Here is a 72,089-nt window from a genome sequence, read left to right as displayed (position 1 = left end):
GCCTGCAATGGGATTAAGTACCTTATCCAGGAAAATCCCTATGTTGGAAAAAATAGAATCACTACCAGAGACAATTGGCCTACCCGGAGGATGCACGAGAGATTTATGTATTTTTGGCAAGATGTATATCACAGGAGTGATAGGAAATTTTATCGTTAGAAAATCATACAAATCTTGATCAATAATAAATTTATCTTTAGCTTTCTCCAAGATCATTTTAATATCTCTAGCTATATCAAACTTAGGATCCTGTGGTAATCTCTCGTACACCTCCGGGTCGGCCAACTGCCTCCTAATCTCATTCAAATAGTCCTCTCTGTCTATGACAACTGTTGCTCCACCCTTATCCGCCTTTTTAATTACTATTTCATTGTCATGCGACAGTTCATGTAGGGCTTCCATCTCCCTTTTAGACATATTAGGACTTTTAAATTTTTTTGAACACTCTTTTTTCAAATTGTCAATATCCCCATTGACTGCTAACACAAAGGCTTCTATAGCAGGAGGGCAATTAAAGGGAACAAAGTTGCTTTTTTTCTTTAATTCTACACTTTTTAGATTGAGTTCACTACTTAAACCGTGTTCCTCCACAGTATTGTGACTGAACCATTCCTTCAATTTAATAGATCTAAATAAATGCTGCAAATCTAAAGTTAATTGAAACCAGTCTACATGGGAAGAGATATCAAAAGATAGCCCCTTATTTAAAACAGAGATTTGATTATCAGTAAGAGTTTTTTTTTATATATATATTTACAATTAGACCTGTTCTTTGCTCCTCGTCACCACTTGTTTTTCCACCGGTGATCTGCCTTTCCCTTTTTTCTCTTTTCTGTTGTCTCCGATGCTTCTTTCCTCCCCTTTTCCTGATGTGCTTGGTTTTTCCTTGAGAGGATCTGTACCTAAAAAAACCATGTTTAGACGAAAAAATCTCATCATTAATAGCACAAACATTATGCCCAGAAAGTCTGAAACCTTTCTTCTTCCAATTCCCCGAACTTTCTCTTTGCCAGTTATAGATGTTTCCATCCTTATAGTCCTCCTTGTCCCGGTTCCATTTTCTACGCTTCATATCCTCCAGTTCAAGCCGTAGTTTATCAAATTTAATTTTTAGGGACTCATAAAACCCACTCCACTCATTGTCTTTCATAAGACCCTTAATTTCCAACTCCAAAATCGGCATCTCAGAATTATATTTCTTAATTTCTTGTTGTAAAAATTCAATATTCAAAAGAATTATGTCAAGTCCATATTTGTTAGATATCATGCTGAACTTAGCACAAAAGGTGGGGTCATTGTTCATAAGGTTGGGGCGGATATTTGAACGCAAACCTCTAGGAATTTTTTTCACTTTGTAATATTCACTGAGGGTAACTAAATGTAGTTGCACTGTAGTCAATTTTCTCATAGAATTTTCATACTTCAGCTTCAAATCATACAGTGATGGTGTACTTAGGAAGGTGGCATTTGCCTCCACACCTCCAAGTATTCTTTCCCCATCCTCACTGGTATACGCAAAAACGCCTGGTTCAAACACATTGTTTTCCATAGTCCACAACAAACAACTAGAAAAAATATAAAGAGCTTCAAAAAAAGAAAAAATAGACAAAAAATACCAAAAGTAAAACATTAGATGCAAATTTCCACAAAAAGCATATAAAATGAAAGAAGGAACAGTATCAAAATACTACCTTGAAAAAACGTGCAGAGCTTTCCAAACCACTATTGCGAGTGGTAAAAATATAAAAAAGAAAAAGGAAAACAGCACAACAAAAATGAAAAAAAAAGGTGGACTTTATTGCCTGAACGGCGTGGCAACGTTTCGGATATAGTATCCTTTCTCAAGCAGGGCATACATAGAAATGTCAGGTTTTTATACAGACCACAGGTAAATCTCATTACAAATATCGTTACATCAATTTGTCAAAAATACAGTACTATCAAAGTGCAAAGTGACAAGAAATGGCGATTAAGGCGATTAGGTACTTAATGTACTTTTGTTTTATATAAGAGATCGCTGTACAGCAAATACTGATTAATGTGATGTTTTAAAGGGATCTTGTGATCATTGCACGTATGCACTTTTTCTTGTAATGTAAGATGTGAGGCAAATAAATTGACCACTCAATTATACATTAAACCAACTTATAGAAATGATTTGCTTTCCTTTGACAGCCAACATCCGAAAAAAAATGAAAGAATCGATACCTTATAGTCAGCTCTTGCGTATTAAGAGAATTGAGAGTGATGCTTATTCACGAGAAAATTCCTTTCAAAATGTTATGAAGAAATTTTTGGATAGGGGTTATCCCCTAAGTTTGTTGGAAACCCAAAAAGGTAGAGTAGATGATGTAAACAGAGAGGATCTTTTTCATAAAAAACCAAGGGCCAAAGTTTTAAATCGTATTCCCTTTGTATCATCCTATTGTGAGGAGAGTGGCATTATTGCGAACATTATAACTAAACACTGGGGGATGTTGCATAGGTGTTTGCCACACGTATCCGAATTCTCACGGCCACCATTGTTCTCATATAAAAGGAGCCGTACTATAGCTTCGACTCTGGTTAGGTCTGACGTAGGATCTTTTAAAAAAAGTAACCAGTTGACACTTACAGGACAGACTCGGAGAGGCTGCTTTCCTTGTCTCTCTTGTGTCAATTGTTGTTTAATGTTGAAGGGCTCATTCCTTAAACATCCTGCGACCAATGAAGTATTTAAAATCCGTTATTTTTTGACATGTGACTCGGAATATGTGATTTATTTACTTGAATGTCCGTGTCATTTATGGTATGTGGGTGAGACTAGTTGTGATTTTAAAACAAGAATCAATCAACACCGGCATACTATACGAAAAAAACGTATGGACCTTCCAGTCTCCAAACATTTCTCAGAAAAAAAATCACACTGAAAAACAATTACGATTTCGTATAATTGACACTATACCTGTTCAGAGGAGGGGAGGGGATCGTTTAAGATTATTAAAGAGGAAGGAACTGGAATGGATAACAAAACTAAATACCCTTAAACCTCATGGTTTGAATGTAGATTTTAAATGTAATCAGCTTCTGTAAGATACATTGTGGGTTCTTTTCCCCATATGTTTGAGTGTGTTTTTATATGTATATGAAGATCCTTTTTCCCCGGATTCATTCTTTTTTTCTTTTTTCTTTTTTTCAGGTGTACCGCCATATGAAGCGACAATGCCAATAAAAATATTTTTTTCTTTTTGTTTTTTCTTTATTATATTTTTTTCACATTGCTTGTTTTTTTGTAACATAACATAACAATAGCATATGCAAAACAGTGTTTTGAAGTTACAACACTATCATCCAGACTGTAAAACTGGGGGACTTAATAAAATCTCTGTATTGAACTTCACTTGATGTGTTTTGGTTCATTTACAATTCGAAATATGGACATTTAGAGTTGTTTTACCATTGGTCTTTTTGTGCTACTTGTTGTGGGCTGAGTGGAAAGGGGGTTTAATTTCCTCCTTTTTCGCTCTGGTCTGCGCTTTTGACACAGGAGACCCTTCTTTATGAGTGGGGTGTTCCCGGTGTCTCGTAGCACATTATTAGGCTTATGCCTTGACCTTGGTTATTTTTACAACTGTCCAAATTTTGATCTTACTTATTGTCCATTCATAAGAATGGATATTGCTCTTTAATGATGCCCTCATAGTTTGGCATGTGTGCCGTTATTTAACGATGCTTATGGATCCTTTATGTGGGATGATAAGATGCATCTTAATATATGCTATATGCAGGTTATGCTCTGCTTTAATTCTGCCATTTTTCTGTGACATCTATGTATATGTATAACCGCGACTGGAGATTAGTGGTACCTTAAGCAAGATGGCGTCCGGCACCTCAGATGCGGTCTGCGCAGGTGCAAAGAGTGGCGCTATGATCCATGGGTAATATCGTCATGGACATGCGCAGTTTGAGTCTGGGAACGCCGTGGACATGGCGTCTGCAAGCAAAAACATGTGTGAGTGCCTTTTTTTTGGATTGCGCTTCATATGGAGACACCTGGCTAGTGTAATTATGGCGATTAGGTACTTAATGTACTTTTGTTTTATATGAGAGATCGCTGTACAGCAAATACTGATTAATGTGATGTTTTAAAGGGATCTTGTGATCATTGCACATATGCACTTTTTCTTGTCACTTTGCACTTTGATAGTACTGTATTTTTTACAAATTGATGTAACTAGGTGTTAGGGGTCGAGTTCCCGCTTCTGCACAGGGGGAATCTCGGGCCGCTTCTGCTGCGGTCTCCCATTCCTCTCCTGCCGCAGGTAAACCTGCTCAGCAGAGACGACGGTCCTTGCATCTGGCTCAGTCTCACTCGGTGCTTAGGCTTGCTGTTGCTTCTCCAGCTTTTGCCATTAAAGCCAGTGCTGGGCAGCAGCGAGCGGGCTTCTCTGGGACTAAGTCCTTATTTGCACACACTGAGCATGCCCAGGGCAAGATCTCCCGTTGGAGATCGAGGGTCACATGCTCAGGCACTGCAGCACATCCCATTGGTCCTCTTGGCAGGTCCTGAAAGGGCAAAACTTCTGTAGCTACTTCCTGTGCTGCAACTATATAAACTGCGCATGACCGCACGGCCATGCGCTAGTGTACAATTGTATACGTGTGTTTGTTGTGAGTGCAAGTCGTTCATTAAATACCCCTACCCTATTGCATGACTGTTCGCGTATGGAGTATGGCTGCTATCTAGCGCCCGACTAACCACTCAACGTGTCACACACGTATCAGCGTCTATTGCTGTGACCTCCAGTGCGGCGCCACGCGCCAGTAGTGCGCTTCCTGACCCACGTCTGGGTTCTTAGTGGTGTCTGCCAGCACGGCACAGTTCGCACTTCGGTGCTCTAATTACTATAGTTGCCTAACACACCCAGTTGCGGTGTTGTGTCAGCAAGTGGTCTAATCGGACTTCAATCCTGTGTCTTGGGGTTGTGTTCGCTGACTCCTTGCTTGCACTCTTTAGTGCGGTATTGCGGACCTGTGGCTTTACCGGGTTCACTTCCACCGCCATATTACGCTGCCATTTACTAGCAGCAGGTTTTCACCTGCACGGTGGACCAAGGACTGCGAACGCATCTATTACATCTTTCTTGGTGCGTTCCGCCAGTCCTAACAGAACACTAGTGCCAGGGTCTGGTTAGTAAATGGCGGACGATCAGCGTTTACAGCGGTACATCCAGCAGCTGGAGGGAAGGTTGGCGGCTCTTGAGCGTTCAACCTCAGCTGTGGATGTCACTGCTGTCGCTGTTCAAGCTGCAAGTGTAGCCGCAGCCAGTTTGTCCGCTGCCACCCCTGCTCCGACTTTATCCCGTCTCCCGCTTCCTGACAAGTTTGCTGGCGACAGTAAACTATGTCGCGGATTCGTGAGCCAGTGCTCCATACACCTTGAGCTCCTGGCGTCACGTTTCCCTACGGAAGGGGCGAGAGTGGGATTTATTCTATCTCTCTTGTCGGGCAGGGCGTTGGAGTGGGCAACGCCACTTTGGCAGCGAGATGATCGTGTGGTACAGAGTGCTCCTCTCTTCCTGGACGCTCTGAAGCAGGTCTTTTTAGGACCTCGTGTTACCCACGATACCGCGCTCCAGTTGTTGACTATTACTCAGGGCTCGTCCGTTGTCAGCCAGTTTGTCATCCAGTTCTGGACTCTAGCTTCAGAGTTAGAGTGGCCAGACAAAGTTCTTATTCCGGTGTTCTGGAGGAGACTGGCAGACCACGTGAAGGACGCCTTGGCCACCAGGGAGATACCCGCCACACTGGAGGAGCTTATTTCTGTATCTACCCGCATCGACCTCCGTTTTCACGAGCGGAGGTTAGAGCGGACCCAGTGTAGGCAGAGGTTTCGGCTGGCTCCCACCTTCGCCAAACCTCTAGAATCTCCTGTCTTGGCGTCCGACTCCCATGAGGCCATGGAGGTTTCTCGAGCGGGACCTAAGTCTCAGGCCGCTCGAGTACTCATGGTTTGTAAAAACTGTCATCAACTAGGACATTACGCCAATAAATGTCCACGGCGGTCGGGAAACGATCGCGTCTAGTAACCATTGGGGGAGGTTCACTAGACACAGCTGCATTTTCCTCCAAACTGTCCTTTAAAGGGACAATCCTGTTAGGCTCCTCCACTCTATCAGTCGAGCTTTGTGTGGATTCAGGAGCAGAGGGAAACTTCATGTCCTCTGCTTTTGCTCTACGCCACGCTATACCACTAGTCATGCTCGCCAAACCTGTTACAGTTAGAGTTGTGAATGGGGCGACACTTCCACTGCAAATCACACACCAGACAGTTCCATTCTCGCTGTCCATGTCCCCTTCCCACCAGGAGATTATTTCCCTTCTTGTTCTTCCCGAGAGAATGGATGAGATTTTGCTGGGAATACCCTGGCTCCGTTTCCACTCCCCACATATTGAGTGGTCCTCAGGGAGAATATTGGGTTGGAGTAAGTCTTGTATGGGCAGGTGTGTGAGTGAGTGTGTACAGGTTTCTACTACCGAGGTACCCGCAGACATTTCTTCTCTTCCCAAGTGCTATTGGTGCTATGCTGACGTATTCTCTAAAAAGGCTGCTGAGACTCTACCGCCTCATTGCCCCTACGACTGTCCTATTGACCTCTTGCTGGAGCTGAACCTCCTCGGGGAAGGGTATATCCCCTCTCTCTCCCAGAGACGGAGGCTATGTCTCAATATATTCAGGAGAATTTGGCAAGAGGGTTCATTAGGAAGTCAGTGTCTCCTGCAGGGGCGGGATTCTTCTTTGTACAGAAGAAGAACGGGGAATTACGTCCTTGCATCGATTACAGGGGTCTTAATGATATCACCATTAAAAATAAGTACCCGTTGCCCTTGATATCTGAGCTCTTTGACAGGCTAAGGGGAGCGAAGGTTTTCACCAAACTAGATCTGCGGGGTGCCTACAACCTGATTCGCATCCGTGAGGGGGACGAATGGAAAACGGCTTTTAATACCAGGGATGGGCACTATGAGTATCTGGTGATGCCCTTCGGGCTCTGTAATGCCCCAGCCATTTTTCAGGACTTTGTCAACGATATCTTCCGGGATATGCTTTCCACCTCGGTTGTAGTCTATCTGGATGATATCCTCATCTTCTCTCCAGATATGGACTCCCACCGGAGAGATGTTGGCAGAGTCTTCGAACTCCTACGGGCGAATTCCCTTTATGCTAAGTTGGAGAAGTGTGTGTTTGAGCAGGAGTCCTTACCTTTCCTGGGCTATATCATCTCGGCTCAGCGATTGGCTATGGATCCTGCCAAACTACAGGCTGTGATGGACTGGCAGGAACCCCATTCTCTTAAAGCGGTGCAGCGCTTTATGGGGTTCATAAATTACTATCGCCAGCTCATCCCCCACTTCTCAACTTTGGTAGCTCCCTTGGTATCCCTCACCAAGAAGGGAGCGAATCCCAAATTGTGGTCGGAAGAGGTCTCCAAGGCCTTCACTTCTATAAAGTCCCATTTTGCTAGCGCTCCCATCTTACATCGTCCCGATGTGGATAAGCCATTCCTTATGGAGGTGGATGCCTCATCCGTTGGTGCTGGAGCAGTCCTCTATCAAAAGGATGCTCAAGGTCGGAAGCATCCATGCTTCTTCTTCTCAAAGACCTTCACACCAGCGGAGAGAAATTACTCCATCGGGGACAGGGAGTTGCTAGCAATGAAGTTGGCCTTTTCGGAGTGTAGACATCTTTTGGAAGGTGCTCGGTTTCCCTTCCAAGACTTCACGGACCACAAAAATTTGGTCTATTTGCGTACAGCCCAGCGGCTGAATTCTCGTCAGGCTAGATGGTCCTTGTTTTTCTCCCGGTTCCACTTCACTCTCCATTATCTCGCCGGGGAGAAGAACATTCGTGCTGACGCTCTCTCTCGCTCCCTTGTGTCAACTGAGGAGGAGGAAGAGGAGCCTCGGCTTATTGTCCCTTCAGAGAGTCTGAGAACCGTAGCTCCAGTTTCGCTAGAGTCCGTGCCTCCGGGCAAGACTTTTGTTCCCATCAATTTGCAACCGGAGGTTCTCTCTTGGGCTCATTCGTCCAGAGTGGGTGGACACTTTGGGGCAAAGAGGACATCTGAGTTGCTGGCGAGAATGTACTGGTGGCCGCATATGGTTCGTGATGTCGGAGACTATGTCCGGGCATGTGTCTCCTGTGCCAAAAATAAGTCTCCTCGTCAACGGCCAGCTGGATTGTTATATCCTCTGCCGGTGGCAGACAGGCCCTGGGAGATGGTCGGGATGGACTTTGTGGTGGGTTTGCCCAAGTCTCGTGGCTGTACCATCATTTGGGTAATCACCGACCATTTTTCTAAAATGGTGCATTTGGTGTCGCTTCCTCGGCTACCTTCTGCACGGGCCTTGGCAGCGTTGTTTATTAAACACATTTCCGCCTTCACGGTATACCAGACAAAATTGTCAGTGACCGGGGTCCCCACTTTGCGTCTCGGTTCTGGAGAGAGCTTTGTCGTCTTCTCAGTATTGAGTTAAATCTCTCTTCGGCATATCATCCCGAGACGAATGGGTTGGTGGAGAGAGCCAACCAGACCTTGGTCACATATCTGCGACATTTTGTCTCTGCTAGGCAAGATGACAGGGCATCTTTGCTACCGTGGACGGAGTTTGCTCTTAACAATGCTGTAGCTGACTCCACTCGACAGACCCCATTCCTCCTTAACTATGGTCAGCATCCGCGGGTACCTGTGCCCATGCCCGTGTCTTCCGCCGATTCCAGGGTGGCAGAATGGGCTGTGGAGGCACGGGACATTTGGGATCACACTCAGGATGCCATTCGGGCTTCCAAGGAGAGAATGAGGTCCTCCGCCGATGCACATCGGCGCCCCGCTCCAACCTTTGCTCCTGGCGACTTAGTGTGGCTTTCCGCCCGTAACATCAGGCAGCGAGTTGAGTCTACTAAGTTCGCACCTCGCTACTTAGGTCCTTTTAAGGTCCTCGAACAGGTTAATCCTGTGGTTTACCGTCTAGCCCTTCCTCCACGCCTAGGTATCACCGATACCTTTCATGTGTCCCTCCTTAAGCCTGTGTACATGTCCCGGTTTTCTGAGTCATCTACTGGGACGTCGGGTTCGTCTACGGACGATTACGAGGTGAACGCTATCTTGGGGTACAAGGTGGTTCGTGGCAAAAAATTTTATTTGGTGGACTGGAGGGGTTACGGTCCTGAGGATAGATCCTGGGAGCCTGCTGAGCACATTCGGGCTCCGCAGCTCATTGCTGCCTTCGAACGTAGCGGGGCCCAAGGGGGGGGGGGCCCTAGGAGGGGGGGTAATGTTAGGGGTCGAGCTCCCGCTTCTGCACAGGGGGAATCTCAGGCCGCTTCTGCTGCGGTCTCCCATTCCTCTCCTGCCGCAGGTAAACCTGCTCAGCAGAGACGACGGTCCTTTCGTCTGGCTCAGTCTCACTCGGTGCTTAGGCTTGCTGTTGCTTCTCCAGCTTTTGCCATTAAAGCCAGTGCTGGGCAGCAGCGAGCGGGCTTCTCTGGGACTAAGTCCTTATTTGCACACACTGAGCATGCCCAGGGCAAGATCTTCCGTTGGAGATCGAGGGTCACATGCTCAGGCACTGCAGCACATCCCATTGGTCCTCTTGGCAGGTCCTGAAAGGGCAAAACTTCTGTAGCTACTTCCTGTGCTGCAACTATATAAATTGCGCATGACCGCACGGCCATGCGCTAGTGTACAATTGTATACGTGTGTTTGTTGTGAGTGCAAGTCGTTCATTAAATACCCCTACCCTATTGTATGACTGTTCGCGTATGGAGTATGGCTGCTATCTAGCGCCCGACTAACCACTCAACGTGTCACACACGTATCAGCGTCTATTGCTGTGACCTCCAGTGCGGCGCCACGCGCCAGTAGTGCGCTTCCTGACCCACGTCTGGGTTCTTAGTGGTGTCTGCCAGCATGGCACAGTTCGCACTTCGGTGCTCTAATTACTATAGTTGCCTAACACACCCAGTTGCGGTGTTGTGTCAGCAAGTGGTCTAATCGGACTTCAATCCTGTGTCTTGGGGTTGTGTTCGCTGACTCCTTGCTTGCACTCTTTAGTGCGGTATTGCGGACCTGTGGCTTTACCGGGTTCACTTCCACCGCCATATTACGCTGCCATTTACTAGCAGCAGGTTTTCACCTGCACGGTGGACCCCTGACTGCGAACGCATCTATTACATCTTTCTTGGTGCGTTCCGCCAGTCCTAACACTAGGGTTGAGCGAAACGGATCGTTCATTTTCAAAGATTGCCAACTTTTGGCACTGTCGGGTTTCATGAAACCCGACCCGATCCCTGTGTGGGGTCGGCCATGCGGTACGCGACTTTCGCACCAAAGTCACGTTTCAATGACGCGAAAAGCGCCATTTCTCAGCCAATGAAGGTGGACGCAGAGTGTGGGCAGCGTGATGACATAGGTCCTGGTCCCCACCATCTTAGAGAAGGGCATTGCAGTGATTGGCTTGCTGTCTGCGGCGTCACAGGGGCTATAAAGAGGCGTTCCCGCCGACCGCCATCTTACTGCTGCTGATCTGAGCATAGGGAGAGGTTGCTGCCGCTTCGTCCGAAGCAGGGATAGCGTTAGGCAGGGTCCATTAACCCCCAAACCGCCTGTGCTGTAGCGATTTCCACTGTCCAACACCACCTTTTGTTTGCAGGGACAGTGGAGGCTACATTTTTTTTTTCTCAGCGCTGTAGCTTATTGGGCTGCCCTAGAAGGCTCCCTGATAGCTGCATTGCTGTGTGTACGCCACTGTGCAAACCAACTGCTTTTTTCAAAGCACAAATCCTGTTGTTCCCTCCTTTCTGCACAGCTATCTTTTTTGTTTGTCAGTGGGAGATTAATATTGGCCTTTGTGCTTGTGTGCCAGTCGTGTGTGTGCCATCTCTCTCAAATAGTGGGCCACATAAAGCCTATTGTTTTTTTTTTTATTTGGTTTATAAATTCTCCCTGACAAAAAAAACAGTGGGAGATTAATATTGGCCTTTGTGCTTGTGTGCCAGTCCTGTGTGTGCCATCTCTCTCAAATAGTGGGCCACAGAAAGCCTATTTTTTTTTTGTTTTAATTTGGTTTATAAATTCTCCCTGACCAAAAAAAAAAACAGTGGGAGATTAATATTGGCCTTTGTGCTTGTGTGCCAGTCCTGTGTGCCATCTCTCTCAAATAGTGAGCCACAGAAAGCCTAGTGCCTGTTTTTGGTTTTTAAATTCTCCCTTAAAAAAAAAACAGTGGGAGATTAATATTGGCCTTTGTGCTTGCGTGCCAGTCCTGTATGTGCCATCTCTCTCAAATAGTGGGCCACAGAAAGCCTAGTGTTTTTTTTTTGTATTTGGTTTATAAATACTCCCTGACAAATAAAAAACGCAGTGGGAGATTAATATTGGCCTTTGTGCTTGTGTGCCAGTCCTGTGTGCCATCTCTCTCAAATAGTGAGCCACAGAAAGCCTAGTGCCTGTTTTTGGTTTTTAAATTCTCCCTTAAAAAAAAAAAGTGGGACATTAATATTGGCCTTTGTGCTTGAGTGACAGTCCTGCGTGTGTGGCATCTCTCTCATTTGGTGCCACAGAAAACCGAGTGTGTAACATGGTGCCAGATTTTCCTTGGGGTCTCACCCACCTATAAAGGGATATCTAAATCCTACAGAAGTTAGAGTTCACCTTGTAAGTTGTTTGACAGTAACAAATACCGTTACTTTGGTGACGTTTTTAAAACAATGAGGAAGTCTGGTGGACGAGGTCGTGGCCGTGGGCGTTCATTGACAGCTGGTAATGATGGTAGTGGTGGTGGAGCATCAGGTGGTCGTGGGAAAAACAATATAGCACCTAAGTCTCGAGCTGTGGAGCCAGGTTCGTCGTCTGGCTACACAAGGCCTCTAACGCTCCCTTTTCTGGGAGTAGGAAAACCGCTTTTAAAGCCGGAGCAGCAAGAGCAAGTTTTGGCTTACCTTGCTGACTCAGCCTCTAGCTCTTTTGCCTCCTCTTCTGAAACTGGTAAATGTAAAAGCAGCGCATCGTTAGTGGATGTTCACGGTCAGGGATAAGTCGCTTCCTTGTCCTCTACAGCAAAAACAACAACAGAGAAGGATGCGGCAGGCGACACAACGGGTTACTCCATGGAGCTCTTTACACATACCGTCCCTGGCTTAGAAAGTGAAACAGTTAACAGGCCATGCCCATTACAAGTTGAATCGGACATGGAGTGCACAGATGCACAGCCACAGCCAGATTACTATGCTGTTCCTTTGACTCAGACCACCACATTGCCCTCGCAGGGTACTGATCCAGAATCAGACCCTGATGAGACTATGGTGCCCCGTCACGAACGCTATACCACCGACTTACACGGTGACACAGACGAAGTTGCACACGAGATAGAAGAGGAGGTTATAGATGACCCAGTTGTTGACCCCGATTGGCAGCCATTGGGGGAACAGGGTGCAGGCGGCAGTAGTTCTGAAGCGGAGGAGGAGGGGCCGCAGCAGGCATCAACATCGCAACAGGTTCCATCTGCCGGGCCCGTATCTGGTCCAAAACACGTGGCAAAGCCAAAACCTGTTGGAGGACAGCGTGGCCATCCGATTAAAGCTCAGTCTGCAATGCGTGAAAAGGGATCCGATGCTAGAAAGAGTGCAGTCTGGCATTTTTTAAACAACATCCAATTGATCAGCACAAAGTCATCTGTCAAAAATGTTCAACTACCTTAAGCAGAGGTCAGAATCTGAAATGTCTAAATACAAGATGCATGCATAGACATTTAACCACCATGCATTTGCAAGCGTGGACTAACTACCAAACGTCCCTTAAGGTTGTAGCACCCTCGGCCAATGCAGCTAGTCAGCAACGCTACATCCCTTCCGTCACTGTAAGGCCACCATTTTCCGCACCACCTGCAGTATCTGTGCAGGTTTCGTTGCCAGGCCAAAGCACTCAGGGTAAGGGAATCACCAGTTTCGTAGTACGAAACACTGCATCTAGGGCACCGGAGGCAACAATACCGTCTCCAACCGTCTCTCAGTCTGCCATGTCCACCGGCACCCCCGCTAGTTCCACGATCTCCAGCTCTCCAGTCCAGCTCACCCTACATGAGACTCTCGTTAGAAAAAGGAAGTACTTAGCCTCGCATCCGCGTACACAGGGTTTGAACGCCCACATAGCTAGACTAATCTCGTTAGAGATGATGCCCTACCGGTTAGTTGAAAGCGAAGCTTTCAAAGCCCTGATGGACTACGCTGTACCACGCTACGAGCTACCCAGTCGACACTTCTTTTCGAGAAAAGCCATCCCAGCCCTCCACCAACATGTTAAAGAGCGCATCGTGCATGCAATCTGTGAGTACAAAGGTGCACCTGACAACAGAAGCATGGACCAGTAGGCATGGCCAGGGACGTTACGTGTCCATCACGGCACACTGGGTGAATGTGGTGGATGCAGGGTCCACAGGGGACAGCAATTTTGGGACAGTTCTGCCTAGCCCACGGTCTAGGAAACAGTTGGCTGTAGCCGTTCGCACCCCCTCCTCCTCGTCCTCCTGCAGAAGCGAGAGCTTGTCCACAGACCGCAGTCGCACAACCACTCCATCCGCAGCTGCCACTGTTGCACACCAGGTGTCCCATTATGGGGCAGCTACTGGCAAGCGTCAGCAGGCTGTATTGGCTATGAAGTGTTTGGGCGACAACAGACACACCGTGGAAGTTCTGTCCGAGTTCTTGCAGAAAGAAACGCAGTCGTGGCTGGGCACTGTAGATCTTGAGGCAGGCAAGGTAGTGAGTGATAACGGAAGGAATTTCATGGCTGCCATCTCCCTTTCCCAAGTGAAACACATTCCTTGCCTGGCTCACACCTTAAACCTGGTGGTGCAGTGCTTCCTGAAAAGTTATCCGGGGTTATCCGACCTGCTCCTAAAAGTGCGCGGTCTTTGCTCGCATATACGCCGTTCGCCCGTACACTCCAACCGTATGCAGACCTATCAGCGGTCTTTGAACCTTCCCCAGCATCGCCTAATCATCGACGTTGCAACAAGGTGGAACTCCACACTGCACATGCTTCAGAGACTGTGCGAACAGAGGCGTGCTGTTATGTATTTGAGGGAGGATACACATACATGGGTAGGCAGTTGGATGGCAGACATGGAGTTGTCAGGTGTGCAGCGGTCGAAGGTACAAGACATGTGTCAAGTCCTTCAGTGTTTTGAGGAATGCACACGGCTGGTTAGTGCAGACAACGCCATAATAAGCATGAGCATCCCCCTAATGCGTCTGCTGATGCAAAGTTTGACGCACATAAAGGAGCAGGCGTCTGCAGCCGAGGAAGAGGGAAGCCTTGATGACAGTCAGCCCTTGTCTGGTCAGGGCAGTCTACAGGACGAAGTAGCGGGCGAAGAGGAGGAGGACGAGGGGGATGATGGGTTTGAGTATTTTTTGTATGAGGAATCTTCTCTGGGGCCAATAGCAATTGGTGGCGTGGCAAGGCCGGGTTCTGGTTTTTGGAGGGACACAAGTGACGTGGATTTGCCTGAAACTGCCCCTCAACCAAGCACAACCACAGATTTGAGAACTGGAACTTTGGCCCACATGGCGGATTATGCCTTACGTATCCTCAAAAGGGACACACGCATAACAAAAATGATGAACGATGACGATTACTGGTTGGCCTGCCTCCTTGATCCTCGCTATAAAGGCAAATTGCAAAATATAATGCCACATGAGAACTTGGAACTAATATTAGCAACCAAACAATCAACTCTTGTTGACCGTTTGCTTCTGGCATTCCCTGCACACAGCGCCCGTGATCGTTCTAACACGAGCTGCAGGGGCCAGCAGACCAGAGGTGTTAGAGGGGCAGAAATCAGAAGTGGCGTTGGCCAGAGGGGTTTTCTGACCAGGTTGTGGAGTGATTTTGCTATGACCGCAGACAGGACAGGTACTGCAGCATCAATTCAAAGTGACAGGAGACAACATTTGTCCAGTATGGTTACTAACTATTTTTCATCCCTTATCGACGTTCTCCCTCAACCGTCATTCCCATTTGATTACTGGGCATCAAAATTAGACACCTGGCCAGAATTGGCAGAATATGCATTGCAGGAGCTTGCTTGCCCGGCAGCTAGTGTCCTATCAGAAAGAGTATTCAGTGCTGCAGGTTCAATACTAACAGAAAAAAGGACTCGTCTGGCTACCCAAAATGTAGATGATCTAACCTTCATTAAAATGAACCACAACTGGATTTCGAAATCTTTTGCCCCACCTTGCCCGGCTGACACCTAGCTTTCCTATGTAAAGGTCTTGCCTGTGGACTATTCTGAACGACTTTTCCAATCTCGTAATTTGCAGCACCTGATTGTCCAGCATCCGACATGTTAACACCTCCCTAAATGGCCAAAGTCCCCACACGGGGCCGTGGTATCGCCACTTGGCGCCAGCACCCGTGAGAGTACTGTTTGTCTGAAGAGGTGGGTGTGCCCGCTTTTGGTCGACGGCACTGCCACTAGGTCCCTCATAGTACAATAAAGTGTCTGGCGGTGGTGGTGCGCACCCAACTTCAGACACACCGTTGTAATATGAGGGGCCCTGGGCCTGTACCGCCGGCCACAAGACAGTCCCCCCCCCAGCTCAAACAGTGCTCTACCACTTGCAAAATTTTCTCTCACAGCTCCACCAATGTTTAGTCTATGCGCTGACATCCTTCAATGCCTGGCACTGTCAATACCATTGTATTGACATTTTTCTTATGTTAGGCCTTCGAAGCCTGTCTGCGGTCCCTCCTTCCACTAGGCCTCCACTGACCTGTCTACTGCTGTCCGTGTTCCCCTGGAACCAATTTTAAATTGCCTACAGCCAGCCCAATTTATTATGTTAGGGCTTCGAAACCTGTCTGCGGTCCCTCCTTCCACTAGGCCTCCACTGACCTGTCTACTGCCGCCTGTGTTCCCCTGGAACCAATTTTAAATTGCCTACAGCCAGCCCAATTTATTATGTTAGGGCTTCGAAGCCTGTCTGCGGTCCCTCCTTCCACTAGGCCTCCACTGACCTGTCTACTGCTGCCCGTGTTCCCCTGGAACCAATTTTAAATTGCCTACAGCCAGCCCAATTTATTATGTTAGGCCTTCGAAGCCTGTCTGCGGTCCCTCCTTCCACTAGGCCTCCACTGACCTGTCTACTGCTGCCCGTGTTCCCCTGGAACCAATTTTAAATTGCCTACAGCCCAATTTTTGTTATGTTAGGCCTTCGAAGCCTGTCTGCGGCCCGTTCTTTCCACTACTACTACACTGACCAGGCCACTGCTGCCCGTGTTCCCCTGTAACCAATTTTAAATTGCCTGCAGCCAGCCCAATTTATTATGTTAGGGCTTCGAAGCCTGTCTGCGGTCCCTCCTTCCACTAGGCCTCCACTGACCTGTCTACTGCCGCCCGTGTTCCCCTGGAACCAATTTTAAATTGCCTACAGCCCAATTTTTGTTATGTTAGGCCTTCGAAGCCTGTCTGCGGCCCGTTCTTTCCACTACTACTACACTGACCAGGCCACTGCTGCCCGTGTTCCCCTGTAACCAATTTTAAATTGCCTGCAGCCAGCCCAATTTATTATGTTAGGGCTTCGAAGCCTGTCTGCGGTCCCTCCTTCCACTAGGCCTCCACTGACCTGTCTACTGCTGCCCGTGTTCCCCTGGAACCAATTTTAAATTGCCTACAGCCCAATTTTTGTTATGTTAGGCCTTCGAAGCCTGTCTGCGGCCCGTTCTTTCCACTACTACTACACTGACCTGGCTACTGCCGCCCGTGTTCCCCTGGAACCAATTTAAAATTGCCGACAGCCAGCCCAATTTATTATGTTAGACTTCGAAGCCTGTCTGCGGTCCCTCCTTCCACTAGGCCTCCACTGACCTGTCTACTGCTGCCCGTGTACCCCTTGAACCAACATCAGAAAATATAAAAATAAGTATTTTGCTTATAAAAAAGAAAATGCTGGAGAGATATCAAATGCAGACATTTTAACATTAAAAACAAACACATACAACAAAAATCTGGTACAGTACTAAAAATGGCCACCAGCTACAATAACTTTCTCCTGCAAGTAGTTAACTGAAAGTTTTTTCAATTTAAAACACAGATATGGCATCCACCGAGTGTTGTCCTGTCGCGTCTTCTTTATATTATTGCCAAGAAGATGCAAAACAATGAAAATAATAAAATCATTATTTACCAAAAAAATAGAGTAAGTCAAAACCACATTGCAAATAAACATTCATTACAAATAAAGAAGCAGGGCGCGTCCGAGGGTGAGTATATACCTAATAAGAATATAATCACCCTCGGACGCGCCCTGCTTCTTTCCGACAGCCTTCCTTACTAAGAATCAGCCCTTCCGTGGTGTAGAGAGAGGGTGTGTTACACTCCAAGGTGTTCCCCAGGTTGCCTTTCCTGAGCTTCGATCTTCATGCTCTCGTTTAGTAGTTGTCGGAAAGTAGGCTGCATTAGGCCTACAAATTGGGTATGGGGTGGAGAGAGATGGTGTGTTACACTCCAAGGTGTTCCCCAGGTTTCCTTGCCATTGCTTCGGTCTTCCGACTCTCGTTTAGTAGTTGTAGAAAACTACACTGCATTAGGCCTACAAAATGGGTATGGGGTGGAGAGAGATGGTGTGTTACACTCCAAGGTGTTCTCCAGGTTTCCTCGCCATTGCTTCGATCTTCCGACTCTCGTTTAGTAGTTGTAGAAAACTACACTGCATTAGGCCTACAAAATGGGTATGGGGTGGAGAGAGATGGTGTGTTACACTCCAAGGTGTTCCCCAGGTTTCCTTGCCATTGCTTCGGTCTTCAGACTCTCGTTTAGTAGTTGTAGAAAACTACACTGCATTAGGCCTACAAAATGGGTATAGGGTGGAGAGAGATGGTGTGTTACACTCCAAGGTGTTCCCCAGGTTGCCTTTCCTGAGCTTCGATCTTCATGCTCTCGTTTAGTAGTTGTCGGAAAGTAGGCTGCATTAGGCCTACAAATTGGGTATGGGGTGGAGAGAGATGGTGTGTTACACTCCAAGGTGTTCCCCAGGTTTCCTTGCCATTGCTTCGATCTTCCGACTCTCGTTTAGTAGTTGTAGAAAACTACACTGCATTAGGCCTACAAAATGGGTATGGGGTGGAGAGAGATGGTGTGTTACACTCCAAGGTGTTCCCCAGGTTTCCTTGCCATTGCTTCGATCTTCCGACTCTCGTTTAGTAGTTGTAGAAAACTACACTGCATTAGGCCTACAAAATGGGTATGGGGTGGAGAGAGATGGTGTGTTCCACTCCAAGGTGTTCTCCAGGTTGCCTTTCCTGAGCTTCTATCTTCAGGCTCTCGTTAAATTGTGGTTAAATGGAACAACTGCATTTGGCGTACTAGTTGGTTTGGGGCCTACTAACAGTGTCTGCCGCTCCTTGCTGTTCTCCTGGTTTCCTGTCCTGAAATTCCGTTTTCAGGCGCTCGTTAAGTAGTTGTTAATGTTAGACTGCATTTGGCCTACTAGTTGGGTTGGGGCCTACTATCGGTGTCTGCCACTCCTTGCTGTTCTCCTCCACTGAACAAAGCTGTGCCGCCTGTTTACTACGGTTGCCAATTTTGAACTGCATTTCGACTACTTACTGATTTGGGCCTACTCTCTGTGTCAGCCTCTCATTCCAGTTGTCCTCCACTGCAATGCCCCCTGGTTATTCCTGTGTTACCAATTTTGAACTGCATTTAGCCAACTTTATTCTTTGGGCCTATATCTGTGTTTCCTCCTCATCCTGCCCATTGCCCAGCCAGTGATAGATGAGTCTGCTGGTACATTGACCCATAACGCAACATTCCCCGTGCACGCTACACAACAACATTGTGACCCTGCTGAAAGTCAGGTTGCTCTTCCCGCATACCATACCACCTTACACGGGGACAAAGAGGAAGGTGCAGATGAAAGTGCAGGTTCCTTCATCAGGTGGGGGGAGGAATACTAGTTGGCGACGTCACTGGCACAGGGCCTCTCATAGTACGCAAAAGTGTTGCTGCCGGTGGGAGGCGCCCCCGCCGTGCAAACACACCGCTGTACTTTGAGGGGCCCTGTGCCAGTGCCAATGCCAACGAGTGGGCCCCCCCTGCTTGCTCAGGTTCACAGCACTTGCAAAGTTGAAATACTTACCTCTCCCTGCTCCACTGCCGTGACGTGGTCCAGATTTCCTGGGCCCACTAATTACTTGAACCAGCCCTACCCCCCACAACTTTAGCCAAATGACCCCCAATTTCAAATGCCTTCCAATTATTATAAGGTAAATTACACTTGACAAGCTTCATTAAGAAGAATGGATGGTTTTGACATTAAAATGGGTACTCTAGGTGTTTTCCTGGCCCCCACTCACTGCCGACTATGCTGCCCCATTGACTTGCATTGGGTTTCGTGTTTCGGTCGATCCCGACTTTACGTCATAATCGGCCGATTTCACTCGACCCGACTTTTGAGATAGTCGGGTTTCGCGAAACCCGGCTCGACTCTAAAAAGGTCAAGGTCGCTCAACTCTAGTATTATATGCTGTTTTCCATTCATCGCCTTGTTTAATACGCACAAGATTATAGGCCCGTCGAAGATCTATCTTGGTGAACCAACTAGCCCCTTTAATACGAGCAAACAAATCAGACAGCAACGGCAAAGGATACTGAAATTTGACTGTAATTTTATTAAGAAGGCGGTAATCAATACAAGGTCTCAAAGAACCATCCTTCTTGGCCACAAAAAAGAACCCTGCTCCTAACGGTGATGACGACGGGCGAATATGGCCTTTCTCCAAGGATTCCTTTATATAACTCCGCATAGCGGCGTGTTCTGGCACAGATAAATTGAACAATCGGCCCTTAGGAAACTTAATACCAGGAATCAAATTAATTGCACAATCGCAATCCCGATGAGGAGGTAAGGCACTGGCTTTGGGCTCATCAAATACATCCCGATAATCCGACAAAAACTCTGGAATTTCGGAAGGAGTGGAAGACGAAATAGACAAAAATGGAACATCACCATGTACCCCCTGGCAACCCCAGCTGGACACAGACATAGATTTCCAGTCCAATACTGGATTATGAACCTGTAGCCATGGCAACCCCAAAACGACCACATCATGCAGATTGTGCAACACCAGAAAGCGGATATCCTCCTGATGTGCAGGAGCCATGCACATGGTCAATTGGGTCCAATACTGAGGCTTATTCTTGGCCAAAGGCGTAGCATCAATTCCTCTCAATGCAATAGGATACTGCAAGGTCTCAAAGAAAAAACCACAGCGCCTAGCATACTCCAAGTCCATCAAATTCAGGGCAGCGCCTGAATCCACAAATGCCATAACAGAATAGGATGACAAAGAGCAAATCAGAGTAACAGACAATAGAAATTTAGACTGTACCGTACCAATGGTGGCAGACCTAGCGAACCGCTTAGTGCGCTTCGGACAATCGGAGATAGCATGAGTGGAATCACCACAGTAAAAACATAGCCCATTCCGACGTCTGTGTTCTTGCCGTTCAGCTCTGGTCAAAGTCCTATCACATTGCATAGGCTCAGGCCCATGCTCAGATAGTACCGCCAAATGGTGCACAGCTTTGCGCTCATGCAAGCGTCGATCGATCTGAATGGCCAAGGACATAGACTCATTCAGACCAGCAGGCATGGAAAACCCCACCATGACATCCTTAAGTGCTTCAGAGAGACCCTTTCTGAAGATTGCTGCCAGGGCACATTCATTCCACTGAGTGAGCACATACCACTTTCTAAACTTCTGACAATATATCTCAGCTTCATCCTGACCCTAACACAGAGCCAGCAAGATTTTCTCTGCCTGATCCACTGAATTAGGTTCGTCATAAAGCAATCCAAGCGCCAGGAAAAACGCATTAACATCACGCAATGCCGGATCTCCTGGCGCAAGGGAAAATGCCCAGTCTTGAGGGTCACCACGTAACAAAGAAATAATGATCTTTACTTGTTGAACAGGGTCACCTGAGGAGCGAGGTTTCAAGGCAAGAAACAATTTACAATTATTTTTGAAATTCAAGAACTTAGATCTATCACCAAAAAACAAATCAGGAATTGGAATCCTAGGCTCTGACATCGGATTCTGAACCACAAAATCTTGAATGTTTTGTATCCTTGTAGTGAGATTATCCATCCAAGAGGACAGACCTTGAATGTCCATGTTTACACCAGTGTCCTGAACCACCCAGAGGTCAAGGGGAAAATAGAGACAAAACACACTGCAAAGAAAAAAAAATGGTCTCAAAATTTCTCTTATCCCTCTATTGAGATGCATTAGTACTTCGGGCCACCTGTACTGTTATGACCGGTGGTCGGGACAATAATGGACCTGGAGGTTAAGAGCACACGGAATGACCTGATAGTTACTGATAATAAGGACGAGCTCTGGGATGTGGGAACTCTGCTGACCGCAATCCCTAAACCTATCAAACACACTAGAAATAGCCGTGGATTGTGCCTAACGCTCCCTATGCAACTCGGCACAGCCTAAGAAACTAGCTAGCCCTGAAGATAGAAAAATAAAGCCTACCTTGCCTCAGAGAAATTCCCCAAAGGAAAAGGCAGCCCCCCACATATAATGACGGTGAGTAAAGATGAAAATACAAACACAGAGATGAAATAGACTTAGCAAAGTGAGGCCCGACTTCCTGAACAGACCGAGGATAGGAAAGGTTACTTTGCGGTCAGCACAAAAACCTACAAAAAGACCAGGCAGAGGGCGCAAAAGACCGTCCGCACCGACTCACGGTGCGGAGGCGCTCCCTCTGCGTCCCAGAGCTTCCAGCAAGCAAGACAACAAATTAAATAGCAAGCTGGACAGAAAAATAGCAAACCCAAGAAATACAAGCTGGAACTTAGCTTCTGATGGGAAGACAGGTCACAAGAACGATCCAGGAGTGAACTAGACCAATACTGGAACATTGACAGGTGGCATGGAGCAAAGATCTAAGTGGAGTTAAATAGAGCAGCAGCTAACGAATTAACCTCGTCACCTGTGAAACTCAGAAACACCTGTTGTGAATTCTGTGGCCAAGCTCCCTTCTGTGGTCGTGAGTGGTACTTCGGCTGGTTCTGTCTATGAGCTTCCTTTGGTGGATGAGAGTGGTACTGCGGCTTCTGAGTTTCCTTCCTCAGGTGATGAGGTTAAGTCGTTAGGTGCTGCTCTATTTAACTCCACCTAGTGCTTTGATCCTGGCCTCCAGTCAATGTTCTAGTATTGGTCTTGCTTTCTCCTGGATCGTTCCTGTGGCCTGTCTCTCCTGCATAAGCTAAGTTTTGCTTGTGTTATTTTTGTTTGCTATTTTTTCTGTCCAGCTTGCTATATTGGTTTTTCTTGCTTGCTGGAAGCTCTGGGACGCAGAGGGAGCACCTCCGTACCGTTAGTCGGTGCGGAGGGTCTTTTTGCCCCCTCTGCGTGGTTGTTTGTAGGGTTTTGTGTTGACCGCAAAGCAATCTTTCCTATCTTCGGTCTGTTCAGTAAGTTGGGCCTCACTTTGCTAAATCTATTTCATCTCTGCGTTTGTATTTTCATCTCAACTCACAGTCATTATATGTGGGGGGCTGCCTTTTCCTTTGGGGTATTTCTCTGAGGCAAGCTGGGCTTATTTTTCTTTCTTAGGGCTATTTAATTTCTCAGGCTGTGCTCGAGGCGCATAGGTCTGGTCAGGAGCGCTCCACGGCTACCTTTAGTGTGGTTGGATAGGATTAGGGATTGCGGTCAGCAGAGTTCCCACATCTCAGAGCTCGTCCTATGTTTTTGGTAATTGTCAGGTCACTTTGTGTGCTCTGAACTTCAAGGTCCATTGTGGTTCTGAATTACCTGTTCATAACAGTACTGGAAGCCCAAAGTACTAATGCTTCTCAATAGAGGGAAAAAAGAATTTCTGAGACCATTTTTTTTTCTTTGCACTGTGTTTTGCCTTTTTTTTTCCCCTAGACATTTGGGTGGTTCAGGACACAGGTGTAGTGAGGTCTGTCTTCATGTGTGGATCATCTCACTGCAAGAGTACAAAATATTCAAGACTTTGTGGCTCAGAATTCTATGTTAGAACCAAGAATTCCTATTCCTGATTTGCTTTCTGGAGATAGAGCTAAATTTCTGAGTTTCAAAAATAATTGCAAACTGTTTCTGGCATTGAAACCTCGCTCCTCTGGTGACCCAGTTCAACAAGTTAAGATCATTATTTCTTTATTACGTGGCGACCCTCAAGACTGGGCATTTTCCCTTGCGCCAGGAGATCCTGCATTATGTAATATTGATGCGTTTTTTCTGGCGCTCGGATTGCTGTACGATGAACCTAATTCAGTGGATCAGGCAGAGAAAAATTTGCTGGCTCTGTGTCAGGGTCAGGATGAGATAGAGATTTATTGTCAGAAGTTTAGAAAGTGGTCCGTGCTCACTCAATGGAATGAATGTGAGCTGGCAGCTATTTTCAGAAAGGGTCTCTCTGAAGCCCTTAAGGATGTCATGGTGGGATTTCCTATGCCTGCTGGTCTGAATGAGTCTATGTCTTTGGCCATTCAGATCGGTCGACGCTTGCGTGAGCGTAGATCTGTGCACCATTTGGCGGTATTATCTGAGCATAAACCTGAGCCTATGCAGTGCGATAGGACTTTGACCAGAGCTGAAAGGCAAGAACACAGACGTCAGAATGGGCTGTGTTTCTACTGTGGTGATTCCACTCATGCTATCTCCGATTGTCCTAAGCGCACCAAGCGGTTCGCTAGGTCTGCCACCATTGGTACGGTACAGTCGAAATTTCTTTTGTCCTTTACTTTGATCTGCTCTTTGTCTTCCTATTCTGTCATGGCATTTCTGGATTCAGGCGCTGCCCTGAATTTGATGGACTTGGAGTTTGCTAGGCGCTGTGGGTTTGTCTTGGAGCCCTTGCAGTGTCCTATTCCATTGAGAGGAATTGATGCTACGCCTTTGGCCAAGAATAAGCCTCAGTATTGGACCCAGCTGACCATGTGCATGGCTCCTGCGCACCAGGAGGATATTCGCTTTCTGGTGTTGCAGAATCTGCATGATGTGGTCGTGTTGGGGTTGCCATGGCTACAAGTCCATAACCCAGTATTAGATTGGAAATCAATGTCTGTGTCCAGCTGGGGTTGTCAGGGGGTACATGGTGATGTTCCATTTCTGTCTATCTCATCATCCACCCCTTCTGAGGTCCCAGGGTTCTTGTCTGATTACCGGGATGTATTCGATGAGCCCAAGTCCAATGCCCTACCTCCGCATAGGGATTGTGATTGTGCTATCGATTTGATTCCTGGTAGTAAGTTTCCTAAGGATCGACTGTTTAATTTATCTGTACCTGAGCACGCCACTATGCGGAGTTACGTAAAAGAATCCTTGGAGAAGGGTCATATTCGCCCGTCGTCATCGCCATTGGGAGCAGGGTTCTTTTTTGTGGCCAAGAAGGATGGTTCGCTGAGACCTTGTATTGATTACCGCCTTCTAAATAAAATTACGGTCAAATTTCAGTACCCCTTGCCGCTGCTGTCTGATTTGTTTGCTCAGATTAAGGGGGCTAGTTGGTTCACCAAGATAGATCTTCGTGGTGCATATAATCTTGTGCGTATTAAACGGGGCGATGAATGGAAAACAGCATTTAATACGCCCGAAGGCCATTTTGAGTACCTGTTTATGCCATTCGGGCTTTCTAATGCTCCATCAGTGTTTCAGTCCTTTATGCATGACATCTTCCGAGAGTACCTGGATAAATTCCTGATTGTATACTTGGATGATATTTTGGTCTTCTCGGATGATTGGGAGTCTCATGTGAAGCAGGTCAGAATGGTGTTCCAGGTCCTGCGTGCTAATTCTTTGTTTGTGAAGGGGTCAAAGTGTCTCTTTGGTGTTCAGAAGGTTTCATTTTTGGGGTTCATTTTTTCTCCTTCTACTATCGAGATGGACCCTGTTAAAGTTCAGGCCATTTATGATTGGACTCAGCCAACATCTCTGAAGAGTCTGCAGAAGTTCCTGGGCTTTGCTAATTTTTATCGTCGCTTCATCAATAATTTTTCTAGTGTTGCTAAACCGTTGACTGATTTAACCAAGAAGGGTGCTGATGTGGTCAATTGGTCTTCTGCTGCTGTGGAAGCTTTTCAGGAGTTGAAGCGTCGTTTTTCTTCTGCCCCTGTGTTGTGCCAACCAGATGTTTCGCTTCCGTTCCAGGTCGAGGTTGATGCTTCTGAAATTGGAGCAGGGGCTGTTTTGTCGCAGAGAAGTTCTGATTGCTCGGTGATGAAACCATGCGCCTTCTTTTCCAGGAAATTTTCGCCTGCTGAGCGAAATTATGATGTTGGCAATCGAGAGTTGCTAGCCATGAAGTGGGCATTCGAGGAGTGGCGTCAATGGCTTGAAGGAGCTAAGCATCGCGTGGTGGTCTTGACTGATCACAAGAACTTGACTTATCTCGAGTCTGCCAAACGGTTGAATCCTAGACAGGATCGTTGGTCGCTGTTTTTCTCCCGTTTTGACTTTGTGGTTTTGTACCTTCCGGGCTCTAAAAATGTGAAGGTGGATGCCCTGTCTAGGAGTTTTGTGCCCGATTCTCCGGGTTTGCCTGAGCCGGCGGGTGTTCTCAAAGAGGGGGTAATTTTGTCTGCCATCTCCCCTGATTTGCGGTGGGTGCTGCAAAAATTTCAGGCTAATAGACTTGACCGTTGCCCATCGGAGAAACTGTTTGTCCCTGATAGGTGGACGAATAAAGTTATCTCTGAGGTTCATTGTTCGGTGTTGGGTGGTCATCATGGAATCTTTGTTACCAGAGATTTGGTGGCTAGATCCTTTTGGTGGCCGTCTCTGTCGCGGGATGTGCGTTCTTTCGTGCAGTCCTGTGGGATTTGTGCTCGGGCTAAGCCCTGCTGTTCTCGTGCCAGTGGGTTGCTTTTGCCCTTGCCGGTCCCGAAGAGGCCTTGGACACATATCTCTATGGATTTTAATTCGGATCTCCCCGTCTCTCAAAGAATGTCGGTCATTTGGGTGGTTTGTGATCGCTTCTCTAAGATGGTCCATTTGGTGCCCTTGTCTAAATTGCCTTCCTCCTCTGATTTGGTGCCATTGTTTTTCCAGCATGTGGTTCGTTTACATGGCATTCCAGAGAACATCGTTTCTGACAGAGGTTCCCAGTTTGTTTCGAGGTTTTGGCGAGCTTTTTGTGCTAGGATGGGCATTGATTTGTCTTTTTCCTCGGCTTTCCATCCTCAGACAAGTGGCCAGACTGAACGAACCAATCAGACCTTGGAAACATATCTGAGATGTTTTGTTTCTGCTGATCAGGATGATTGGGTGTCCTTTTTGCCTTTGGCTGAGTTCGCCCTTAATAATCGGGCCAGCTCGGCTACTTTGGTTTCGCCGTTTTTCTGCAATTCTGGGTTCCACCCTCGTTTCTCCTCAGGGCAGGTTGAGTCTTCGGACTGTCCTGGTGTGGATACTGTGGTGGATAGGTTGCAGCAGATTTGGACTCATGTAGTGGACAATTTGGCTTTGTCCCAGGAGAAGGCTCAACGTTTCGCTAACCGCAGGCGCTGTGTGGGTCCCCGACTTCGTGTTGGGGATTTGGTTTGGTTGTCATCTCGTTATATTCCTATGAAGGTTTCCTCTCCTAAGTTTAAGCCTCGTTTCATTGGTCCATATAGGATTTCTGAGGTTCTTAATCCTGTGTCTTTTCGTTTGACTCTTCCAGCTTCTTTTTCCATCCATAACGTGTTCCATAGGTCATTGTTGCGGAGATACGTGGCACCTGTGGTTCCATCTATTGATCCTCCTGCTCCGGTTTTGGTTGAAGGGGAGTTGGAGTATATAGTGGAGAAGATTTTGGATTCTCGTGTTTCGAGACGGAAACTCCAGTATCTGGTTAAGTGGAAAGGTTATGGTCAGGAAGATAATTCCTGGGTCTTTGTCTCTGATGTCCATGCTGCCGATCTGGTTTGTGCCTTTCATGTGGCTCATCCTGGTCGGCCTGGGGGCTCTGGTGAGGGTTCGGTGACCCCTCCTCAAGGGGGGGGGTACTGTTGTGAATTCTGTGGCCAAGCTCCCTCCTGTGGTCGTGAGTGGTACTTCGGCTGGTTCTGTCTATGAGCTTCCTTTGGTGGATGAGAGTGGTACTGCGGCTTCTGAGTTTCCTTCCTCAGGTGATGAGGTTAAGTCGTTAGGTGCTGCTCTATTTAACTCCACCTAGTGCTTTGATCCTGGCCTCCAGTCAATGTTCTAGTATTGGTCTTGCTTTCTCCTGGATCGTTCCTGTGGCCTGTCTCTCCTGCATAAGCTAAGTTTTGCTTGTGTTATTTTTGTTTGCTATTTTTTCTGTCCAGCTTGCTATATTGGTTTTTCTTGCTTGCTGGAAGCTCTGGGACGCAGAGGGAGCACCTCCGTACCGTTAGTCGGTGCGGAGGGTCTTTTTGCCCCCTCTGCATGGTTATTTGTAGGGTTTTGTGTTGACCGCAAAGCAATCTTTCCTATCTTCGGTCTGTTCAGTAAGTTGGGCCTCACTTTGCTAAATCTATTTCATCTCTGCGTTTGTATTTTCATCTCAACTCACTGTCATTATATGTGGGGGGCTGCCTTTTCCTTTGGGGTATTTCTCTGAGGCAAGCTAGGCTTATTTTTCTTTCTTAGGGCTAGCTAGTTTCTCAGGCTGTGCTCGAGGCGCATAGGTCTGGTCAGGAGCGCTCCACGGCTACCTTTAGTGTGGTTGGATAGGATTTGGGATTGCAGTCAGCAGAGTTCCCACGTCTCAGAGCTCGTCCTATGTTTTTGGTAATTGTCAGGTCACTTTGTGTGCTCTGAACTTCAAGGTCCATTGTGGTTCTGAATTACCTGTTCATAACAAACACCCACCAGAGGAAGTCCATGGACAGAACCAGCTGAAGTACCATTTATGACCACAGGAGGGAGCCCGACAACAGAATTCACAACAGTGGACTACTCCGCTGACGTGCAGACACTGCTACTAATCCCAAAACGATTTACTGGATTAGATGCAGTAAAAATTTAGATACACAAGTGGTGTAGCTAGCTTCACAGGCGGGCTACTCCGCTGACGTGCAGACACTGTTCCTAGCCCCAAAACGATTTACTCAGTTAGATGCAGTAAAAATTTAGATACACAGACGGTGTAGCTTCACAGGCAGGCTACTCCGCTGACATGCAGTCACTGCTCCTAGGCTCAAAACGATTTACTGAGTTAGATGCAGTAAAAATTTAGATTTACAGGTGGTGTAGCCTCACAGGCAGGCTACTCTGCTGACGTGCAGACACTGCTACTAATCCCAAAACGATTTACTGGGTTAGATGCAGTAAAAATTTAGATACACAGGCAGTGTAGCTAGCTTCACAGGTGGGCTACTCAGATGACTACCAGACAATGCTACGAGCCCAAAAGGATTGGCTGAGCTAGATTACACCAAATGCTGTGACAAACACTTGCACAGCACTGGCACAGACCTGCCTGGAAAAAAGTGCTAGGAACTACTGTAACCTACCCTGAAAAGGGCTGATATTACAACTAGTCCCGACTCCCGACTCCCTAAACCTATCTCTCAGAAAATTCACTTGCAAAAAAGACTCTTAGACTGTATAGCGCCCACAGCAGCAGCAGTGCCGTCTAGCACTAAGCTGCAGCAGTGAGGAAATGTTGGCGACGGGGAAAATAGCTGGTTCCAATAGGGCAATGACATGTGACATACACAGCCAATGACACATGCCCTTGCTTGTGTGCATCACATGCACATTGCTGTGTGTGTGCACTGCTGATAGGCTGAGAGACTGCACCGCCCCACTGTAAATGCAGGAAAAAAAAAAGGAGATCGGCATTATTTCAGCACAGATCTATCCCCCCCCCCGCCCACTATACACTGAAACAGTCTATTAACAATGATAAACAGTTTTAATGTGAAAATCAAGTTAGGCTTTTGGTGAACGAACAGTTATCGAACAGAGACTCGAACAGCCGAATTTTAAGCAAATTGTTCAAGTTCGTCTAATGACTGGAACACCGCCCTAAACAGCTCGAGTTTGAAATTGGCGAACAGTTCGACTCGAACACGGCTCATCTCTAGTTACTAGACAAACATTCAGTACGTTCTCTCTGTCTCTGTCATACTGAAGCACTATGCTGCTAGTATGTCACTATATGGAACGTTTCTGTATGTACAACCAGCTGCGCTCTTGGTGGTTGCTTATTTTACCTCCCCCTTATTCTGAGTCTTTCCTTTCTTACATAGGTACAATCCTTGAAGGGTACTTTCTATTATATAACTAATGATTACTCACCTCCCAGTATGAGTTTAGTAACTCAAATACTTCTAGTGCCCAATGGAATATTTGTATTGAGTTGCATCCAATTTAATTTCTGTGTGCTAAAGTCACCTTATGGCCCGAAATACAAAAGAGTCAGTGTTACACTGTAGGTAACTGTATCTTTTATTTATCTTTGATATCATTTGTAGAGCGCGTGTCTGGGACAAAGTGGAGGTGACAGATATCTATATAAGAGAGCTACTCCTGTCAATGGATTTATTTCAGGAATCAAGATGAACAAATTCCTGCTTTTCACCTGTGAGTTTCTTTCAATTTTACTCTGTCACTGAGTACAGTAAAAGTGGCTTATACTATTCACTTAATCTTTCCCCATCTATTTTCTGCAGGTTTCACCTTCCTACTGCATGTGCAGTTAGGTAAGTCCATGTTATTCCACAGATTTTCTTCTCCATTATCAGATTACTCTGAGTTCTGGTCTTTTTATTGCGAGATCTACTACATTTTCTGTAGGGCTTATTCCTATTAAAATGAACGAGCTCTAGCACCTGAGCGATCACTCCAGCCATGATGGAGTAAGGTTCTAATGCTCTCATTGCAGGATCTCAGTACTAGTCTTCAGAGAGACAAATACGGTACATTGGTGTACATTCATACAGATACAGTTATATATGTTTAGGTATTAATGTGTTTTTATATAGTATTTTATTGTTTTTGTTGTACTAATTTATTTAATTGATTATTGTAATGTTCTCCTTGCCAGGCTCATCTGTCAAGTTGGTTTGTTACTTTACCAACTGGGCTCAGTACTACCCTAGTCCCGCCACATATATGCCTGATAATGTTGATCCTTGCATGTGTACTCATGTGATTTATGCTTTTGCCACAATGACCAACAACCAGATCCAGACATTTGAGTGGAATGATCCGCAACTCTATGCTTCCTTAAATTCCCTCAAGAAGTAGTGAGTACCTTTCTTCCGTAATTGCTTTCATTTCTCGAGTCCCATTTAGAGGTATATTTATTTAGGAAACACTGATGATTACTTTGTTATATGATTATGTCATTTAATCAGTCAGGATATTGGGGTTTCCAATAAATTGGTGCCTATGAGTATATAAAGAGTTGATCAGTCCTAGGATTATCCATGACAGCTGCTCATTAGCCGTGTGTTAGCCATATTATACAATAAGAACCAAGAGCTCTTTTGTTATCTTACTTGTTTTATTGAGTTCTCCTGGCTATAAAAATAGGCCAGCACCAGAAAAGACAACGTTTTATTACTCCAGAGAGTGAAAAAGAAAACAAATCGTATTGTGTCGAAAGAATGCAAAGCATGTCTGTGTATTTGCATATGGCTATCCGGAGCTGCAAATCTGGGCCCCATATAATGGGTGTGTGTCTGGGGAAGGGGTGCATAATGGGAATGAAAATGGTCTCAGAGGAGTATGTGGGAGACTAATGGGTGCTGGCACAATAGGGAACCAAAAGGGATAATCTGTGAATTGTAGGAAAATGTTTTAAAAAAACATTGCACTAAAGTTCCTGCTTATACAGTGCACCAAAACAGTGTGCATGCTGCTGCTTCTGGCCCTGCAGGCTCTAGTATCTCTCTCACATGGCAGACTTCGATGGACTCTCTGATTTCTCCTCATAAGCAGCACACACGTCATCTCTCAATTAATTCAGATTCCTGTCCACAAAATGAATCCAGACTTGTAACCAGATCCCAAAATGATTTGAGTCCCCAGACCGACCCCTGCCTAGACAAATACACTGATACTGTTGCTCCTTGCTCCCGAGTCTTCAAGACTTCCAGCCCCATTGCACTGTCTTAGAAATTGTCTCCTTAGTTTTAATGTGTAGTCTAACAAGTGTTATCAATAATGTCTATTTCACTATATATAGCCCTTTGTGTAGTTGGTTTATTGATGCTATAGCTAAGGGCCGCATTGACCTGAAATGTGTAGTAGTGTCAGCTCCTTCTTTTATGGTGCTTTTATGATCCATGTATTTTTTGTAATATCTTTAATAAAAATCTATGGATTTTACCACATACGGATGTTGGTTCCTCTACTTTTTCTGTAAGACAGCCTCCTTCAATTTTGACTGCAAAGAAAGGGTGGCAGTGGTTGGAGGGAATTGGCAGTTTGGCCAGGCCACATAAAGACAAATGGGCACAGTGGCAGGGGGAACATAAATGAGATGGCACACAGTAGGTGACAGGGTGTGGTCGGAGAAAATGTCAGGTGAGGAAAAACATCTTAGGTTTTGTAAGAAATTTGTAACAGTGATATGGAATTACACGACTAATAATTATTGCAGTACAGCGTCATAAAAAACAGGCCGAAAGCAGGGTCAGGAGCTTGACCTGGCCTACTTCTTATCATTGTTCCAAAGTGACTGACTATAAAAGCAGCGTCATCCACAGTGTCCTCCATCATGCTTCTCTGTAGGCATACTTCTCATTGCCCTGCCGAGGGCAGAGCAAAGTACTGTAATGCACATGCATGGTGAAGGGCCAAAGTGCGCCGGTGCATGCAGTACTTTGCGCTGACCTCGGCAGGGCAGAGAGAAGTACGCCTGCGCAGAAGTGCGATGGAGGACACTGTTTGGATGATGTAGGACATTTCATCCTCATGAAGCAAGAAGGAAGAACGTTGATCGCAAGAAGAGAAGAATTGCCGGATCAAGACCAGTGACACCTATCGGACTAGACTGCCCCATAGATGAGTATAATAAAAGCAAGTTTTTGTGTGTTAGGTACAGCTAACTGGGGAATACTGTATATACAATATATATATATATATATATATATATATATATATATATATATATATATATATATATATATACACATTTCTAGCATGCTGTAACAGAGAGCTTACAGGTGCTGGCCCTACCTTATATTGTGAAAAACCTGGTGATAGGTTCCATGTAAGTAAAACAATGTTGGCTTCCCATTTTCCAAATCATTCTGAAGGGGTAAGGAAGCTGTTTACTACATAGGGCCCAATTCATCACCAATTTGTTTTGAAAACTGTTGTAAAATACTTTTAAAAAGTCATCAAAATGTTGTGCAATATGTAATTGCACAAAAAATGTGTGACTTTTGAAGCAATTTCATAAAAATGGGTGGAGTTGGGGAAGAGATGGGACAGAATACGGAGTGGATATGCTCGCTTGTCTAATTCAGTAAGGCCGGCTTCACACTCAGCGTATGAAAATACGGTCCGTATATTACGGCCGTAATACGCTGAAATGTCCCGAAAATAGTGGTCCGTAGCTCCTCCGTAGGCAGGGTGTGTCAGCGTTTTTTGCGCATGGCATCCTCCGTATGTAATCCGTATGGCATCCGTACTGCGTGGTTTTCTCGCAGACTTGCAAAACCAACATACCGCTATAGAAGTGATCCATGTGTCCCAAAAAGAAAAAAAAATATATATATACTGTCTATATATATATATATATATATATATATATATATATATATATATATATATATATATATATGTCAGTAGACACATATATGTATATATATTAATATTTTTTCCAGCGCTATACAGCTTGAAACCCGGTAATTCAATTACCGGCTTTTTCCTTCTCCTTCCTAAAACCCGACATGATTTGAGACATGGTTTACATACAGTAAACCATGTCTTCTCTCCATTTTTTTTGCAGATTCCACACTACTAATGTCAGTAGAGTGTATCTGCCAAATTTGGCTGTTCTAGCTCTTAAAATAAAGGGTTAAATGGCGGAAAAAATTGGCGTGGGCTCCCGCGCAATTTTCTCCGCCAGAGTAGTAAAGCCAGTGACTGAGGGCAGATATTAATAGCCTGGAGAGGGTCCATGGTTATTGGCCCCCCCCTGGCTAAAAATATCTGCCCCCAGCCACCCCAGAAAAGGCACATCTGTAAGATGCGCCTATTCTGGCACTTGGCCACTCTCTTCCCATTCCCGTGTAGCGGTGGGATATGGGGTAATGAAGGGTTAATGCCACCTTGCTATTGTAAGGTGACATTAAGCCTAATTAATAATGGAGAGGCGTCAATTATGACACCTATCCATTATTAATCCAATTGTAGTAAAGGGTTAAATAAAACACAAACACATTATTTAAAATTATTTTAATGAAATAAAAACAATGGTTGTTTGAGTATTTTATTCTACGCCCAATCCAGTGACTGAAGACCCTCGTTCTGTGAAAGAAATAACATAATAAACCAACAATATACTTACCCTCCGCAGATCTGTAACGTCCAACGATGTAAATCCTTCTGAAGGGGTTAAAACATTTTGCAGCAAGGAGCTTTGCTAATGCAATGCTACTCCTCGCTGCAAAACCCCGGGGAATGAGTCTAAATATAGATCAATGAGCTATATTTAGCTTCATTTGCGGTGAGGCGCCCTCTGCTGGCTGTTCATAGATCGTGGGAACTTTCCTAGAAAGCCTGGGAGCCTTCTAGGTAATTTCCCACGATCTATGAACAGCCAGCAGAGGGCGCCTCACCGCAAATGAAGCTAAATATAGCTCATTGATCTATATTTAGACTCATTCCCCGGGGTTTTGCAGCGAGGAGTAGCATTGCATTAGCAAAGCTCCTTGCTGCAAAATGTTTTAACCCCTTCAGAAGGATTTACATCGTTGGACGTTACAGATCTGTGGAGGGTAAGTATATTGTTGGTTTATTATGTTATTTCTTTCACAGAACGAGGGTCTTCAGTCACTGGATTGGGCGTAGAATAAAATACTCAAACAACCATTGTTTTTATTTCATTAAAATAATTTTAAATAATGTGTTTGTGTTTTATTTAACCCTTTACTTTCCTTGCAGCGCTGGAGTCCTGGGTTCGAATCCCACCAAGGACAACATCTGCAAAGAGTTTGTATGTTCTCTCCGTGTTTGCGTGGGTTTCCTCCGGGCACTCCGGTTTCCTCCCACATTCCAAAGACATACTGATAGGGAATTTAGATTGTGAGCCCCAACCGGGACAGTGACGATAATGTGTGTAAAGCGCTGCGGAATATGTTAGCGCTATATAAAAATAAAGATTATTAGATTATTATTATTACTACAATTGGATTAATAATGGATAGGTGTCATAATTGACGCCTCTCCATTATGAATTAGGCTTAATGTCACCTTACAATAGCAAGGTGGCATTAACCCTTCATTACCCCATATCCCACCGCTACACGGGAATGGGAAGAGAGTGGCCAAGTGCCAGAATAGGCGCATCTTACAGATGTGCCTTTTCTGGGGTGGCTGGGGGCAGATATTTTTAGCCAGGGGGGGGGCAATAACCATGGACCCTCTCCAGGCTATTAATATCTGCCCTCAGTCACTGGTTTTACTACTCTGGCGGAGAAAATTGCGCGGGAGCCCACGCCAATTTTTTCCGCCATTTAACCCTTTATTTTAAGAGCTAGAACGGCCAAATTTGGCAGATACACTCTACTGACATTAGTAGTGTGGAATCTGCAAAAAAAATGGAGAGAAGACATGGTTTACTGTATGTAAACCATGTCTCAAATCATGTCGGGTTTTAGGAAGGAGAAGGAAAAAGCCGGTAATTGAATTACCGGGTTTCAAGCTGTATAGCGCTGGAAAAAATATTAATATATATACATATATGTGTCTACTGACATATATATATATATATATATATATATATACCTATTCTATGTGTAGACATTTATTCTACCTATTCTACTGTAAGCTGTCAGTGTGATTTTACTGTACACCGCACTGAATTGCCGGCTTTTCTCTCTAACAGCGCTGCGTATTTCTCGCAAGTCACACTGCTTGTCCGTGTGTAATCCGTATTTTTCACGCTTCCATAGACTTTCATTGGCGTATTTCTTGCGCAGTACGGTGACAAACGCAGCATGCTGCGATTTTGTACGGCCGTAGAAAGCCGTATAATACTGATCAGTAAAATACGGCAGAGAGGAGCAGAGGCATAGAGAATAATTGTGCCGTATTTTTTGCGAGTTTTACGGACGTAGTTTCTGCGCTCTTACGTCCGTAAAACTCGCAAGTGTGAAGCCGGCCTAAAGGTGTCCACATTTCCTATGCCAGAAATGCTACTAAAGTCATTGACTGGAGTAGATTTTTTGGCGAGGAGCATGGAGGCGCCCACCACAAAGAAGATGCGCCAAATTAATTAAGGTGCTTGGGTCTCTTAATGAATTCAGCACATCATACACCAGCGAGACCTATTTTAAGACTGGCATGGGCAATGCCAGTCTTAATAAATCTGCCCCAAAGATTTTATTATAGAGTTTAACTTACGCAGAAACGTCATAATCTCTTCCATGTTCTGGCAGCACTATTATTACTATTACTATTTTTTTAAGTAAAAGAGAATTGTTCTAAAAAAGATCTTTTTATATTAGAAAAACAAAATTGTGTTTAAATGGGTTTTCCAAACCTTTGATATTAATGACCTATCTCTAGGATAAGTTATCAATAAGCAATTGTTGGGTGTTCAAGACTTGGCATACCCACCGATCAGTTGTTACCGGAGACACCACGGTTTACCATATGCTTCTGGGTACCGCAGATCAGCTGTTACTCAAATACATTTAGACACTTTTGGTGTCATGTACTATTGCAATTTAAATATTGCCAGATATCATATATATTAAGTTCCAACACTTTTGGACAAATGAGCATAATCTTCCAAAACTTCTCTACATTGAGCAAACAGTAGTGTACAAATATGTAGTCATCTGGGTTACAGCCAGCACTGAGGCTCTGCTCATGTAACTATAGCATTTAGTATATACAATACATTTAGTGTAGCAGTTCAGACTTGTATAGTCCTATATTATTATTAACTTTATGTAACTTGCATTATTTTTCTTGTTTGTAGCAACAGTGAACTGAAAACTCTTCTCTCTGTTGGTGGCTGGAACTATGGAACTTCTGGGTAATAGTAAAACACAATTCTTTTCTCAGTGTCTATTCTATTGTATATTCAGTCCTTCCCCAAAGGTGCATCATAGGTGCCTTATTCAGCCAGTCTGACCATGCTTTACATTGACAAGGGGCAAGCCCCCAAAATGTCTGTTTATGAGTTTCATGGCTTGGGATTCATCCCTGGCCATGATTACATCTTGTTATAAAGGTTCTCACATTGACTTATAGATAGCTAGTTCCAATAAATGGTAGTTTTCTTTCATTCTCTGAGACATAGTTTGCATTACTTTTCCACTGGAGCAAGACTCAAAACAACTGTGATAAATAGGGAGAGCCAATGCCTCCCCAAAGCTGTATATTCAGCCAAAACAATCATACCTCGTTATGCCCTTCAGTGATGGGCACGTGGCATCTTTTAGATGCTTCTGTTCCACCATTGTTTTTGAAGCACTTCAAGAAAATGTCTTTCCCTCAAGATTGTCTTTTCTGATGTCTTTTGCTCCTGTTGTGATTTTTTCAATTATACATATCATAGTAACAGCTTCCAAGCAAAAAGCAGCCTGAACAATGGACCGGTCACTTTCTTTATCCACTTCACATCTTCTGAAGCCTGAAGTGGTTAAAACAACTAAAGTTGAGCAAATTGAGCAAGTTATAGCGCTTACCGAATAAGCTGCAGAGGAAACCCGGCTTGCTGGATGGCGCCAGCTAATCGGCACTGCAGGTGCATGTGTCATGGCTGTGTGACAGTCACAATACATGCATGGAGGGCCCAACACACAGGCCCTCCAAGCATGTGCAGTGACCATCACACAGTTGTGACACATGCAGCTGCAGCGCCGGACTGCTGATCGGCTGCCACGCTCTATGTATCCGGGTTCCCTCTGCAGCTTACTCAGTAAGCGCTACAGCTTGCAGAATAAGCAGGGACCAGAGCAAATTCGCTAAACTCTAAAAACAAGTAACAAAAGATTTAGCTTACACACATTAAGTCTTTTTGACATTGCTGTACATTATGTTCATTCTTATTTGCATTTTTAGTGCGTTATAGGCCAGTTCCTGGCTGATTTAGCTGGAAAAAGACTTTGTGCACACATACCCTTAATTATTTGTTCTAGTCTTTACAACCAATGTGATTAAAGGATATGTTATTTATTATTATATTTACAGCATTGATATACCAAATTAAATATACTGAAACCAATATAATATACTAATAATTTTAATACATTTAAAACTTCCATATCTCAGCTCACAGTGCTGTGAGCTCTCACCATTCCCCCACACTGCGGAGAGATGAGATCTGGAGGAGTTTGAATCCAGTTGCATGAACATGTAGGTGGGCTGTGCTGCTGGAGTAAATCAATTCTCAGAGATGATAATAAAAAAGGCTTTTTATTCACAACACGTCTCAATGCCATCTTTTTCAAGTGAAAAAAAAACAAATGACATTGGTTATTATCTCTTGAAAAGCAGTGCAGCCCACCTATGTGTTCATCTAAATGGATCCAATATCTCCTGGAGGATTTATCCCCCGCCATGTGATAGCAGCAGCTGTTTTACTTCATGCCTACATAGGAGTTGTGCCTGTCACAACTCCATCAGGTGAGCATAACCAGTACTCTCCTGCTCTCCCTCTGTAGGGTATCACCCTATTGTGCACTCTGTTGTCCACTTCTAGATTTACACATCTAGAAGGTTTTGTAATAATACATAACTTAGCTCTGCTGTGCCTCTATACAATAGCTGCAGAGATTAATGAGGCAGACAAACATGTTCTTTTTTTCCTCTGTGTGTTGCTACCTGCTTATGATTGGTCAACGTCATAGTTACATAGTTACATAGTTATTAAGGTTGAAGGAAGACTATATGTCCATCTAGTTCAACCCATAGCCTAACCTAACATGCCCTAACATGTTGATCCAGAGGAAGGCAAAAAAAAACCCCATGTGGCAAAGAGTAAGCTCCACATTGGGGAAAAAAATTCCTTCCCGACTCCACGTACGGCAATCAGACTAGTTCCCTGGATCAACGCCCTTTCAAGGAATCTAGTGTATATACCCTGTAACATTATACTTTTCCAGAAAGGTATCCAGTCCCCTCTTAAATTTAAGTAATGAATCACTCATTACAACATCATACGGCAGAGAGTTCCATAGTCTCACTGCTCTTACAGTAAAGAATCTGTGTCTGTTATTATGCTTAAACCTTTTTTCCTCCAAACGCAGAGGATGCCCCCTTGTCCCTGTTTCAGGTCTATGATTAAAAAGATCATCAGAAAGGTCTTTGTACTGTCCCCGCATATATTTATACATTAAAATAAGATCAACCCTTCGTCTTCGTTTTTCCAAACTAAATAGCCCCAAGTGTAATAACCTATCTTGGTATTGCAGACCCCCCAGTCCTCTAATAACCTTGGTCGCTCTTCTCTGCACCCGCTCTAGTTCAGCTATGTCTTTCTTATACACCGGAGACCAGAACTGTGCACAGTATTATAAGTGTGGTCGAACTAGTGACTTGTATAGAGGTAAAATTATATTCTCCTCATGAGCATCTATGCCTCTTTTAATGCATCCCATTATTTTATTTGCCTTTGTAGCAGCTGCCTGACACTGGCCCCTGAATATGAGTTTGTCATCCACCCATACACCCAGGTCTTTTTCATTGACGGTTTTGCCCAGAGTTTTAGAATTAAGCACATAATTATACATCTTATTACTTCTACCCAAGTGCATGACCTTACATTTATCCCCATTAAAGCTCATTTGCCATTTATCAGCCCAAGCTTCTAGTTTACATAAATCCTCCTGTAATATAAAATTGTCCTCCTCTGTATTGATTACTCTGCAGAGTTTAGTGTCATCTGCAAATATTGAAATTCTACTCTGAATGCCCCCTACAAGGTCATTAATAAATATGTTAAAAAGAAGAGGGCCCAATACTGACCCCTGTGGTACCCCACTGCTAACCGCTACCCAGTCCGAGTGTGCTCCATTAATAACCACCCTTTGTTTCCTATCCCTGAGCCAGCTCTCAACCCACTTGCACATATTTTCCCCTATCCCCATTATTCTCATTTTATGTATCAACCTTTTGTGTGGCACCGTATCAAAAGCTTTTGAAAAGTCCATATACACTACATCCACTGGGTTCCCTTGGTCCAATCCGGAACTTACCTCTTCATTGAAACTGATCAAATTAGTCTGACATGAATGGTCCCTAGTAAACCCGTGCTGATACTGGGTCATGAGGTTATTCCTCTACAGATACTCCAGTATAGCGTCCCTTAGAATGCCCTCCAGGATTTTACCCACAGTAGAGGTTAAGCTTACTGGCCTATAATTTCCGAGTTCAGTTTTTGTTCCCTTTTTGAATATTGGCACCACATTTGCTATACGCCAGTCCTGTGGCACAGACCCTGTTATTATGGAGTCTTTAAAGATTAAAAATAATGGTCTATCAATGACTGTACTTAATTCCTGCAGTACTCGAGGGTGTATCCCATCCGGGCCCGGAGATTTGTCAATTTTAGTGATTTTTAGACGCCGCCGCACTTCCTGCTGGGTTAAGCAGGTGACATTTAATTGGGAATTTTTATCACTAGACATTTTGTCTGCCATGGGATTTTCTTGTGTAAATACTGATGAAAAAAAGTCATTTAGCATATTGGCTTTTTCCTCATCCTCATCCACCATCTCACCCAGACTATTTTTAAGGGGGCCAACACTATCATTTTTTAGTTTCTTACTATTTATGTAGTTAAAGAACATTTTAGGATTATTTTTACTCTCTCTGGCAATGAGTCTCTCTGTCTCAATCTTTGCTGCCTTGATTTGCTTTTTACAGAATTTATTTAATTTTCTGTATTTATTTAATGCCTCCTCACTACCTACTTCCTTTAATTCTCTAAATGCTTTCTTTTTGTCACTTATTGTGCCCCTTACAGTTCTATTTAGCCATATTGGTTTCCTCCTATTTCTAGTATGTTTATTCCCATACGGTATATACTGTGCACAGGTCCTATCCAGGATGCTAATAAACGTCTCCCATTTTCTTTGTGTATTTTTGTGTCTCAGGATATCGTCCCAGTTAATTGCACCAAGATCCTCTCTCATCCGTTGGAAATTTGCCCTCCTGAAGTTTAGTGTCCTTGTAACCCCTCTACTACACATCTTTTTAAAGGATACATGAAAACTTATTATTTTGTGATCGCTATTTCCCAAGTGACCCCCAACCCTTATATTTGATATGCGGTCTGGCCTGTTGGTTAATATTAGGTCTAGCAGTGCCCCCCTTTCTTGTTGGGTCCTGAACCAGTTGTGAAAGGTAATTGTCTCTCATAGTTGTCAAAAACCGATTACCTTTGCTGGAACTGCAGGTTTCTGTTCCACAATCTATTTCAGGGTAGTTGAAGTCCCCCATAATAATGACTTCTCCTTGAGTCGCAGCTTCATCTATTTGCTTTACGAGGATATTCTCCATTGCTTCCATTATTTTTGGAGATTTATAACAAACCCCTATCAGTAATTTATTATTTTTTCCCCCTCCCCTTATCTCCACCCACAGGGATTCTACATTTTCATTAAATTCACCTATATTATCGCGCAGGATGGGTTTTAATGACGATTTTACATATAGTCATGCAGGGGTAGAAGCAATTGTCCTCTGAGACAAATCTCTGGTAATACCCAGTTGGGCTTATCAAATTATAACCTAAATTTTGCAAGCTAATATATCCACATAGGAGAGGAGAAATTGTAAAATAAAAACTTTACTTAGCTCTCCAGCAACTACTCCATCAATGTGGCTAGTTTAACATGCTCAAAGTGGTGAAAGGTTACCTTTTTTTTTTCAAATGAAAAAGAAAAATATCTCACTTTTGTCTTCTAATATGTGTGCTATGTTCTGAATAAAATATGACATTAACAGATTTTGAAATTATTTATTTTAATTATTACATTTTCCACATTGTCCCAACTTTTTTGGAATTGTTGTGGTAGATATACAGACCTAAATTTGAAAACGCCAAAGAAGTGTAGTACCACACACTGGCCTTTGTAGATTGATGTATTGGTTGTAGCTCTCTGCTCTGACTGGTAGGTGGGACACCCTGCTTGGAAATATGGTGACATTACCTAAATAATAACGTTATACAATGTTGTGTGTATGTCGTGCTTTATCGTTACACGTAGAAATAAGCAAATGTTTTTTAAATATACATAAATTTAGGTTTTGCTAAAAGTTTGGTTTGTGGCAAAACTATTTGCTGCAATTCAGAAGTACTGCAAAGCCTTTAGTTAGAGTCAAATATTTGTATGACACTATTCTCTTTTCCTCACACCCTAATATTGACTGTTGAGCTGTCAAAAACACTATCTGAATAATTAGTCCAATTTTTTGGCTTTCTCTCCTTATGTCTATGGCTAAGCTAAGAGCACTGGTGATGCATGCTCAAGAATCGGATTCACCACAAAATGTCTGCTGCCTTTCCTGTTTCTACTTTTATACAGGCTATGACAGCCTTCCTTGATTCGCTGTGTTAGATCATGTTTGTGACAGCTGCAAAGGCATTATGGGGCACCTCCCCCAGTTTATGTGATCCCTTTAAAATAGCAAATCTCTTTGAATTACTAGTTTGCTTTTTAGATTCTGCAAATTGCTGCAATGTGTATAATAGTAGCGAAGTGATATGCAAATTGTTTGAATTTGCCAAGTTCAGCAATTTCCAAAAAACAAATAAACAAATTCAATATGGATCAAATCGATTCACTCATCTCTAATTTTAAGGATTTCTTTCTTCCTACAGGTTTAATGCCATGGTATCCAGTTCAGCGAACCGTCAGACATTCATCACCTCTGTCATTAAATTTCTAAGACAGTATGGGTTTGATGGATTGGACATTGACTGGGAGTATCCTGGTGACTCAGACAGAGGCAGCCCACCACAAACTCAGCAACAGTTTTCTGTTTTGCTACAGGTGAAATTATTTGTTGTCTACACTTATGAGATTCACACTTGTGTTACACTTAGGGTACCGTCACACAGTGCAATTTTGATCGCTACGACGGCACGATTCGTGACGTTCGAGCGATATAGTTACGAGATCGCAGTGTCTGACACGCTCCTGCGATCAGGGACCCCGCTGAGAATTGTACGTCGTAGCAGATCGTTTGAAACTTTCTTTCGTCGTCTAGTGTCCCGCTGTGGCGGCATGATTGCATGGTGTAACATATATCGTATACGATGTGCGCATAGTAACCAACGGCTTCTACATCGCACATACGTCATGAAATTATCGCTCCAGCGTCGTAGATTGCAAAGTGTGACAGCAGTCTACGACGCTGGAGCGATATTGTTACGACGCTGGAGCGTCACGGATCGTACCGTCGTAGCGATGAAAATTGCACTGTGTGACGGTACCCTTACATTAAGTATTTTGACACGGCAAACAAAATGTAATGTAATGGAAAAGTAAACAATAGGAGTATTGTTCCTTATATTTCTGCATTTTAGGAAATGAATGCGGCATTTGTGCAGGAAGGTAGTGAAACCAATAGACCTCGTCTGCTCATGTCTGCTGCTGTGTCTGCTGGCAAGTCCACCATTGCAAATGGATATCAAATTCCACAACTATCTCAGTATGTTTTTTTTTCTGAAAAATAAGTCACTAATTAGGTTCTGTGCAAATGTGGTCAATGTATATTTATACAAAAATGGCACCATGCTTGTTTATTGTCTTCGTTATTCCACCTCAGCCCTATTCTTGAGAATCAGCACAATCATCTATTTTGCTGAATGCATGCAAATTCCGTAGTCTGAGAATTAATTTAATGTTATAGAATATCTGCTGTTAATGTGGCTAGTTTTTGTATTTATTCCCCGCAGCTCCCCTGAATATTTAATTGTTTCTTTATCTGCCATATAGTCCTAGTTATATGGTCCCTTTTAGTACTAATTTTATGGTCTTTACCAGAGGGGTGTTGGTTACAGTGTAAGAATTAGCCTAAAGACACCCCCAGAAAATCTTGTGAGCCACTTTCCCCTCGCAGGATTCTCTGGAGGCATGTCTTCTGAAGGCGCTCCATGCATATGTTGTGACTGTCACACAGCCGTGACACATGCAGCTGCGGACACCTGATTATCGGAGCGCTCCAGTTAGCCGGGTTCCAAATGCAGCTTATTTGGTAAGCCGAATATATTCGCTCATCTCTAGTCTTTTGGCTACTCTGTTATTATGCTTTATTACCCTGCGAGCAATGCCCCTTTGGTAAAGATCATATCAATGAATACTAAATAGAAATGCTGTATCTGTGAGGCCAGTCTCACACGTCCAGATAATTCCGGTACCGGAGAAAACGGTACCGGAGTTATCCGTGTCCGTGTGCTCACATAGGCCATCCGTGTGGGATCCGTATGATGTCCGTGAGTACGTTTTTAGGGTCTGTGTGCTGTCAGTGTGCTGTCCGTGTGTCCGTGTCCGTGTATTGCAACAATTTTTACAATTTTAACCCTATGGCAGGAAAAACGCACACGGACAGCACACGGATGGCACACGGACAGCATCCGTGTGCGGTAGGTGTTTACACGGTGACGGACCCATTGACTTTAATGGGTCCGTGTGATCCGTGCGCACCCACGAACACTGAAATGTCTCCGTGTTTGGCACACAGACACACGGTCCGCAAAAAATCAATGACATCTGCACAGAAGCATTGATTTCAATGTGTCTACGTGTGTCAGTGTCTCCGGTACGTGAGGAAACTGTCACCTCACGTACCGGAGCCACTGACGTGTGAAACCGGCCTGAAGCTGTATGGGTGGATTTTAAAAAAAGGAAAACAGCATATTCAGGGGAGTAGCGAAGATAAAATAATAGCAAAAACCAGCCAAAATAAACTAGTGAAAGGTCCTCTTTAAATTAACAATAACACATGCTATAATGTTAGCATAATGCACATCATAAAACAACAACTCAGAAACAGGCATTAAGATGTGTCTTCTCATTCCTTTCTATTTAATCCTACATTTTTAGTAGCCCAATAGTTGCACTATTCTGAATAACAAAACATACAGCAGTGTATTACGGTTGAATTACAATGTATTTAATCAGAAAACCTTAATTACCTTTGGGGTAGGTAATTGTGTGCAGTTTTTCTTCATTGTTCCATTTTATCTCCAGGTACTTGGATCTTATTAATGTAATGACATATGATTTGCGAGGATCATGGGAAGGATTTACAGGAGAGAATAGCCCGCTTTACCAGGGCCCAGCTGATCAGGGTGGTTATATCTATTTCAATGTGGTATGTTATTTTTATGTATCTCTTATGTATAATAATAATATTTTTTTATTTATATAGTGCCAACATATTCCGCAGCACTTTACATTATAGAGGGGACTTGTACAGACAATAGACATTACAGCATAACAATAAACACAGATCAAACCAGATACCAAGAGGAATGAGGGCCCTGCTCACAAGCTTACAATCTATGAGGAAAAAGGGAGACACGAGAGGTGGATGGTAACAATTGCTTTCGTTGTTCGGACCAGCCATAGCATAAGGCTCAGGTGTTCATGTAAAGCTGCATGAACCGGCTATCATCAGCCTAAGTATGTAACAGTACAGACACAGAGGGCTATTAACTGCATAAAGTGTATGAGAACATGATGCGAGGAACCTGATTATGGTTTAAGTTTTTTGAATGGGCCACACAGGGATAGTTAGGTTAATGCGTTGATGCGGTAGGCCAGTCTGAACAAATGCGTTTTTAGGGCACGCTTAAAACTGTGGGGATTGGAGATTAATCGTATTAACCTGGGAAGTGCATTCCAAAGAATTGGAGCAGCACTTGTAAAGTCTTGGAGACGGGAATGGGAGGTTCTGATTATTGAGGATGCAAACCTGAGGTCATTAGTGGAGCGGAGGGCACGGGTAGGGTGGTAGGCTGAGACCAGGGAGGAGATGTAGGGTGGTGCTGAGCCATGGAGCGCTTTGTGGATAAGGGTAATAAGTTTGTACTGGGTTTTGGAGTGGATAGGTAACCAGTGTAATGACTGGCACAAGGAAGAGGCATCGAAATAACGGTTGCTGAGAAATATGATCCTGGCTGCAGCATTCAGGACAGATTGGAGCGGGGAGAGTTTGGTGAGAGGGAGGCCAATTAGTAGAGAGTTACAATAGTCCAGAAAAGAATGAATAAGAGAAACAAAGTTTTTGCAGAGTCGAAAGTAAAGGTACCTTCACACTGAGCGACGCTGCAGCGATACCGACAACGATGTCGATCGCTGCAGCATCGCTGTTTGGTCGCTGGAGAGCTGTCACACAGACAGCTCTCCAGCGACCAACAATGCCGGTAACCAGGGTAAACATCAGGTTACTAAGCGCAGGGCCGCGCTTGGTAACCCGATGTTTACCCTGGTTACCAGCGTAAAAGTTAAAAAAAACAAACACTACATACTTACCTTCCGCTGTCTGTCCCCCGGCGTTCTGCTTCTCTGCGCTGTGTAAGCACAGCGGCCGGAAAGCACAGCGGTGACATCACCGCTGTGCTTTCCGGCTGGACGGCGCTCACAGCCAGTGCAGGAAAGCACAGTGCCGGGGACAGACAGCGGAAGGTAAGTATGTAGTGTTTGTTTTTTTAACTTTTACGCTGGTAACCAGGGTAAACATCGGGTTACTAAGCGCGGCCCTGCGCTTAGTAACCCGATGTTTACCCTGGTTACCAGTGAAGACATCGCTGAATCGGCGTCACACACGCCGATTCAGCGATGTCTGCAGGGAGTCCAGCGACGAAACAAAGTTCTGGACTTTCTGCAGCAACCAACGACATCACAGCAGGATCCTGATCGCTGCTGCCTGTCAAACTGAACGATATCGCAAGCCAGGACGCTGCAACGTCATGGATCGCTAGCGATATCGTTCAGTGTGAAGGTACCTTAAGAAAAGGTCAAATTCTAGAAATGTTTTTGAGGTGCAGATAACAAGAGAGAGCCAGTGATCGGATGTGGGGGGTGAATGAAATCTCGGAATCAAGTATGACCCCAAGGCAGCGGGCATGCTGCTTGGGGGTAATGGTTGACCCACACACGGAGATGGCAATGTCAGGCAAAGGTAGGTTAGTAGGGGGAGAACACACAAGTTCAGTTTTTGACAGGCTCTGTTTCAGATAGAGGGAGGACATGATGTTGAAGACAGCGGTAAGACAATCTCTGGTGTTTTCTAAAAAGGCAGGTGAGATATCAGGAGCAGAAGTGTATAATTGGGTGTCATCAGCATAGAGATGGTACTGGAACCCAAATCTACTGATTGTTTGTCCAACAGGGGCAGTATACAAAGAGAAAAGGAGAGGGCCTAGGACTGATCCTTGAGGAACCCCAAGAGTAAGGGGAAGGTGAGAGGAGGAGGAACCAGCAACAGATACAGTGAAAGAGCAGTCGGAGAGATAGGAGGAGAACCAGGAGAGAACGGTGTCCTTAAGGCATTGTGAGGAGGAGCTGATGATCCACAGTGTCGTATCTGCTTATTCATTAAGAATCTATAAACTGAATTGTCACATTTTCATCTGTTCTGATATTTTAGGATTATGCCCTAAATTATTGGAAAAATAATGGTGCTGCACCTGAAAAGCTCATGGTCGGATTTCCAGCTTATGGACGAACTTTTACACTCTCGAACCCCTCTAACAATGGATTGGGTGCTCCAACATCTGGTGGCGCTCCCGCTGCACCATATACACAGCAGGCTGGATTTATGGCATATTTTGAGGTAACCCCGTTTATCATCATTTTTGGGATACTGATATTCCTTGTAGGTTAGGTTTAATTAGAAGAATAAATGGAGGCGTCTAATTTCACAGAATTTTTTGATCTGCATAATCTTCCTTTAGAAACACTAATATGTCTGAATAAACTATGAATGACACTTCATCTTGAATTTGAAGTGTTTCATGTACCAATTCAAGTGATGAAAAATAAAACAAGAACGTTTTTTCTACACCAATAAAACCTCTAATAGGTGAAGTTAAGAACAATAAAGGGGTTGTTCAATAAAAGAAAGTCGGCCATAGGTAGCTAATGCATGACAATGCATTACGTATTACCATTAAAGCCCCTGCCACTTTAAAAGGTAAGTTCTTTGACAGTGCTGCAGTGGTGATGCCCTGCCTACAACACATGATTGCTACTGCCACTCATTGGCCTTTGTGGTCATGTGAGCAGGGAACACTGAAGAGCTACAGTGAAGCACCACTAAAGCGGCAGGGGCTTCTTTAAGTAAGTAATAGTTTATCACTTATTATTTTCAAGCATTGATTTGTTGGATGGACAGCCCCTTTATTTATTTTGTGGTGCTGGCACATGTCAACAAGTAGGTTATGTTAGAAAGTAATCATCTCCTTACATATTAGACTAAAGTTGTCTTAACCAGCTGATATCAATGGGTAATGGTCTAATGTTTCTAGGGCCGCCGGCCAACTGGTAGTCAGGGGAAATATGAATCGCTCATGTCTGATTTTGGACTGTCAATAGCATCGTTCCCCCTGAGATGTGCCGCCAGCCAACGTGTCAGTTTGAGGCTTTCTAATTGAGAACACAGGAGTGGTCAGCCAAACTATTGCCCTTCTGTATGGGAGGGACGGCTGACCACCACTGGCCAAAACATTGTTTGGCTGACAGCTATCTAATGTATATTGCCAACTTTAAAGATGATGTATTGGATATAGACAAGCATAAATATCTGAGAGCTGTTATGATAACTAATTATGATTGTTAGACCACTGCATTAGGGCATCTCCCAAACAGCAGGTCTTTGTATGGTGTTCCCAGTATGCTGTGGTAAGTAGCTACCAAATGTGATCCAAGGAATGATGATAAGCTATCAGCATATTGAATTGAGGCACTGGTGAACTGAAGGATAGAGTGTCTGGTCCAAACTCACTGAACTTAACTGTTGAAGCATAAATTGGTAAAAAAATGTAACGCTCGCTATGATAAATCAGCATATAATCATTAGAATGTACCATAAAATAACATGTGAAGGTAGTCTGCTGTGATGAAACACTATCTTTAGTATCATGTAAACAGTCAGGTTCTTGTGCATCACTTACCTGGAGAAGAGATGTTACCAGGATGCTCTATGGAAAGAAGTCAATCTGGCAGAGGCAGTGTGATGCTCTGGACAATACTTAGCTAAGAAACATTGGGTCCTAAAATTCTTGCAGAAATATTGTTACAGACCTACTGCATCTCATCAGGCCCTTTTTAGCTGGGTAGGTTGCACTGCAACAATGCAAAATTGGTTTTCAGTAGTTTGAGAAATGAGATAAATAGTTTAATGTGTTCACTTGGGCATCTTTTGGGATGAGCTGGAAAACAGGTCTAATCTGCTGAGATCTCAGATGGCAAATTACAGGATTTGAAAGTTCTCCTGCTAACATGTTGGTACCAGATACCCAGGGGCGTAGCTAGAGCTTTTGCCGCCCGGGGCTGCTCCCGAGTTTGGCGCCCCCCCCCCCCCCCTCGGCTCAATACACACAAAGGTTACCAAAAATAGGGCAACACACATGATAGGGTCTGCAAAAAAAAAAAACAAGTTCTGCTTACCTGACCGCGCTCCTGCTCTCTCCACGCAGCTGAAGCGTGCACTCGCCGGCGACTGACAATGACGTCAGAAGCCGTCGACGTGTGCGCTGCGGCCGACTTCAGCTGCCAGCCTCCAAATGGCTGGTGGCTGTTGTTAACTATTGACGTACGGGCGCGGGCCCGCACGTCAATAGCGTTAAACAGCTGCAGCGCCGGCCGCGGTTTTAGAGGGCCCCGGGCGAAAGAGTCTCAGTGGGCCCCCCCTTTAACACATAGCATGATTCATGATGCAGATACAGCAGAGAAATATAGCATACCCACATAGCATATAACACAGCCCACGTAGCATATAGCACAGCCACGTAGTGTATAACACAGCCCACGCAGTATATAGCACAGCCCACATAGCGTATAGCACAGCCACGTAGTATATAACACAGCCACGTAGTATATAACACAGCCATGTAGTATATTGCACAGCCCACGTAGCATATTGCCCAGCCACGTAGTATATAACACAGCCATGTAGTATATTGCACAGCCCACGTAGCATATTGCCCAGCCACGTAGTATATTGCCCAGCCACGTAGTATATTGCCCAGCCACATAGTATATTGCCCAGCCACGTAGTATATTGCCCAGTCACGTAGTATATTGCCCAGCCACGTAGTATATTGCCCAGTGATGGAGTATACAGCACAGAGCCACGTAGTATACAGACTTAAAATAAAAAATAAACATATACTCACCCTCTGATGAATTCTGGCCCTGTATCGCACGAGGCAGCTTCCAGTCCCAGGGTTGGTATGAGCGCAGGACCTGTGATGACGTTGCGGTCACATGACCGTGACGTCATGGCAGGTCCTTCTCACATACCATCCTTGGCACCGGAAGCTGCCGCTTGCATGGAGCGGGCACTGGAGCGTTGCGAGGAGCGGGAAAGGCGATGGAGGGTGAGTATAGCAGGTTTTTTCATTTTTTTATTATTTTTAACATGACATATTTTTACTCTTGATGCTGCATAGGCAGCATCAATAGTAAATAGTTGGGGACACACAGGGTTAATAGCAGCGGTAACGGAGTGCGTTACACCGCGGCCCGTTACCGCTGCTATTAACCCTGTGTGAGTGGTGACTGGAGGGGATTATGGAGCGGGCGCTGATTGTGGGGAGTATAGAGCAGGCGCCGGGCACTGACTGCAGCGGAGGGACTAATCGGACTGTGCCCGTCGCTGATTGGTCGCGGCAGCCATGACAGGCAGCTGCCGAGACCAATCAGCGACGACAGACAGAGGCCGCGACCAATGAATATCCGTGAAAGAAAGAAAGACAGAAGGACAGACAGAAAGACGGAAGTGTGACCCTTAGACAATGATGTAATATATATATATATATATATATATATATATATATATACATATATACTTCTCACCTGTGTCTTGCCTCTCTGTTGTTTTCTGTCTCTGTTCTCACATCTTTTCTGTCTCCCGCTCTGATTTTCATATTTCCTTCTGCCTCTTCTTCCTGCTTGTCCGTGGCTCCGCCCCCGACATTTAGCCCCGCCCCTCCATGGCTCTTCACATTGTGAGAGCTGTGACGCTGCTGGAGGGGCGGGATCGGAGCTTCTGCTGCTGACTGCAGGTGCGGGGGTGAGTCACAGCGTGTGTGACTGTGTGCCCCTGCTACACTGCAGCCAGCAACTCTGCACGGCCGCGCGCACTGCCAGCGCTCTGCTCCAGTCCTCACTATGCAGGGAGGAAGGAGCAGAGAATGAGTGCGCGCAGCCGTGCTGATAGCCACCCCCACATTGTGCCGCCCGGGGCGGCCCGCCCCCCCCGCACCCCCTTTTCCTACGCCACTGCAGATACCACAGAACACCTGGGTCTCAGGCTTCCGGTTTGCTAGAAAATTAGGACACAGGGAATTCTACTGCACTCCTGCTTTGCAGTGGCAGTGTGTGAAGATTTAAAGAAATGCTGTCATTATGGTGCTGTGCTGTTACTGCAGATCAACGTATTCACAGACACATAACTATGCAGGTACACCAGCTCCCTTTATCACTTGAATCTTTGTTTAGTATCACAGACTACCACTTTGATTTTCAATGTGCTACAATCCAATCCAATTTTGATTATGCCTCTATGTGGAGTGAGCTGTGCGCTCTGACCTCCATTCCCTACACTATAAAAGCATAAAATGGTGCTATTTGGCTGGCCCTCCTCTTTTATCCAGGCTGTGGTAGTTTCCCCTGATTAGCTGCTCTAGACTATGTGATATGAAAGCGGCAGGACATTATGAGGAAGCCCACCTGACATCGTGGGAATCTGCCAATTTTATGAAATTTGACTGGAAATCGATTCTCTGCTGGTCGCTTCTATCATCTCTTTTTGCCTCTCATATACTAATGTATAAGCTGGTCAGGTATCCTAGCATAGATAAGAAGATTCAAGAACATGGACAATTTATATGGCAACCTCGACTGAAACTGAAATGGTGGCTATTTGCTGTTATACAAACCGGGATAAAACTAATATTACTAAGAAAGTACAGTAGATTTTTATTAATTTGTTGGGTTGATTATTTAGTTTTAAATGTTTACTTTTAGTTTGAAATTCTCTGTTTTTTTTAATTATTATTTTTGCTCATGTAGAATGTTAGTGCAGCGCCCCAGAGATCTGGTCGTTGCAGTATGACACTCTGCCACTAAGGGGAGTGATGGTACGTCTGATGGCACTAAAGGAGTTCTCCTGACCAGGTATCACCAGAACACATTACACTTCACACTCCAGCCACTAGGGGGAGAAAAAGGCTTTATTTATTGGGCCACTCCTCACACTGGTAAAACTAGGGGTTGGGGAGGAAGTTAGTCAGAAGCTGACTGGGTTGGATTCAGGCAACATCCCGTGGCAGGGGTTTTGCAGGGAGAAGACACTGTCAGGCGTGGGAACCTGGCAGGTTCCTAGCGAACAGAGCAGAGCGTAACGGAACCGCGCCTGCACTACCTTGCGGCGGAATCCTAAGAAAGAGACACGAAGGGAAGGATATTGTGGAACAGTGTAAACGAGATCAAGCACAAAGTAGTACCAGTAGGAGTCGTGCCATGAGACCGAGGCAACATCTTACTGAGGCGCGTAGCCGGTGGCCGGAACACCACGGGAGTAATTGACTCTAGGCCTTACTTTGAACTCCGCAGGACAGTTAATTATAGGTTGGCTGTCTACCTTAAATTTCCTACGAAGACATAAGGGGCAACGCGTGGAGAGGGGCGTCTCTAGGGTCCCGGAAAAAAGAGCTCCGAGCCTTCCCGTCATACGGGTGCGTCCTAGCCATAACATACCTGGGGGACGAGAAACTAGTAACATCTGGAACTAAAGAAAGAGAGAGAGCTATAGAGAACGAACGAACGAGAACAGCAGTTGTGAGGACTATTCCGAATGCTCAGCAGGGTAGGACTACAACACACAGGCGCTAGTGGTAGGCAACGATTTCCATCTGCGAAGGAAACTCTGGAAGTGCCCATCGGACCGGCCGGTCTCAGATAGCCCTGTTAAACGTGCTCTGGATTGAGGATCCTGAAGTCTACAGTAAAGAGGTAAAGAGACTGCAACCTTGTGTCCTCGTTATTGACTGCACCTCACAACATCACCATCCACCTTACTGGGAAGCCCTGGGGACATACTTCACCTGTGGGAAGGTATACCATCCAGCTGCCATTCCATCACCCCAGCGGACCCCACAGCAGCGTCGGTCACCCTGACTGAACACCACAGGTGGCATCACGAACCCCTGACAGACTGCACCACCTCCTTTGGGCACCCCTTAGCATGGTCGCGGACCAGGTCTAGCCACCGTGACAGCTTCAGAACCGAACCAGAGAGGCCCGGTACCGAGAACTCGTGGCCCTGTGTTTGGGGGCGATCCAACTTGGCGTCACAAACAGGATCGTATTTAAGCCTGAGAATCAGGTCATGTGTGCCTTGGAATTGTGATTGAAACGTGTTTGAACTGTGATTTATTGCAAAGACTGTGTACTGCTATCTGCCGCAAGACTCCCGCCAAAACTGTCGCCATTGCCGCGCCACGAGGAGCGCAGGAGAAGAAGAAGGGTGTGGAAATGGGTGTGAAAGAACTGAAGAGTGCGAAAGATAATGGCCGCTCAGTCTAAGTATTCTTGTATCCTGAGGGCGGGCCCGTCAGCCGCTGAGGTCCGCCTTCTCATCCTCTATGAAGGGTGGGGACAGTGGGGACGGAGCCGCCCCCGAAAAAGAGCCCGGGAAGAAGATCCAGAGGAGGGGACAAAGATGGCGACTTCCAGGCCACCACATGGAGACGACCTGGCCAGGCACAGGCCTGCACCACCCGCAGCGACCCCGGAGTCACCGCCGCTGCAGAGATCGACCGCTGTGGAGCTGCCTGAGGGAAAACCCAGTGGACGGATGCCTGATGGCTGGGTGGCCGCCGCTGAGGCTCGGTGGCTGGCGCGCTGCCTGGAGGCCCATGCTCGGGTGAGTTCCCGGTTGGGCCACCCAACGGAGATCCGTCTCTCCCCCGTATCCCCTCCTCTACCCTCTCCGGCCGCGTCAGGTCCCCACACCCGACCAGGGAGTCACGCTCCGCAGGAGCCGGACTTGAGAATCCTGCCAATGACGGAACACCATCGACGCCTAGTGGCGGCATGGAGGAAACAGCCTCGACCTGTGACCATGATAGACCTCACAGAAGAGGAGAAGGTCCCACCATCACAGTGGGGAGTGGTGGTCTTCTATAACCCCAAGGAGGAGATGGGGGTCATCCAGGAGATTGGGGAGCCCTTGCAGGTCCATGTTGATCGGATCGAGGTGGAACTCCGCTATGGAACAGTTGAGGAGGACCGTGACCTGAGGCCTGGGGATGCTGTGACTTACACACAGGTGGCGGAGGGAGACCGGCTGGGTGGCCAGGGGTGTCCAGCGATGCACAGTCCTACAGGTTCCAGCTGAGGTTCCAGAGGGAGAAGCCCCTGCCGCGGACCACCAGACAGACCAGGCCCCGCGTGTCATTGAGGGTCCCACCCATTCTCAACGGAGAGGAGTGGTCTGCGAGGTAAGACCACAACCTTCCCAGAACTAAACCTCGAAGACCTGAATATGTAAATAGTTAACTGTTTCTTGCTGCTGCTTAAAACCCGTCCAGGGTTATTCCTAAAAGGGGTCCCTTTGTTTACCCGGGATCCCTATTGTTTATAGTTCTTTTTCTATTTTTGCACAAGTTCATCATTGTTTCCAAAGACTGCCGGATCATGTACGGTGAATGATTCAAAACTGTTTTGTATATAGTTTGCACCTTCTTAAAGGTGCTCCCTACTGGTTTTACAAGTGAAAGAAGACTTTGCGAAGATAATGCTTCTGGACATGACGCAGAAGGTCTTGCTTTCAGTGGACTTGCAGACAGAGAAAATCTGCACTACTTCCTAGAGACTTGGTTCCCTCTTAAAGGGAATGTTGACATGTTGCCTTAGAAAAGAGCGAAACGTTAATGATGTTGAAAGTTAATAAAGTTTGATAATGTTAATAAAGATTGAGGACAGGAAAGCTTGAAGTGAACCCGTTGGGGTTAGAGAGAGAGTCCTCCTGAGAACCGTAGAATGATGGTCGGTACAATGACAGTAGGCCCAGCCAAGCAGCTGGGCGGTCCTGCATTGGTGAAGCTAGAACGGAAAGAAAAGTTGAGTTATTTATATAGTATTTTATAGTAGGCCTTTAGTGGGTTCAGCTTATACGCCCTTAAAGGAAAAGTTAAATTATTGTTCAGAGTTTGCACTTGGTAGAATACCCGGCTGGGGACTGAAAGTTATTTATAGTCAACCTGTTATTTAAAAATATTTAATTTTGTTTGTAACGTTCAAGTGTTCTCACCTCCCATAAAGGGAAGCATTATTTTAATTACCTGTTTTAAGCATTTCAAAAATTTTGTATGTCTTTTGCTGCAATGTATTGTTGTTCTTCTTCCCAGTCCAGGAGTACTGGATTTAACCGGGGGGGAGTGCAGTGCCCCAGAGATCTGGTCGTTGCAGTATGACACTCTGCCACTAAGGGGAGTGATGGTACGTCTGATGGCACTAAAGGAGTTCTCCTGACCAGGTATCACCAGAATACATTACACTTCACACTCTGGCCACTAGGGGGAGAAAAAGGCTTTATTTTTTGGGCCACTCCTCACTGGTAAAACTAGGGGTTGGGGAGGAAGTTAGTCAGAAGCTGACTGGGTTGGATTCAGGCAACAACCCGTGGCAGGGGGTGTTGCAGGGAGAAGACACTGTCAGGGGTGGGAACCTGGCAGGTGCCTAGCGAACAGAGCAGAATGTAACGGAACCGCACCTGCACTACCTTGCAGCGGTATCCTAAGAAAGAGACACGGAGGGAAGGATATTGTGGAACAGTGTAAACGAGATCAAGCACAAAGGAGTACCAGTAGGAGTCGTGCCGTGAGACTGAGGCAACATCCTACTGAGGCACGTAGCCGGTGGCCGGAACACCGCGGGAGTAACTGACTCTAGGCCTTACTTTGAACTCCGCAGGACAGTTAATTATAGGTTGGCTGTCTACCTTAAATTTCCTACGAAGACATAGGGGGCAACGCGTGGAGAGGGGCGTCTCTAGGGTCCCGGAAGAGCTCCGAGCCTTCCCGTCATACGGGTGCGTCCTAGCCATAACATACCTGGGGGACGAGAAACTAGTAACATCTGGAACTAAAGAAAGAGAGAGAGCTGTAGAGAACGAACGAACGAGAACAGCAGTTGTGAGGACTATTCCGAATACTCAGCAGGGTAGGACTACAACACACAGGCGCTAGTGGTAGGCAACGACTTCCATCTGTGAAGGAAACTCTGGAAGTGCCCATCGGACCGGCCGGTCTCAGATGGCCCTGTTAAACGTGCTCTGGATTGAGGATCCTGAAGTCTACAGTAAAGAGGTAAAGAGACTGCAACCTTGTGTCCTCGTTATTGACTGCACCTCACAACATCACCATCCACCTTACTGGGAAGCCCTGGGGACATGCTTCACCTGTGGGAAGGTATACCATCCAGCTGCCATTCCATCACCCCAGCGGACCCCACAGCAGCGTCGGTCACCCTGACCGAACACCACAGGTGGCGTCAGGAACCCCTGACAGACTGCACCACCTCCTTTGGACGCCCCTTAGCAGGGTCGCGGACTGGGTCTAGCCACCGTGACAGCCTCAGAACCGAACCAGAGAGGCCCGGTACCGAGAACTCGTGGCCCTGTGTTTGGGGGGCGATCCATTAGCATCTTCATACACAATACATTTACAAGCTAAAATGAGCCAAGTTAATAAAAGGTGATCTTATTTTCCTTTCCATTCATTTTCAGATCTGTAGTTTCCTGGAAGGGGCTACAGAGGTTTGGAATAGCCCACAAGCTGTCCCATATGCCTACAAAGGAAGTGAATGGATTGGGTATGACAACCAAAAGAGTTTCCAGATGAAGGTATGAAAACAAACTGCAGGAGAACAAAGGTGATGTCTAAACTCACATAAAAAAGGGCAGAAATCATGATTTGTGTGGTTCCTTTTTGTTCATAGGCCGAGTGGCTTCTGCAGAATAACTTTGGAGGCGCTATGGTGTGGGCCCTTCCTTTGGATGACTTTAGTGGACATTTCTGTGGTCAAGGCAGATATCCCCTTATGAATGCACTGAAATCTGCTCTGGGAATCTCTTTTCCAAGTAAGTGCTTAAGCTTACCCTGATTGCAGACTTACCAAGACTGTAGAAACTATAGAAAAAACTGACTCATTTGGTCTAGGGCATTTTATACAAATCCTGGAAAATCTAGTAAGGTTGTTTTCATATGGACCACATTATATGTAATTCATGAAGAGCAAGTTTCACTAGTAAACGTCATAGTATATCTTAGTAATATTGTTACATTTATTTATTATGCAGATTGTAAAACTTCAATAGTACCAGAAGCACCAAACACTGCAGCACCAAACACTGCAGCACCAAGCACGCCAGCCGCGCCAGCCACAGCTGCAAAAGCTCAACAAGGTAGCAGCAGTTTCTGTGTTGGAAAATCAAATGGTCTGTATCCCAGCCCAACAAGTAAAAGTCAGTTCTATAATTGCCTAAATGGAAACACCTACCAGCAAACCTGCCAATCCAGCTTAGTGTTTGACACCAGCTGCTCTTGCTGTAACTGGCCATAAATTAATGCGTGCAAACTGTAAAGCGCTGCGGAATATGTTAGCGCTATATAAAATAAAAAGATTATTATAAAGCAAAAAATGGGTTTGTCAATAAGAAAATGACTAATTGAGGGCAAATAAACATCTTGTACATATCAAACATATTGTGTCTTTTCTGTTCGTTTTTGTATTTGGGATAATATAGTATGTGATTTGTTTGATTAAAGTATCATTAGCTTCTTTATAAAAAGATCCTGTAAGCTGCTTTACTTGGTTCTGTTAATTTGTAGAAAAAAAGAAAGGAAGGGAAGCCAGCTCACCGATCTTGGAAGAGAAGCATGGAAATAGTCCTGATGAGACGTGCAATCAATGAAAAAAACGAAGATTCCAGCTTGCTCTTGTTAAAAAATGTAAATTTTAATCCAGGTTAAAATAGCAATACATGTGTTAGGGGTCGAGTTCCCGCTTCTGCACAGGGGGAATCTCGAGCCACCTCCGCTGCGGTCTCCCATTCTTGTCCAGCCGCAGTGGAGTCTGCTCAGCAAAGACGTCGGTCCCAGCGTCTTGCTCATTCTCACTCTGTTCTGAGAGTTACTGCTGCTTCTCCAGCCTCTGCCATTAAAGTCAGTGCTGGTCAGCAGCGAGCGGACTTCTCTGGGACTAAGTCCTTGTCTGCACGTACTGAGCATGCCCAGGGTAAGATCTCCCGTTGGAGATCGAGGGTCATGTGCTCAGGCTCTGCAGCACATTCCATTGGTCCTTTTGGCAGGTCTTGGAAGGGCAAAGGTACTGTAGCCACTTCCTGTGCTGCTGCTATATAAACTGCGCATGACCGCACGGCCATGCGCTAGTATTGTCTTACAATTGAATACGTGTGTTTGTTGTGAGTGCAAGTCGTTCATTAAATACCCCTACCCTATTGTATGACTGTTCGCATATGGAGTATGGCTGCTATCTAGCGCCCGACTAATCACTCAACGTGTCACACACGTATCAGCGTCTATTGCTGTGACCGCCAGTGCGGCGCCACGCGCCAGTAGTGCGCTTCCTGATCCACGTCTGGGTGCTTAGTGGTGCCTGCCAGCACGGCACAGTTCGCACTTCGGTGCTCTAATTATAAGAGTTGCCTAACACACCCTGTTGCGGTGTTGTGTCAGCAAGTGGTCTAATCGGACTTCAATCCTGTGTCTTGGGGTTGTGTTCGCTGACTCCTTGCTTGCACTCTTTAGTGCGGTATTGCGGACCTGTGGTTTTACCGGGTTCGCTTCCACCGCCATATTACGCTGCCATTTACTAGCAGCAGGTTTTTACCTGCACGGTGGACCCCGGACTGCGAACGCATCTATTACATCTTTCTTGGTGCGTTCCGCCAGTCCTAACAGAATACTAGCGCCAGGGTCTGGCTAGTAAATGGCAGACGATTAGCGTTTACAGCGGTACATCCAGCAGCTGGAGGGAAGGTTGGCGGCTCTAGATCGTTCAACCTCAGCTGTGGATGTCACTGCTGTCGCTGTTCAGGCTGCAAGTGTAGCCGCAGCCAGTTTGTCCGCTGCCACCTCTGCCCCGACTTTATCCCGTCTCCCGCTTCCTGACAAGTTTGCTGGTGACAGTAAACAATGTCGCGGATTCGTAAGCCAGTGCTCCATACACCTTGAGCTCCTGGCGGCGCGTTTCCCTACAGAACGGGCGAAAGTGGGATTTATTTTATCTCTCTTGTCGGGCAGGGCGTTGGAGTGGGCAACGCCACTTTGGGAGCATGATGACCGTGTGGTACAGAGTGCTCCGCTCTTTCTGGACGCTCTGAAGCAGGTCTTTTTGGGACCCCGTATTACACACGATACTGCGCTCCAGTTATTGACAATCACTCGGGTTCGTCCGTGGTCAGTCAGTTTGCCATCCAGTTCCGGACTCTAGCCTCGGAGTTAGAGTGGTCGGATAAAGTTCTAATTCCGGTGTTCTGGAGGGGACTGGCAGACCACGTGAAGGACGCCTTAGCCACCAGGGAGATACCCGCCACACTGGAGGAGCTTATTTCTCTATCTACCCGCATCGACCTCCGTTTTCACGAACGAAGGTTAGAGCAGACCCAGTGTAGGCAGAGGTTTAAACTGGCTCCCACCTTCGCCAGACCTCTTGAATGTTCCGTTTTGGCGTCCGACTCCCATGAGCCCATGGAGGTTTCTCGAGCGGGACCTAAGTCTCAGGCCGCTCGAGTACCCATGGTTTGTAAAAATTGTCACCAACGAGGACATTACACTAATAAATGTCCACGGCGGTCGGGAAAACGATCGCGTCTAGTAACCTTAGGGGGAGGTTCACTAGACACAGCGGCTTTTTCCTCCAAACTGTCCTTTAAAGGGACAATCCTGTTTGACTCATCCACTCTACCAGTCGAGCTTTGTGTGGATTCAGGAGCAGAGGGAAATTTCATGTCCTCTGCTTTTGCTCTGCGCCACGCTGTACCACTTGTTATGCTCGCCAAACCTGTAACTGTTAGAGTTGTGAATGGGTCGACACTTCCACAACAAATCACACACCAGACTGTTCCATTCTCGTTGTCCATGTCCCCTTCCCACCAGGAGATTATTTCCCTTCTAGTCCTACCCGAGGGAATGGATGAGATTTTACTGGGAATACCCTGGCTCCGTTACCACTCCCCACATATTGAGTGGTCCTCTGGGAGAATATTGGGTTGGAGTAAGTCTTGTATGGGCAGGTGTGTGAGTGAGTGTGTACAGGTCTCTACTACCGAGGTACCCGCAGACCTTTCATCTCTTCCAAGGTACTATTGGTGCTATGCAGATGTATTCTCTAAAAAGGCAGCAGAGACTCTACCGCCTCATCGCCCCTATGACTGTCCTATTGACCTCTTGCCTGGAGCTGAACCTCCTCGGGGAAGGGTATATCCCCTCTCTCTCCCTGAGACGGAGGCTATGTCTCAATACATCCAGGAGAATTTGGCAAGAGGATTCATTAGGAAGTCAGTGTATCCTGCAGGGGCGGGATTCTTCTTCGTACAGAAGAAGAACGGGGAATTACGTCCTTGCATTGATTACAGGGGTCTCATGTTATGTTTGCTAATGACAGGTGTTATGAAGGCAATCCAGAAACACAGTGTGCTTAGCGATCAGAGCGCACACAGTGATCTGACAAATACCCAAAAATACAAGAACGAGCTCTGAGACGTGGAAACTCTGTAGACTGCACACCTGATCCTATCCTAAACACAACTAAAAGCGGCTGTGGACAGCCTAAGAAACTAGCTAGCCTGAAGATAGAAAAATAGGCCTGACTTGCCCCAGAAAAATTCCCCAAAGGAAAAGGCAGCCCCCCACATATAATGACTGTGAGTAAGATGAAAAGACAAAACGTAGGGATGAAATAGATTCAGCAAAGTGGGGCCCGATATTCTAGGACAGAGTGAGGACAGTAAAGCGAACTTTGCAGTCTACAAAAAACCCTAAAGCAAAACCACGCAAAGGGGGCAAAAAAAAACCCACCGTGCCGAACTAACGGCACGGCGGTACACCCTTTGCGTCTCAGAGCTTCCAGCAAAACAAAAGACAAGCTGGACAGAAAAAAAGCAACAAAAAAGCAAAAAGCACTTAGCTATACAGAGCAGCAGGTCACAGGAACAATCAGGAGAAGCTCAGATCCAACACTGAAACATTGACAAGGAGCAAGGATAGCAGCATCAGGCGGAGTTAAGTAATGAAGCAGTTAACGAGCTCAACAGAACACCTGAGGGAGGAAGCTCAGAAGCTGCAGTACCACTTGTGACCACAGGAGTGAATTCAGCCACAGAATTCACAACAGTACCCCCCCCCTTGAGGAGGGGTCACCGAACCCTCACCAGAGCCCCCAGGCCGACCAGGATGAGCCGCATGAAAGGCACGAACAAGATCGGAAGCATGAACATCAGAGGCAAAAACCCAGGAATTATCTTCCTGAGCATAACCCTTCCATTTAACCAGATACTGGAGTTTCCGTCTAGAAACACGAGAATCCAAAATCTTCTCCACAATATACTCCAATTCCCCCTCCACCAAAACCGGGGCAGGAGGCTCAACAGATGGAACCATAGGTGCCACGTATCTCCGCAACAACGACCTATGGAATACATTATGTATGGAAAAGGAGTCTGGGAGGGTCAAACGAAAAGACACAGGATTGAGAACCTCAGAAATCCTATACGGACCAATAAAACGAGGTTTAAATTTAGGAGAGGAAACCTTCATAGGAATATGACGAGAAGATAACCAAACCAGATCCCCAACACGAAGTCGGGGACCCACACGGCGTCTGCGATTAGCGAAAAGTTGAGCTTTCTCCTGGGACAAGATCAAATTGTCCACTACCTGAGTCCAGATCTGCTGCAACCTATCCACCACAGAATCCACACCAGGACAGTCCGAAGACTCAACCTGTCCTGAAGAGAAACGAGGATGGAACCCAGAATTGCAAAAAAATGGAGAAACCAAGGTAGCCGAGCTGGCCCGATTATTAAGGGCGAACTCAGCCAACGGCAAAAAGGACACCCAATCATCCTGGTCTGCAGAAACAAAACATCTCAGATATGTTTCCAAGGTCTGATTGGTTCGTTCGGTCTGGCCATTAGTCTGAGGATGGAAAGCCGAGGAAAAGGATAGGTCAATGCCCATCCTACCACAAAAGGCTCGCCAAAACCTTGAAACAAACTGGGAACCTCTCTCAGAAACAATATTCTCAGGAATGCCATGCAACCGAACCACATGCTGAAAGAACAAAGGTACCAAATCAGAGGAGGAAGGCAATTTAGCCAAGGGCACCAGATGGACCATTTTAGAAAAGCGATCACAGACCACCCAAATGACTGACATCTTTTGAGAAACGGGAAGGTCAGAAATGAAATCCATCGAAATATGTGTCCAAGGCCTCTTTGGGACCGGCAAGGGCAAAAGCAACCCACTGGCACGAGAACAGCAGGGCTTAGCCCTAGCACAAATCCCACAGGACTGCACAAAAGTACGTACATCCCGTGACAGAGATGGCCACCAGAAGGATCTAGCCACTAACTCTCTGGTACCAAAGATTCCAGGATGACCAGCCAACACCGAACAATGAAGTTCAGAGATTCAGAGATAAGTTTATTAGTCCACCTATCAGGGACGAACAGTTTCTCTGCTGGACAACGATCAGGTTTATTCGCCTGAAATTTTTGCAGCACCCGCCGCAAATCAGGGGAGATGGCAGACACAATGACTCCTTCCTTGAGGATACCCGCTGGCTCAGATAAACCCGGAGAGTCGGGCACAAAACTCCTAGACAGAGCATCCGCCTTCACATTTTTAGAGCCCGGAAGGTACGAAATCACAAAGTCGAAGCGGGCAAAAAATAACGACCAACGGGCCTGTCTAGGATTCAAGCGCTTGGCAGACTCGAGATAAGTCAAGTTCTTATGATCAGTCAATACCACCACGCGATGCTTAGCTCCTTCAAGCCAATGACGCCACTCCTCGAATGCCCACTTCATGGCCAGCAACTCTCGATTGCCCACATCATAATTACGCTCAGCGGGCGAAAACTTCCTGGAAAAGAAAGCACATGGTTTCATCACTGAGCAATCAGAACCTCTCTGTGACAAAACCGCCCCTGCTCCAATCTCAGAAGCATCAACCTCGACCTGGAACGGAAGAGAAACATCTGGCTGACACAACACAGGGGCAGAACAAAAACGACGCTTCAACTCCTGAAAAGCTTCCACAGCAGCAGAAGACCAATTAACCAAATCAGCACCCTTCTTGGTCAAATCGGTCAATGGTTTGGCAATGCTAGAAAAATTACAGATGAAGCGACGATAAAAATTAGCAAAGCCCAGGAACTTTTGCAGACTTTTCAGAGATGTCGGCTGAATCCAATCCTGGATGGCTTGGACCTTAACTGGATCCATCTCGATAGTAGAAGGGGTAAAGATGAACCCCAAAAATGAAACTTTCTGCACACCGAAGAGACACTTTGATCCCTTCACAAACAAAGAGTTAGCACGCAGGACCTGAAAAACCATTCTGACCTGCTTCACATGAGACTCCCAATCATCTGAGAAGATCAAAATGTCATCCAAGTAAACAATCAGGAATTTATCCAGATACTCACGGAAGATGTCATGCATAAAAGACTGAAACACAGATGGAGCATTGGCAAGTCCGAACGGCATCACTAGATACTCAAAATGACCCTCGGGCGTATTGAATGCAGTTTTCCATTCATCTCCTTGCCTGATTCTCACCAGATTATACGCACCACGAAGATCTATCTTAGTGAACCAACTAGCCCCCTTAATCCGAGCAAACAAGTCAGATAACAATGGCAAGGGATACTGAAATTTAACAGTGATCTTATTAAGAAGGCGGTAATCAATACACGGTCTCAGCGAACCATCCTTCTTGGCTACAAAGAAGAACCCTGCTCCCAGTGGTGATGACGATGGGCGAATATGTCCCTTCTCCAGGGATTCCTTCACATAACTGCGCATAGCGGCGTGTTCGGGCACAGATAAATTAAATAATCGACCTTTAGGGAATTTACTACCAGGAATCAAATTGATAGCACAATCACAATCCCTATGCGGAGGTAGAGCATCGGACTTGGGCTCTTCAAATACATCCTGATAATCAGACAAGAACTCTGGGACCTCAGAAGGGGTGGATGACGAAATCGACAAAAATGGAACATCACCATGTACCCCCTGACAACCCCAGCTGGATACCGACATGGAATTCCAATCCAATACTGGATTATGGGTTTGTAGCCATGGCAACCCCAACACGACCACATCATGCAGATTATGCAACACCAGAAAACGAATAACTTCCTGATGTGCAGGAGCCATGCACATGGTCAGCTGGGCCCAGTATTGAGGTTTATTCTTGGCCAAAGGTGTAGCATCAATTCCTCTCAATGGAATAGGACACCGCAAAGGCTCCAAGAAAAACCCACAACGTTTAGCATAATCCAAATCCATCAGATTCAGGGCAGCGCCCGAATCCACAAACGCCATGACAGAAAACGACGACAAAGAGCATATCAAGGTAATGGACAGAAGGAATTTGGACTGTACAGTACCAATGACGGCAGACCTATCGGACCGCTTAGTGCGCTTAGGACAATCAGAAATAGCATGAGTGGAATCACCACAGTAGAAACACAGACCATTCAGACGTCTGTATTCCTGCCGTTCAACTCTAGTCATAGTCCTATCGCACTGCATAGGCTCAAGTTTAACCTCAGGCAGTACCGCCAAATGGTGCACAGATTTACGCTCGCGCAAGCGTCGACCGATCTGAATGGCCAAAGACAAAGACTCATTCAAACCAGCAGGCATAGGAAATCCCACCATGACATCCTTAAGAGCCTCAGAGAGACCCTTTCTGAACAAAGCTGCCAGCGCAGATTCATTCCACTGAGTGAGTACTGACCATTTCCTAAATGTCTGACAATATACTTCTATATCATCCTGACCCTGGCACAAAGCCAGCAAATTTTTCTCAGCCTGATCCACTGAATTAGGCTCATCGTACAGCAATCCGAGCGCCAGGAAAAACGCATCGACACTACTCAATGCAGGGTCTCCTGGCGCAAGAGAAAATGCCCAGTCTTGAGGGTCGCCGCGCAAAAAAGAAATAATAATCAAAACCTGTTGAATAGGATTACCAGAAGAATGAGGTTTCAAGGCCAGAAATAGCTTACAATTATTTTTGAAACTTAGAAACTTAGTTCTATCTCCAAAAAACAAATCAGGAATAGGAATTCTTGGTTCTAACATAGATTTCTGATCAATAGTATCTTGAATTTTTTGTACATTTATAACGAGATTATCCATTGAAGAGCACAGACCCTGAATATCCATGTCCACACCTGTGTCCAGAATAACCCAAATGTCTAGGGGAAAAAAAAAGTGAACACAGAGCAGAAAAAAAAAAAAAAAAATGATGTCAGAACTTTTTCTTTCCCTCTATTGAGAATCATTAGTTAGGCTCCTTGTACTGTTATGTTTGCTAATGACAGGTGTTATGAAGGCAATCCAGAAACACAGTGTGCTTAGCGATCAGAGCGCACACAGTGATCTGACAAATACCCAAAAATACAAGAACGAGCTCTGAGACGTGGAAACTCTGTAGACTGCACACCTGATCCTATCCTAAACACAACTAAAAGCGGCTGTGGATTGCGCCTAACAACTACCTAGGCAACTCGGCACAGCCTAAGAAACTAGCTAGCCTGAAGATAGAAAAATAGGCCTGACTTGCCCCAGAGAAATTCCCCAAAGGAAAAGGCAGCCCCCCACATATAATGACTGTGAGTAAGATGAAAAGACAAAACGTAGGGATGAAATAGATTCAGCAAAGTGGGGCCCGATATTCTAGGACAGAGCGAGGACAGTAAAGCGAACTTTGCAGTCTACAAAAAACCCTAAAGCAAAACCACGCAAAGGGGGCAAAAAAAAACCCACCGTGCCGAACTAACGTCACGGCGGTACACCCTTTGCGTCTCAGAGCTTCCAGCAAAACAAAAGACAAGCTGGACAGAAAAAAAGCAACAAAAAAGCAAAAAGCACTTAGCTATACAGAGCAGCAGGTCACAGGAACAATCAGGAGAAGCTCAGATCCAACACTGAAACATTGACAAGGAGCAAGGATAGCAGCATCAGGCGGAGTTAAGTAATGAAGCAGTTAACGAGCTCACCAGAACACCTGAGGGAGGAAGCTCAGAAGCTGCAGTACCACTTGTCACCACAGGAGTGAATTCAGCCACAGAATTCACAACTGTCTCAATGCTATCACCATTAAAAATAAGTACCCGTTGCCCCTGATATCGGAGCTCTTTGACAGGCTAAGGGGAGCTAAGATATTCACCAAACTAGATCTGCGGGGTGCCTACAACTTAATTCGCATCCGTGAGGGGGACGAATGGAAAACGGCTTTCAATACCAGGGATGGGCACTATGAGTACCTGGTGATGCCCTTCGGGCTCTGTAATGCCCCGGCCGTTTTTCAGGACTTTGTCAACGATATCTTCCGGGATATGCTTTGCAAAAAGAAAAAAAAAAAGAGCATGAACCGCACATCCCAAAATCATACGTTGGTCAGCGACATCTTCCGGGATATGCTTTCCACCTCGGTTGTAGTCTATCTGGATGATATTCTCATCTTCTCTCCAGATATTGACTCCCAATGGAGAGATGTTGGCAGAGTCTTCAAACTCTTACGGGCGAATTCCTTATATGCAAAGTTGGAGAAGTGTGTGTTTGAACAGGAGTCCTTGCCTTTCCTGGGCTATATCATCTCGGCCCAGGGACTGGCTATGGATCATGCCAAACTACAAGCAGCGATGGACTGGCAGGAACCCCATTCTCTTAAAGCGGTGCAGCGCTTTATGGGGTTCATAAATTACTATCGCCAGTTCATTCCCCACTTCTCAACTTTGGTAGCTCCCTTGATATCCCTCACCAAGAAGGGAGCGAATCCCAAATCGTGGTCCGAAGGGGTCTCCAAGGCCTTCTCTTCTATAAAGTCCCATTTTGCCAGTGCTCCTATCTTACATCGTCCCGATGTGGGTAAGCCATTCCTTTTGGAAGTGGATGCCTCATCCGTTGGTGCTGGAGCAGTCCTCTATCAAAAGGATGCTCAGGGTCGGAAGCACCCATGCTTCTTTTTTTCAAAGACCTTCACACCAGCGGAGAGAAATTACTCCATCGGGGATAGAGAGTTGCTGGCAATGAAGTTGGCCTTTTCGGAGTGGAGACATCTATTGGAGGGTGCTCGGTTCCCATTCCAAGTTTTCACGGATCACAAGAATTTGGTCTATTTACAAACAGCCCAGCGGCTGAATTCTCGTCAGGCCAGATGGTCCTTGTTTTTCTCCCGGTTCCACTTTACCCTACATTATCTCGCCGGGGAGAAGAACATTCGTGCTGACGCTCTCTCTCGCTCCTTCGTGTCAGCTGAGGAGGAGGACGAGCCTCGGCTCATTGTCCCTTCGGAGAGTCTGAGAACTGTAGCTCCGGTTTCGCTGGAGTCTGTGCCCCCGGGCAAGACTTTTGTTCCCATCAATTTGCGTCCGGAGGTTCTCGCTTGGGCTCATTCATCCAGAGTGGGTGGACACTTTGGGGCAAAAAGGACATCTGAGCTACTGGCGAGGACGTACTGGTGGCCACATATGGTTCGTGACGTCGGAGACTACGTTCAGGCATGTGTCTCTTGTGCCAAGAATAAGTCTTCCCGACAATGGCCAGCTGGTTTGTTATACCCTCTGCCGGTGGCAGACAGGCCCTGGGAGATGGTCGGGATGGATTTTGTTGTGGGTCTGCCCAAGTCTCGTGGCTGTACCATTATTTGGGTAATCACCGACCATTTTTCTAAAATGGTGCATTTGGTGCCGCTTCCCCGGTTACCTTCTGCACGGGCCTTGGCAGCGTTGTTTGTCAAACACATCTTTCGTCTTCACGGTATGCCAGACAAAATTGTCAGTGACCGAGGTCCCCAGTTTGCGTCTTGGTTCTGGAGAGAGCTTTGTCGTCTTCTCAGTATCGAGTTGAATCTCTCTTCGGCTTATCATCCCAAGACGAATGGGTTGGTAGAGAGAGCCAACCAGACCTTGGTCACATATCTGCGACATTTTGTTTCGGCTAAGCAGGATGACTGGGCATCTTTGCTACCGTGGGCGGAGTTTGCTCTTAACAATGCCGTCGCTGATTCCACTGGACAGACTCCATTCCTCCTTAACTATGGTCAGCATCCGCGGGTACCTGTGCCCATGCCCGTGTCTTCCGCCGATTCCAGGGTGGCAAACTGGGCTGTGGAGGCACGGGACATTTGGGATCGCACTCAGGATGCCATTCAGGCTTCCAAGGAGAGAATGAGGTCCTCCACCAACGCACATCGGCGCCCCGCTCCAACCTTTGCTCCTGGCGACTTAGTGTGGCTCTCCGCCCATAACATCAGGCTGCGAGTTGAGTCTACCAAGTTTGCACCTCGCTACTTAGGTCCTTTTAAGGTCCTCGAACAGGTTAATCCTGTGGTTTACCGTCTGGCCCTTCCTCCACGCCTAGGTATCACCGACACCTTTCACGTGTCCCTCCTTAAGCCCGTCTACATGTCCCGGTTTTCTGAGTCATCTACTGGGACGTCGGGTTCGTCTACGGACGATTACGAGGTGAACGCTATCTTGGGGTACAAGGTGGTTCGTGGCAAAAAATTTTATTTGGTGGATTGGAGGGGTTACGGTCCTGAGGATAGATCCTGGGAGCCTCATGAGCACATTCAGGCTCCGCAGCTCATTGCTGCCTTCGAACGTAGCGAGGCCCAAGGAGGGGGGGGCCCTAGGAGGGGGGGTAATGTTAGGGGTCGAGTTCCCGCTTATGCACAGGGGGAATCTCGAGCCACCTCCGCTGCAGTCTCCCATTCTTGTCCAGCCGCAGTGGAGTCTGCTCAGCAAAGACGTCGGTCCCAGCGTCTTGCTCATTCTCACTCTGTTCTGAGAGTTACTGCTGCTTCTCCAGCCTCTGCCATTAAAGTCAGTGCTGGTCAGCAGCGAGCGGACTTCTCTGGGACTAAGTCCTTGTCTGCATGTACTGAGCATGCCCAGGGTAAGACCTCCCGTTGGAGATCGAGGGTCATGTGCTCAGGCTCTGCAGCACATTCCATTGGTCCTTTTGGCAGGTCTTGGAAGGGCAAAGGTACTGTAGCCACTTCCTGTGCTGCTGCTATATAAACTGCGCATGACCGCACGGCCATGCGCTAGTATTGTCTTACAATTGCATACGTGTGTTTGTTGTGAGTGCAAGTCGTTCATTAAATACCCCTACCCTATTGTATGACTGTTCGCGTATGGAGTATGGCTGCTATCTAGCGCCCGACTAATCACTCAACGTGTCACACACGTATCAGCGTCTATTGCTGTGACCGCCAGTGCGGCGCCACGCGCCAGTAGTGCGCTTCCTGACCCACGTCTGGGTGCTTAGTGGTGCCTGCCAGCACGTCACAGTTCGCACTTCGGTGCTCTAATTATAAGAGTTGCCTAACACACCCTGTTGCGGTGTTGTGTCAGCAAGTGGTCTAATCGGACTTCAATCCTGTGTCTTGGGGTTGTGTTCGCTGACTCCTTGCTTGCACTCTTTAGTGCGGTATTGCGGACCTGTGGTTTTACCGGGTTCGCTTCCACCGCCATATTACGCTGCCATTTACTAGCAGCAGGTTTTTACCTGCACGGTGGACCCCGGACTGCGAACGCATCTATTACATCTTTCTTGGTGCGTTCCGCCAGTCCTAACAACATGCTCCTTAGACCCACCATAAACCCTGTGAGGGACCAAGCGACGCGTTTCGACTGGAAACCCGTCTTTATGCAAGCTAGTCTATCCAACATAAGCGCTGGTATTTAAGGACCCAGTAACCAATGAATGTACTGAGCCTAGATCACATGATAAATGCAATCGACAGGTCCTGAAAAGTAAATGTGATCTAAAAACATATATAATCTACAAATTACAAAGTATCAAACTAACACACAATTAAAAATCAAAAAGTCAAACAGCAATATACTGCAGGAAGGCGATAATTAGTAATGAAACATAATATCATTCTTGCGATTGAGTCCGTCAGGAAATCTAGTGCCCAGCATGAATATCCAATATGCTTCGCGGGTAAGTAAAATTCTGTGCAGATCGCCACCACGTAGAGGTCTAATTACTCGCTCAATGCCGGTCACTCTAAAAGATGAAATGTCACGTGAATGATGATCCACAAAATGTTCAGCCAAACATATATATGGGGGGGAGCAGCACATGGGCCCATGATTGATATATGGGGAGAGCAGTACAAGGGACCGTTATGGATATATGGGGGGAGCAGCACAAGGGACCAGGATGGATATATTGGAGAGGAGCAGCATAAGGGGCCAGGATGGATATATGGGGGGTCAGGATGGATATATAGGGGGTCATAATGGATTTATGGAGGGGCCAGGATGAATATATGGAAGGACCAGGATGGATATATGGGGGAGCCAGGATGGATATATGGGGGGGTGCAAGGATAAGGGACCAGGATGGATATATGGAGGCTGCAGGATGGATATATGGGGGCAGTACAAGGGATATATGGGGGCCAGAATAGGTATATGTAAGCCAGGACAAAGGACCAGGTTGGATACATGGGGAATCCAGGATGGATATATGGGGGGGCCAGGATAGATATATGGGGGAGCAGGAAAAGGGAAATATGGGGGCCAGTATGGATATCTGGGGCCCAGGCTGCCGATATTGGGGCCAGGCTGGGTGAGATTATTAAATAAATAGGGCCAGGAGGAGGGACTTAATTACTGTTTGGTGGCCAGAATGAAGAACATGCTGTATTAGTTTATGGTGACAAGTGGGAGACATAATTTCTTTAGGATCCAATTAGGGATATTATTACTACTGTAGTCTAATTTACTTTTTAGGAAACTATTTTCTATGGAGGGAGCAAAATCGGGGTCTTGGGATCCAGTGCAGCACTATGTCGCTTTTTTTCTTCATCTGACATAGTTTAGAAGTCGGGGAAAAAGGTGGGGAAAGTGCTCTGGAAGCAATCAGCTATTGTTGACTGTGTGTTACTTTTTGCAGAGATGAGTCCTGGCTGGAACAAGTGATGGCGGTCTGTGCTAGATGAAGAAGAAAAGCAAAGACAAGGACTTGAACTACAGAAGTCACTGGTGAGTCAGTGTATTACATGTACACGCACAATATACACTATCTACAGTGCTCCTGTGTACAATGTCACCAGCGATCACTGTATTTCCTGTACACTAACACTATATACAGAGTTCCTGTATATAATGTCATTGGTGATCACTGTATTACCTGTACACTGACAGGATATACAGAGCTCCTGTGTATATTGTCACTCGTGATCACTGTTTTACCTGTACACTATACACTATATACAGAGCTCCTGTGTATAATGTCATTGGTGATTCCTGTATTACCTGTACACTGAAACTACATACAGAGCTCCTGTGTATAATGTCACTTTTGATCACTGTATTACCTGTTCACTGATAATATATATAGAACTCCTGTGTATATTGTCACTGGTGATCACTGTATTACCAGTACACTGACACTATATACAGAGCTCCTGTGTATAATGTCCCTGGTGATCACTGTATTACCTGTACACTGACACTATATAGAGAGATCTTGGGTATAATGTCACTGGTGATCCCAGTATTACCTGTACACTGACACTATATAGAGTGATCCTGGGTATAATGTCACTGATGATCCCAGTATTACCTGTACACTGACACTATACACAGAGCTCTTGTGTATAATGTCACTGGTGGTAAATAAGTGTTGTTAGTATTGTGGTTTGTATTCATTATCAGTATTGTTGTATTCGATCACTATGTGGTGGTTATTTGTCCCTTGTATGTGGTATTATTTGGCCACTATGAGGTGGAATATGTAGTCTAGTTATGGTGTTGCTGTATTTCTCTTTGTATGTGGTATTATTCAGTCACTACGTGGTGTGGTCATGGTGTGGTATTATGAGCCTTGGTATAGTTGATTGTGTTGTGTATAGCGGTCATTTGTTCTCTCTGATATTAATTTGGAGAAAACTCTTTATTTCTATTAGATTAGAAACTTGGTGCACAGTGGCAGAGATGCACTTACTGGGGTTCTCCTGTGAAAAAAAATAATCACCTCTCCATAGGATATAAATGATAACAAATTGATTGTTGGGGGTCTGACTGCTGGGACCCAATCGGCAGAATGAGGAGCTTTTATCCTCATTAGACTGGAGTGGCATGTACAACCCGACCACTGATCCATTCATGGAAGCCTCAAATGGATTGGTAATAACTTGTTTTAACAAAATAACCCCTTTAATGTAAACTACTGTAATTGTACATCAAAGTTATGGGAGTGCAAAGTAGATGTGCAGGAACCGCCTGTATTTTACAGTCGATGCTCCACTATAATGGGGATAATAGCTAATAGGTATTTGCATATAGCTGTAGGGTGGGCCCCTAGGTTCAATTC

The 72,089-nt window shown here is 45.7% G+C and overlaps 1 protein-coding gene across 2 annotated transcripts; it reads left to right on the top strand.

The window, feature by feature from the left end:
• The first annotated feature begins 29,591 nt into the window (after positions 1 to 29,591).
• On the top strand, positions 29,592 to 57,273 carry LOC138672054 (acidic mammalian chitinase-like). Of its 2 annotated transcripts, none has more exons than XM_069760129.1 (11): positions 29,592 to 29,630; positions 29,720 to 29,749; positions 30,234 to 30,295; positions 36,214 to 36,270; positions 42,067 to 42,238; positions 42,775 to 42,899; positions 44,441 to 44,564; positions 46,845 to 47,030; positions 56,214 to 56,330; positions 56,426 to 56,567; positions 56,787 to 57,272. In XM_069760129.1, exons 5-11 carry the CDS (start codon positions 42,077 to 42,079, stop codon positions 57,047 to 57,049), a joined length of 1,119 nt encoding a protein of 372 aa, XP_069616230.1. In that variant the 5' UTR covers positions 29,592 to 29,630; positions 29,720 to 29,749; positions 30,234 to 30,295; positions 36,214 to 36,270; positions 42,067 to 42,076; the 3' UTR covers positions 57,050 to 57,272. The 2 variants fall into 2 exon arrangements, with proteins under 2 accessions (XP_069616230.1, XP_069616228.1); XM_069760127.1 differs by having other exon boundaries at positions 29,597 to 29,630; positions 30,094 to 30,295; positions 56,787 to 57,273.
• Positions 57,274 to 72,089: the final 14,816 nt, after the last annotated feature.

The sequence above is a fragment of the Ranitomeya imitator genome, chromosome 3 (genome assembly GCF_032444005.1).
Source record: "Ranitomeya imitator isolate aRanImi1 chromosome 3, aRanImi1.pri, whole genome shotgun sequence".
Taxonomy (NCBI): domain Eukaryota; kingdom Metazoa; phylum Chordata; class Amphibia; order Anura; family Dendrobatidae; genus Ranitomeya; species Ranitomeya imitator.
The sequence above is the reverse complement of the archived record's forward strand: the minus strand, read 5'-3'. Positions and strand labels throughout refer to the sequence as shown.

Bases quoted from the DNA above. Each gene is read 5' to 3' on its own strand.
- LOC138672054 (XM_069760127.1), top strand. From the start codon at position 29,606: ATGAACAAATTCCTGCTTTTCACCT. The intron at 29,631-29,719 runs GTGAGTTTCTTT...TATTTTCTGCAG, and splicing joins CAAATTCCTGCTTTTCACCT to GTTTCACCTTCCTACTGCAT. The intron at 56,331-56,425 runs GTATGAAAACAA...TTTTGTTCATAG, and splicing joins AAAAGAGTTTCCAGATGAAG to GCCGAGTGGCTTCTGCAGAA.